General features: G+C 38.4%; 1 long non-coding RNA gene across 1 annotated transcript; it reads right to left on the bottom strand.

The window, feature by feature from the left end:
- Positions 1–26846: 26846 nt before the first annotated feature.
- LOC129060074 (uncharacterized) lies at positions 26847–71867 on the bottom strand. The gene is made up of 5 exons (XR_008526463.2): positions 71757–71867; positions 55067–55156; positions 31916–32347; positions 28736–28832; positions 26847–28553 (listed from the first exon to the last, which is right to left on the bottom strand). It is a non-coding gene; the product is annotated as an uncharacterized LOC129060074 (long non-coding RNA).
- Positions 71868–72089: the final 222 nt, after the last annotated feature.

The raw sequence follows: 72089 nt of genomic DNA, 5'->3' as shown, positions 1-72089 counted from the left end.
TAAAATCTCTGAGAGGGGTTGAGAGAAAGGAGGTAGTATCTTCTATCCAAACTTTTATTAATATAAATGTGTATTACTCATCAATACTAGCCCTAACGCTCATCTCAATAAACTCTAAAACAGCCATAAAGGAAGGAAAACAGGGCTAGGCGCAGTGGCTCACTGCTGTAATCCTGGCACTTTGGGAGGTTGAGACAGGAAGATTGCTTGAGTGAGGTGGAGACCTGCAACATGGGGAGATCTTGTCGCTAAAAAAAGTTTTTTTTTTTTTTGAGATGGAGTCTCACTCTGTTGCCAGGCTGGAGTGCAGTGGCACGATCTCTGCCTCCCAGGTTCAAGCGATTCTCCTGCCTCAGCCTCCCGAGTGGCTGGGACTATAGGCATGCACCACCATACCCAGCTAATTTTTTTGTATTTAGCCAGGTGTGGTGGTGCACACCTGTGGTTACATCCACTCCAAGCTGCAGTGAGCCGTGATTGCACCACTGGGTGACAGAGTGAGGCCCTGTCTCAAAAAAAGAAAAAAACAAAAATCAAAAAAGGAATGAAAACACTCACAGCCTATGTTGGTCATGCCTGAAAATAAAGGGTCCCCAGTGCTATTAATCCTTGCCTTTGAACAAATCTAATTCAAACAAGAAATACTACAAGTGCTGAAACTTGTCGTTTTATTACCTGGTCTTTGCTCACACTGGTATCTTACATTTTAAGGTTTTGATAGACTATTGAGGCAAAGTCGAATACACGTCATGAGGTCATGACTGGGGTTGGATTGGGAAATTTGGTCTACTAATTCCAGAAATGAGGACTAGAGATTTGTGCAGATGGAAATGAAGGCCAATTAGACATGATTAACATGTAGATTCAAAAATAAGATAGCATAGCACTTTACTCTGAGACTTTGCCAGTATAGGTTAGTAAATTAAAATGAAATGCAGTCAAGTTGAGACATCAGAAAATGAGGTTAACAGCAACATTATGCAAACATCACAAGACCTGATTAATGGATCTTCACGCTTTGGGAAGATGGATTCCCTAAAGCTGAACAGTGGGTTCTTTTGTGGTTTGATGACCTTATCCACTTTCTGAAGGAAAGGACTTGCACACAAAATAAGGGAGAAGTATTTTTGGTTAGGGCAAATATCAAAATTGGGGATGCATATAAAGCTTTAGAGTTGCCCAAAGCTTTTAAAAGTTACTGATATTTAGGAGTATTTGTTTCCTTTTATTTATGCATAGGTTCTCCCACTACAAGATCTGCTTGTAATGGTGCTATTAGCTGCTATGAAAAGAAAACTAAATAGTTAAATATAAATTATATTTTGTGGATATAAAGAGTAAGTGATTAGAAAATAGACTGAAGGATCATAAGTCCTGGATTATTTTTTAAAGTTCTACCTTTGCTCTTCCTAAGATATTTCCATAAAGCTTTAGGCTGTTACGGTGCAAATTGCTTGTTGCTTAAGGGCAGCAAGATTTACGTAATGACTATCTGCAAATCATTTTAGAATCTTGAGGGAGGAATGTTATTAGAGCATAGAGCAGTAAATGTTCTCTGTGCAGGGAAAAGCTTCCGCAGCCCATGGCCACAGGCTTTGATCTCATCAGCCCTCATAAAGTCAAATGAATTTCTGTCTTGTGTTTTATAGAGACTTTCTTCTAAAGAGAGCAAACCTCAGTGCAGACATTATCTAATTCTTCCTCTTACATTCATGTAAGGTTGGGTGGGGCAGGTGTTATTATTACCCACCCCATTCTGCAGATGGGGAAATAAAATAGAAAGTTAAGTGACTTTCCCAAGGTCAAAGAGAAGCTGAACAAGAGCCAGGAGGGTTCAATTTGGGGTTTCCCAATTGGTGGTCCAGAGCTTTTGTATGCTGACCCCAGAATCATCAAGGATCAGTTAGACAACTGGCAGGTCATATAGGGCTATGAAAGGAGAGTGGGATCCTGAGCCTGAGGGGCTGAGTGTTAACCCTTCTGTTGTTTACTGTGTGATGTTTAACAAGTTGTTGGTCCTGCTGGAATTAGTTCCTCTTCTTTAAAAGAGGATATTCTGTATTAGAAGTGTGTGCCCCACAAGACTGCTGGATTAGATGAAATAATGCATTTTCAAGTGACAGCACATGATAAAATAGTCCGCATCACATAACATTCCAGAGAGTAAAGTTTATGTCCATTATGTTGACATTCATAAGTACAAATATGAAAGTTAATCAATAAATGTATTATCTAGATTCATTTCAAAATATGCAAAGTAGTCCATCATTATATTTACTGTAGAATTTATATGATTTTAATGCAGTAAAGGTATGCACAAATCCATGTGTCTTTGATTCTTTCTTTCAGTCATTAGTCCATGACCCTCACTCAGACACAATTATAATTCCTAGGAGGCTCAAGGAGAAGTCTCATTTGTACTCACGAGGAAGACCTACTAGCTATCATACGGTTCTGTCATTTGCTTCCTTTTCAAGCTTTTCCCCTCACCTCTTTGTGCCTGCCACAGCTGCCTGTGGTGCCCATGATCATCATTTCTACCAGGCACAGTTGTTGTGCTCTAGGCATGGCCACCACTACAGCTGGTGTGCTGGGTTCCTCATGGAGCCCAAGAGCCCTGTGTTCTCTGAGTTTTCAAAGTACTACAACCAAGTTGTGTATGGAGCTGGAATTGCTGGTGGAGGTTGGCGGGGACTTTCCTCTCTACAGGTTATACCTTTCCCCGTGGCTTTCCTTCCTGTGTCCTGATGTCACAAAGTTTTAGTGTAATGGCTTCATGACCCACATAGCACTTGCGGGCTGGATCAGGGGAGAAAATTGAGGGTTGATCACTGTGCTGCTCTTAGAAGTAGCACAGTGCTGCTTCCCTTCTGATCACTAGTGCTGTTTATTAAAAAACTGGATCATGACTGTATTGTGCTTGTCTGAATTGCTTTTTTTAAGGAAGGATTTTCCTCCAAGAGGTATGTCAGACTCTCAGTTAAATGATTTCTGGTAGGCAATCAATCTAGAATAAGAGACATGTCTGAATCCTGGACTGAGCACAGCCATCCCTCTCAATTCTCCCACAGGGAAATAACTGTGGGCTGCTCACACCTGTAATCCTAGTACTTTGGGAGGCCAAGGCAGGCAGATCACTTGAGGTCAGGAGTTCAAGACCAGCCTGGCCAACATGGCAAAACCCTGTCTCTACAAAACCTACAAAGATTAGCCAGGCATGGTGTTGGGCACTTGTAATCCCAGCTACTCAGGAGGCTGAGAGAGGAAGATCGCTTAAATCCGGCAGATGGAGGTTGCAGTGAGCCGAGATTGCACCACTGCACTCCAGCCTGGGTGACAGAACAAGACTGCATCTCAAAAAAAAAAAAAAAAAGAGAGAGAGAACTGTGATGTAAACAAACAAACGAAAAACACCAAAGTTAATAAATAAAAACATGATTTAAAGGTTAGTTTTTTATTCAATGTTTTCAATGAATCATATGTGCTCCTGGACTTAATTAACTTTATTAGGGAGTGATTGGTTCTTTAGTTTGTAGTAGCTCCTCTTTTCCCCTCAAACATATGAGAATGAAAATAAAAAAGAACTATCCATTGGCCACACATACTTATCGTTTCAGAGATTATAGCATTTATTAGGCCAAACAATGTCCCTATTTATAGCTGGAAAGTCTATGTTCCAATGATTCATATAATCATCATTTTTTTGAGGTGAAGGAGGAAGATTATTCTCATTTTTTTTTCCTTTTCCTTTTTATCTTGTCTGTCTGTCCTAAATCCAACTCCACATCTTGAGATATACATGTTACAGATTATAAAGTGAGATTGTCAATCTGTTGTTGCAGTTGCTGTTGTTAGAGCATGAAAAACTATTTCCTCTGGGGGGAGAAAGGCTAATGACAGCATTCAAAACTGAATTGTTCAATTTCTGCCAGATATATGACATCTGAAAAATGATTTCACTTTTTCTTTTAAAAGACACATTTTTAAGGCAGTTTTATTTTTTATTTGTTTTTTATTTTTGAGATGGGATCTCACCCTGTCACCCAGGCTGGAGTGCAGTGGCGTGATCTCGGCTCATTGCAACCTTCGCCTCCCAGGTTCAACCGATCCTCCCACCTCAGTCTTCTGAATAGCCAGGACCACAGGCATGTGCCACCATGCCTGGCTAATTTTTCATATTTTTGGTAAAGACTGGGTTTCACCATGTTGCCCATGCTGGTTTCAAACTCCTGAGCTCAAATGATCCTCCTGCCTCGGCCTCCCAAAGTGCTGGGATTACAGGCATGAGCCACTGCGCCTGGCCTAGATTCACAGCAAAATTGAGCAGAAAGTGTAGAGATTTCTCATAAATCTCCTGCCTTCCCACCCACATGGATAGTCTCCCTATTATCAACCTCCTCGACCAGAGTGGTACATTTTTACAGTTAATGAATGTACATTGATATGCCGTAGCCATTCTTTACCTTAGGGTTCTCTGTTGGTATTGTGCATTCTGTGGATTTGGACAAATGTACAATAATATGTCCCATTATTATAGTATCATACAGAGTATTTTCACCGACCCCCAAATCCTCTGTATTCTGCCTATTCATACCTCTCCCAACATCTAATTCCTCATATTTTTACTGTCTCCACAGTTTTGCCTTTTCCAGAATGCCATGTAGTTGGAATTATACAATATACAGCCTTTTCAAGTTGGCTTCTTTCACTGAGTAATATGCAGTAAGTTTCCTCCATGTCTTTTCATGGCATGATAGCTCATTTGTTTCTAGAAGTGAATAATATTGCATTGTCTGGGTATACCAGAGTTTATCCTTTCACCCAATGAGGGGCATCTTGGTTGCTTCCAAGTTTTGGCAATTATGAATAAAGCTGCTATAAACATCAGTGTGCAGAGTTTTGTGTGGACTCTCTTTTTTGGCTCTAAATATCTAGAAGAGTACTCATTATATAGATATTATGGTTTTTTGGGTTTGTTAAATTATTATTTATTTATTTATTTCTGAGACAGAGTCTCGATCTGTTGCCTAGGCTGGAGTGCAGTGGTGCGATCTCAGCTCACTGCAACCTCTGTCTCCTGGGTTCAAGCAATTCTCCTGCCTCAGCCTCCAAAGTAGCTGGGATTACAAGCATGTGCCACCATGCATGGCTAATTTTTGTAGTTTAAGTAGAGACAGGGTTTCGCCATGTTGGCCAGGCTTGTTTCGAACTCCTGACTTCAGGCAATTGCTTGCCTGGGCCTCCTAAAGTGCTAGGATTACAGGCATGAGCCACTGCGCCCAGCCGGGGTTTGTTAAATTATATTTGAGACTTTTCATGGAGCAGAACTTTTATGAAACTTAAAACACATGAATTGAACATACATTCCTGCCCTCACCCTGTAAATGTAAGTTTGGCTCAAATATGAATTCCAAAAGAATTTCTGTGGCTGAACTAGAGGCGTGAAGAACTAGAACTAGAGGCTTTACTATGTATCTGGACTAGGCTTTTAAACATATACTTATTAGAATATGAAGATTTATTATGGTGGTTTTTTTCCAATATTCTGTTTCAGGACACTAAAAGTGCTGGAACAAAAGTACTAAAATTTTGACTCCTAGTTTTTCTCTAGGACCATATGTGTATGACTAGATCAGGAGAAAAATCTGTAAGCTCACAGGTAAATTAATTGTTCATAAAATTTTCAAACTGTTCTTCTGGACTAAGAATGAAACACTGAATATCAGAATGTTGCTCTGAATAGAAGTTTGGAGGTTTTCTTGAACTCTGAAAAATGTGCATATTTGTATATATGCGTATGTGTGTGCACTGGCTATTAAGGAAATAGTTACACTGACTACTAATCAAAGGCATAATAGCTAAAGACCTCAAAGCTCATTTATTTTAATTTTTGTGCTCTAGACTTTTGACTAGCAAACCTTTATAATATGCACACAGGAGCCTAATAATAGAAATCTCGCTGCTCAACTCATTTTGAATGTTCATTAAGAAGTACTTTTCCCCCCAAACCGTTAGTTAATATGAGAAGAGAGTTTATCTTTTTGGTACACTCAAGACTCCTATCAACTCTGTGGCATATAAATAAAGGGGTTAGGAAAAACCAAAGAACTTCCAGAATGACCGTAGGCTACAGGTATAAGAAGAAAGCACCAACAATGTGGCACATTTATAAAAATTGGCAAATCACAGAAGAGACTGGATGGCATGGGGAAGGGTACTTGCCTCCCCTCAGTTTGTCCCCGTGCAAAAGCGGTTAAATCAAGTTACAGCCTGACCTGCTGGGAAAGTACGGTTTAGCAGTCTCACAATTATCACTGTTGTTCAGCTGTAAAGGAAAGAAGAGAAGGGTTTTTTGTTGTTGTTGCTCTATTTTATTTTGATTTTAAGAAGTGTTTCAGCATGTTTAGGAAGAGGAAGTTAGATTTATGCCAAGTTATCACTGATTCCTCTGGATATTCCCTCTTGCTCTCCTCCAGAGGTGGGAATTTCCCTACCTTTCTCCTTGCTTCCCCTGCTGCTTCCAGCTTAATAGTGGAGCAACTTGCATATAAACCTTTTCCTAGGCTGCCCACCTTTGACTGAATCCAGGCCTGAGCTAAGTTTTTGATGTATTTGAATATAGTACAACAATTCAGGCAGAACTTGATCATCCAAAGAATCTTTTTTTTTCTCAACCCAGAAGATAATTTAACAGGCACAGAAGAACATTTTCTCATCTGATTATCTCAAAATATGCATACATAAAGACATATAGCTTTGTAATTTTAATCTTCTTTATTTTATGTTTCCCCCTAGTTTATAGTATTTTGCTATCTTTTTTATTAAAAAAATTTTTTTTTTTTTTTTTTTTGTCCAGGTGCAGTGGCTCATGCCTGTAATCCCAGCACTTTGGGAGGCCGAGGCAGGAGGACTGCCTGAGCCTAGGCCTTCAAGACCAGCCTGGACAACATGGCAAGACCCTGTCTCTATTGAATTATTATTATTTTTTTTTCTGAGATGGAGTCTCACTCTGCTGCCCAGGCTGGAGTGCAGTGGCGAGATCTTGGCTTACTGCAGCCTCAGCTTCCTGGGTTCAAGCAATTCTCCTGCCTCAGCCTCCTGAGTAGCTGGGATTACAGACGCCAGCCACCATGCCCGGCTAATATTTTGTATTTTTGTTAGAGATGGGGTTTCACCATGCTGGCCAGGCTGGTCTCAAACTCCTGACCTCAGGTGATCCACCCACCTCGGCCTCCCAAACTGCTGGGATTACAAGCATGAGCCACTGCACCCGGCCAAAAATTGTTTCAGAGTCAAGGCCTTACCCTGTCACGCAAGGTGGAGTGTAGTGGCACCATCATAGCTCACTGCAACCTCCTGGGCTCAAGTGATCCTCCCACCTTGGCCTCCAGAGTAGCTGGGACTATAGACATGTGCCACCATACATGACTTAGCTTTTTCATTTTTCATTAGAAATTCATAGTTTTTTTTTTACATTTAGTTTGGGAATTTCAAAATTTAAATTATTGCATATAGTTATATTGTTATCACTTATCATAATAGAATAAAAATAAAGATATAAGCTAGTGCTTATATTCTATTTTCAGTTTCCTTATTTACAGAATATTACTGAATCTTGACATTTTCAGTCACCTGTAATCCTACTTCTTATTTAACTCAAAGATTTTTAAAAATCGGTAAGAAAATAGTGGTTTTTCCCCATTTTTAAAGATAAGGTTAATTAGATTATTTCAATTCTGAATATTATTTTATGCCCACAGGATGGCTGTGGGAGAGTATCACGCTGAGAATGGATGGCAATTGTCCATTTTAGTGCTGTATAAAGCATCCAAATGAAGTTTAATACTGAAGTTATTAAAAGAGAGTCTTGATTCTATTCTGGGATTGAGTGTGGCCCTGAGGACCAAAGAAATGGACATATGCATCTTGAATTATTGATTCTTTCCTACAGGGCAGGACTAGGGAGAGGAGTGGGTACCTCTGATTATTCTTTTTGCCTCAGGCTCCAATATGGTTTGGGAGGGCACTGATACTGATCTTATCTGCATTTAAAATTTTAATGTTTTGTTCATCATGATTTTTTGTGTGTTAATTCAGATTTCTAAAATTATTCATTAGAATAGTATTTCCCTGGATTACTTTGTTTTTTATAACACACCCCCCCAACCTTAAATTTGGTGCACAAGACAATTTTGTGCCTAGCCCTAGATGGTTTTTCTGTATTTGCTGTTTCCCTAACTCTCAAGGGTGAGTATCATGGCCATCTCTGATTAGTTGAAATTATTAGCACCTGAAACAGTACTCCGCACAGAATAGATGTTTGTTAAGAGGTTAATGATACCACTGATAGAGATTCGACACTTACGCAGGCCAGGTCCCTTCCAATGCAATGAGTCCAGCGATGTGGGCCAAGGAGTCATAACAATTTGCTTCATGACCTCTCCCAAAAGGTAGGGAGAGGCGGGCAGCACTCCCTGAGAATACTAGGCTCATTTACGAAGTCAAAGCATCTGCAGGACCATCTTAAATGTAGCCCCTATACTGTGAGAGTGGCCTGAGTCTACATGACGTACAATGTAGAGGCTATGGAGCTAGATCACCTGGGTTTGCAGCTCAGCTGGCCCACTTAGCACTTGCAGGACTCTGGATAAGTTGCACAACTGTTGTGCTAAGTTTCTTTCCCTATATCAGGGGGATATTAAGAGTACCTGCCTCAGATTACGTGCCTGTAATCCCAGCACTTTGGGAGGCTGAGGCGGGTGGATCATGAGGTCAGGAGTTCGAGACCAATCTGGCCAATATAGTGAAACCCTGTCTCTAATAAAAATACAAAAAATTAGCTGGGTGTGGTGGTGTTTGCCTGTAATCCCAGCTACTCAAGAGGCTGAGGCAGGAGAATCGTGTGAACCTGGAGGTGGAGTTTGCAGTGAGCTGAGATTGCGCCATTACACTCCAGCCTGGGTGACTGTGGGCTTGAGACTCCGTCTCAAAGAAAAAAACAAAACAAAACAAAAACAAAAAGGAGTACCTGCCTCATGAGCTTTCTGTGAGGATGAAATGAATTAATGCATATATCTTTGAATAGGTTCCTTGGAAAACTGCCTAAGGCAAAAGCTTCTGTGTTAATTTTTTATTAGGGAGTGCAATCCCAGGAGGCAAGAGAGAGGAAAAGGAATGTAAGACAGGTAAGGAGGGAGAGCAAATACAGAGGGTGCATTGCGCTGCCGGCCTGTCTTCCTGATCACTTGGTCTCACAGAACTGCTCCAAGGCTGTATGAAAACATCTAGAAACAGGGCCTCAGAAAGGAGGAAGAGCAAGCTATTCACCTGTTGGCTCCTTCCTGTCTCCTTTCTTTCATAGGTCAAAGTAGACCTATGGAGTTGGAACTCTACCACCTGTAAGAATTGCATTAGCTGGCCCTCTGGGCAGCTGCTAGGAAAGCCAGAATCTCCACAAGGCCAGTCAAGCCAGTGTGCAGGTTCAGTGGTCTCTGTCAGTCAGAGCGCTACGTGGTGGCTCCTTCCTCTTTAGCTACAGTGGCTATGGCAGCTGTGGCTTTACAGCCACAGGAACAATCTGAGCTGTGTTGTTGGAGCCTGGATTCTTCTCGATACTCTCAAATCTAGAAACTAGTTGCTGCTCCCTCAGCAAAGTATTTTTGTACGTGTTTGAGGGACATATTTGTTTTTGGCTCTGCCTGGTCTCTCTGTCTCCTACACTGTCCTTGAGATCTTCAAATATCTTTTTTTTTTTTTTTTTTTTTTTGGTCATTTGGAGCTCAACTCAAATGTCACCTTCTCAGAAAGGCCTTCCAGTGATGGGTGCAACTTTCCTTGTTCTCAGACATAAAGAGATGCATGTATATCCTTCTTCCCTTAAACTCTTAACCCTGTTTTTAAAATGCATCTACTTTTGTCCCACAGACGAGGACATTTTATGTTACAAGAGGAAAAGGCGAGAATCAGGGCCTGCGGCTCACTCTCACACTCTGCAGCCTGGCAGTTCACAGCGAAACCACAAATGGAACTAATGTCTCATTATTGGCTTCCCATCACATCTGACCTATTATGAATCAACTCCCTTTCCCTATCAATGTCAAAACTGGCTTGTTCAGGATGTGAAAAGATGTCATTTCTCTTCCTGTTTCTTTTTCATTCTCTTTAAAACAATTAATGTTGACTTTGAAGTCTTGGCTTATAGTAAATTTAGTGCTGGCAGTGAAATTTGGAAAGAAAAATCAGCCACTTACAAATATAAAAGATGCTTTTCACTTTATTTCTTTCCCCTTCATCTCTCTATGCCTCCCTCCTCACAGAACATGTGTATAGTAACCCCCATCCTGCCACCCTGGGCTACTACAAGCTCAGTTCTTTATTCCAGGTACTTGTTCCTGGAATGGTTTCTAACCCTCTTTGGTCAACACATGCTAAATTACTCACAAGGCTGGAGAATTCATATTTTGTGGTAAAGATAATGTGTGATTACAAAATAAAACATCTAATTTTCCATTACAATCACCCTCTAATTTAATTTAGGGTTCTTTCAGGAATTTTTTTTTTCTTTTTCTCTGTTTTCTTATTTGATCCACTTCCAAGCAACTTCTGTATAAAGGATAATGCTCAGAACCGACACCTTAACTTAATAAATCCAGAAATAAACACTCTTATAATGGATTGAATTCCTTGGCTTCCATGCAGCACAATCATCTGTCTGTTGAGCACTCAGTTCTTTTTTAAATTTTTTAAAAATTTTTTATTATTTCAATAATTTTGGGGGACAGGTGGTGTTTGGTTTACATGGATAAGTTCTTTAGTGGTGATTTCTGAGATTTTGGTGCACCCATCACCTGAGCAGTGGACACTGTACCCAGTGTGTAGTCTTTTATCCCCTACCCCTCTCCCATCCTTCCCCCCGAGTCCCTAGAATCCATTCTATCATTCTTATGCCTTAAGTCCTCATAGCTTAGCTCCCACATATGAGTGAGAACATATGATGTTTGGTTTGCCATTCCTGAGTTACTTCACTTAGAATAATGGTCTCCAACTCCATCCAGGTTGCTGCAAATGCCATTATTATTATTATTATTATTATTATTATTATTATTTGAGATGGAGTTCTGCTCTTGTTGCCCAGGCTGGTGTGCAATGGCATGATCTCAGTTCACCACAACCTCTGCCTCCTGGGTTCAAGTGATTCTCCTGCCTCAGCCTCCCAAGTAGCTGGAATTACAAGCATGCGCCACCACGCCCAGCTAATTTTGTATTTTTAGTAGAGACGGTGTTTCTCTGTGTTGGTCAGGCTGGTCTCAAACTCCTGACCTCAGGTGATTCGCCCACCTCAGCCTCCCAAAGTGCTGGGATTACAGGCGTGAACCACTGCGCATGGCCTAAATTTCTTTAAGTTGGTTTTCACCTTTCTCTGGTGCATCATTGAGTAGCTTAATAATCGACCTTCTGAATTCTTTATCTGGCAATTCAGAGATTTCTTCTTGGTTTGAATCCATTGTTGGAGAGCTAGTGTGATCTTTTGGGGATGTTATAGAAACTTGTTTCATCATATTACCGGAATTACTTTTCTGGTTCCTTCTCATTTAGGTGGACTGTTTCAGCGGAAAGATCTGGAACTCAAGCGCTGCTACTCAGATTCTTTTGTCCCACACAGTGATCCCTTAATATGGTCCCCTCCCGCTTCTCCTAGGGAAAGGGCTTCCTGAAAGCCAGACTGCAGTGATTGTTATTGCCCTCCTGGGCCTAGCCACCCAGCAGGGCTACCGGCCTTCAGGCTGGTAATGGGGAGTGTCTGCAAAGAGTCCTGTGATGTGATCCGTCTTCAGTCTCCCAGCTGTGGATACCAGCACCTGCTCTAGTAGAGGTCACAGGGCAGTGAAGTGGACTCTGGGAGTCCTTGGTATAGTTTTGTTTAGTGTGCTGGTTTTCTTGAATGCTAGTTATGCTAGCAGTGAAGTTGTCATGTGGATGGACTCAGGACCTCTGGTTAGCCAGAGTGTTGCAGGCAGTGGAATTAGCTGTTGTTTTCTCCTTCTTTGGGGCAGGGTTGTTCTGTTTTGAGTTGCTATAATGGCTTGGGTTGGTTGGCCTCCAGTCAGGAAGTGGCACTTTCCATACAGCACCAGCCGCAGTAGTAAAAGGGGGATATAATCTTGCCCTACATTGAACAGAATGGGTCCTCGGGTGTCTCAGGTGATGGGCAGGGCTGTAGAGCTCCCAAGAGCTTATGTCTTTTGTCTTCAGAGTTTTTCAGCTGTCTTGTGGCATTTGCAGCAGCAAGCCCTGAACATTCACTTCTATGATGTCTTGACTGTGGTCAACCAGAGTCTGGTTGGACCCGGCCATTGAAGGGAATGCACAACCATGTGAAACAAGTCTCCTCACTTCAGAGCAGCTCCAATGGTGAGAAAGGTCTTTGAATATTGAGCTGAAATCTGCATCCTGTGACCCTGGCCCACTGTACTGGTTCACCTTATGAAACAGTGCTTCCGAAAGTACCCTCTGTGGTTCTCCTGGAAATGAAGTCTTTCCACCCTCCATGTGAGGCCCTTTGCATGACACTTGGTGGTTGTGGAGCCCAGATCCCTGCTTTCATAAGCTTAAATTTGAAGATCTGTGCTCCAAAGCTAAAGAGAAGAATGAGGCCAATACTTCTTATGCATCCTAGTCCTTCAGATAGATGGAGACAGGTTATTGTTATCTCTTTGTTTCTCCATGTCATCTGTTCTCCAAACCAAGTTTCCCCAATTTTTCCAACTGCCCCTCATAGGAAATAGCTCCAAGTCTTATTCTCTTCAAACTATGTTTTATTATTAGCATTTGTCCTAAAATTTCATACTCAGAACTAAACATAGTGCTCCAACTGTTCCCTGAAAGAGGTTGGGGGGAAGGGTAAAGAATGAAAGTACCAGCCTTCCTTCTTAGAGCAGATACTCTATTTCTTATAAGAGAAACCATTGATGAAATTAAACAAATTTCTTTGGTTCAGGATCTTCACTTAGCTATAGAAAATTTGGTCTAGAGAGAAGCAGTTTAAATATAACTATGGAACTGCAAAAGAGAATACTGACGGGTTAGCCTGAGCACTGTGTATGGTAAAACCTCACTCATTACTCTGGATTGCCGATTTAGAACTTTTGGTAGTTGGGATGGGGTTAAGATAAAGATTGTCTTTGGCTTATCTGTGTCAAGTGGATTTAGTAAGCAAAAAATGGTGTAAAAAATTGCCAGGTTATACTTACTTATTTCAGAGAACACATTTTTTAAGTTAGGAATATGATATCATCTGTATTCTCTGTATGTATCCTCATTTTATATATGAATAACATAATTCTTGTTATTTATGAAAGCAAGTCTATGAGAGTATCTACTTGCTGGCACTCTTTTTGGCCTAAGAGGACATCATCAGATAGATATAAGACAATAAAATTTTATCTTTTTAAGGAATATCATATAATTCATAGCTTTCAGTAGTTTAGACTGGCCTCCTTCCCTGCCTATCTGAGTTGAGTCAAAGTTAACTGCATGCAACACTTGGTAGACCAGCTAAGCGTCCTGACATAATTTACGATGTTTACATATTTTTCCTTCATATGGTAACTCGGTGGTTATTATTGTCTATGTGAACAGGTACATCTAAAAATCAAACAAATACAAGACAATTAGTGAATCTTTCCCAACAAGTCATGAATATTGAGCACAGGACTAGTGTGGAAGCAAACCACTGCAGAGTGGAGAACTACATCCTTCATTTATAGCTCCAAAATAACAGTAGACCCTGGTTTTTATGCCCCATCTTTTTACAAATTATTTGTCTCTTCCTGATGACTCCTCTTCCTCCTTCCACCTCACTAGAGTTAGGGTTTGAATCTTAGTTTTCTCTGCCTAACTTTTTGTCTTTTGGAGAGTTCATTTCACTCTTATGGCTCTATCTCCACTTATCCTCTACCCCTGACTTCTTGATCTTTCTCTGTAACTCTATCCTCTGGACCAGCTGCTGCTATTTGATTTTGAGAGCAAAGTAAATGTTAATCAAGCATCCACTCTGTGGTCCTTCATATCAGTAATCTTATTTATCCTCATAATAATCTCTTGAGGTAGGTTGTGTTACTCCTGTTCAAATATGGGAAACCAGAAGCTTAGAAAATTATATTTAACGTCTTAAACTCAACATTAGTTTGTGAGGATAATTTGATTACTGTCTGTCACTGTGAGGTCTTCATAATGTTTATAGACCATATCTGCGTTTGCTCAACAATTGTTTGTACTCTGCCTTGTAGACAGTAAGCACTAAATAAATATCTGTGAATGAAAAATTGAATGAGTAAATGAGTGAATGAATGGTCAGATATAAATTTTAGGTATATGATATGTAATAATTAGTCTGATTTGAGAAGTCCAAAGGCAGCAAGAAGACTAGGAAGCAACTGCACCAAGCCAGATGAGAGACGACGTGTGTGACGGTCACGAAGGTAGTGAGGAGATGGAAGCCATGCTCCTGGTTTACAGGAGAGAGGGCAGTTCATTCAGAGTAGAAATGCCCTGCAAAGATCTTTGGGTTCTCGCACTCACAGGATTTGGAGACTGACGAACTCCCAGGTTTCTGGGTGGATGACTGGGTGCTTGATGTTGCCACCAACTAAGTCTGGGAATACAGGAGAAAAATCTTTAGGTCTTTGAGCACCCCACTACCAGATTAATCTTCATCAGACACCATTTTCATTATGTAACTCTCAAGATCAAGAATCCATAGTGACCCTTTTCTGCACCGCAAAACAAATACTGATTTTTTATTTTGGTGTCCAAAGAACTTATTTTGGCATTCAATGATTTGGTACCTTCTCCTCCCCTGATCCCAACTGGATTATAAACCCTTTAAGGGCTGGGAGCATATCACATAGTCTTTTGTTGTTGTTGTTGTTGTTGTTATTGTTGTTATTGTAGTACCTAAACATAGCGCTCGGTGAGTAGTATGTGTGTAATAATGTTTGTTTAAAGGACTTGAAAACGATTATATAATGATGCCTTTGAAAGTCATGATTATGAGTATGGGGTAATTCAGGAAAATAATAATGTGACTTGCCTTTACCTGAATTTATGTTACAATTCATAATAGCAATCATTTATAGAGTGAATTTCATGTGCTACATAGTAATTCTAAATGCTTTACATTGATTAATTCATTTAATTCTTACAACCCTATAAGATAGATATTATTATTATTCCCATTTTATAAATGAGAACACGGGGAAGTTAAGAACATTGGTTAAAGTTGCATAGGTAGTAAGTGTAGAGAGTTTGGATTTGGACACAGGCAAGTCTGGCTTAAATGTTCACTAACTATCACATCATATACAGCATCTTGTAGCTAACTCAGGACCCATTGATTATCATAGTTACCAGATAAGTAGTTATCTCATTTATCAAAGATGAACACACAACTAAATGCTAAAAAAAAAGAGTAATCAAAATCTTTATCACCTTTGAGCAAATATATTTCCTAATTCTCCATCATGTTATGCTCATGCTTAGAATTATTGAAAATGGTAAAGGTTTAAGAAGTTCTTTTGCATCTATAACTCATTTGATTCTCACAAAAAGTTGTGCAGTTGTGGACAAATTTGTTATGCCTCATTTTTTTGTTTGTTTTTTGTTTTTTGAGATGGAGTCTCACTCTGTCATCCAGGCTGGAGTGCAATGGTGTGATCTCGGCTCACTGCAACCTCCACCTCCCGGGTTCAGGCAATTCTCCTGCCCCAGCCTCCTGAGTAGCTGGGATTATAGGCACGCACAACCACACCCAGCTAATTTTTGTATTTTTAGTAGAGACGGGGTTTCACCATTTTGGTCAGGCTGGTCTTGAACTCCTGACCTCGTGATCCACTTGCCTCAGCCTCCCAAAGTGCTGGGATTACAGGTGTGAGCCACTGCGCCTGGCCTGTCATGCCCCATTTTTAAGAGGAAGGTGACACAGCAGAGCTGGAAGAGAAGAGTTTTGCTCAGGGCTCCTGTTTCTAGCCCAGTGTTTCCACAGCATTAGAGATTAGGTGTCTGATCTGAACTCTTTCAACAAGAGCACAACTTTCAGGAAACAAGCTCTAGGATCCAGTGTTACCACACACGTAGGAAATATTGAACTTTGGATTGAGATCTCCTGGGTCAGATGTGCATGTGTAAACCACTGAGATTTTGTAAGAATACTTGCTAAAATGTTTTATTCAAAATATTCCTATATAGTCTTCTAAAATTTTGAAACAATTTACTGTTTATATCCTAATTCTTAGGAGCTTTTTAAAAAAACAGTTAATGGAAAGTTTCATAACTTAATAATCTTAGTTTTCACCATCTTGCTGAATTACCAATAATAATTATTGCTAACAATGGTTGTGATTTGGTAACTTGTATTTGATTAATTCACTGAAAATGAATCTAGGCTCATAGATTCACCAAAATGGGAGGGGAATAATAACAAGAATCTGCCACTTAGAGTTGTTCTCAGGATTGGCTATATGCATTAATTTGCAAAATGATTCAAACAGCTCCCCATGCCTAGCAAATATTCAGTAAATATAAACTATTATTTTTATTAACATTATTATTAACATAAGTACTAATGGTCCATAACAATTATCTTTTCAGGGTGGTATTCCAGTATTTTAAACAGTGGCACCAACAGCTGTTTTATGTAAGACCTGTGTCCCCAACTACTCCTGAGAGTTCTTTTGGGATCTTTCACCTGTTATTTTCTCTTAAGTCCTTACCAAGCCATTATATTATCCCAGGTCACTGTTAGAGTCTATCTTTCTCTCTGTTAGATAAACGTAGTAGTTTTTTCCTCCAGTGTTATCTTCTAGGTGACATATTGAAAACTCAGTGGAAAGTTGAAGTCTGGAGTTAAATAAAGATCTGGTAGTGGTGTGAAAAGCATTTTATTGCTATTGTCTACCAGCTAACAACTTATTGATAAAGAAGATAAAAATTTTAGTGATCTTTATCAAGTGTAGCCTACAAGATTGATGCCCCTGTGTTTAACCTTACTTTGTGGTGATGGCCATAACTACTTTTTCATTATGTCACCTGACACTATTTTTTTTAACAGATCAAGAAATAAACTATTCAAAACGAAGAAAATCCACAAGAAAAAGATTTTGACTCATGTAAGGGGTACCCCTAACTTTCCTTGCTGGGTAAAATGAATCATTGTTAGATAATGACCTCAGGACAGACTTTTTAAAACAAAACATAATATTTTCATTTTCCTTTATCTTTGAATTTCACTCTTACGGATTTGTGGTTATAATGAAACATCCCTCATTTTATTTCAGAGCTATCTTCTGAGACTAGAGCCATTTCTGTGCCAAAGCTACAACCCTCAAAGATGCCTGGCTGGACACACTGGGAAATTCGTGTGAATAAATGAGCTAATGTACTGTTGTGTTCTGTATGACCAGTGGGAAAATAGTCAAGATTCCTCCTAGTTCTTGGAAAATTTCTTTCCTTCCCACCTTCCTGCCCTTGTCCAATTTCTCTGGTTTTACCTTCCTCTGTCTGTTTCCTTTTCACTTCATATTGTCTTCTCCTATTTTCATTTCTTTTCTCCTGTCTCCCCTCCATTCCTTTACCTTGACCCTTTCACTCTGATTTCTTCTATTATTTATTTCCATCTAGGAAATTCTATGGCAGCTTGTAAATCCAAAATACAAACCATTACTGATAAGACCAAGGGACTAAAGCTAAAACATGTAATCAGGTCATCTTCCTGTCCTTGCATGCTTGCCCTGTTTCCCTGAGAATTCAGTTCCACCATAGTTCTTGGCTCTTGGTTCCCTGTCACATTTACAGTCTTGTTCCTAGGCCTACCCCTTTATGCTTTGCATCTGTATCTAATCTTTCTCTTTCTTACCTTTAGCTCACTCTACCAGACTCTGGTGTGGGTTTGCAGTGCTGCGTCTGCTCCTTGTCACCTTCGTGACACCTTCTGAGTCCTGCTTCTATCTAATTGTCCTCTAGTGAGCCCTACAATGGGCCTGCCCAACCTGCTTCAAGGAGGGCATGGCCATCTCTCCAGCTCACTCCTTCCCTGACATTTGCTAGGTCAGTGTCGTCTCCTGGGCTGAATGGTTCAAGTATTAATTTATTATAATATTCATTCATTCAACAAAAATGTATCAAGCTCTATACATGATAATAAAGGTAGCAGACCTTTTCTTTTTTCACATATTCCTATTTTTCCTTGAGTTTCTTAAATTCTACTGAATCTAGGAAAGCAAATATTGTTATACGTTTCATCTAACACCCTTCAAATAATACTGGATAATTAATTTTTATGCAAAATTAAACCTAGCAGGCATTTTTAATTGAAGTATAATTTACATGGCACCAAACTCTGACTCACCCTGTTTCACTGGCTCTAAGTATGATGTCCTCATAAAATTAAATTAAACAAAACTGAATGATTAACAGAGTTTTCCATTTTTGATTCAGACATTTGACCCTGTTTAGGTCTGAAGCTTTATACAGACACAATAAGAATTTAATAATAATAAGTACATTTCACTCAGGTGTTATTTGGGGGTTTTACCAAAATGGAAAAAAAAAAAACCCAACAAACTGCACAAAATGCATTGAAAAGTCCATGAAGAATCTGACTTATCTTAAAGTGCACACATTCACAGAAAAATAAAGTTTCAAAAAGCAATGTATGTTGAAGTTAGGACAAATACCTAATGCATGCAGGGCTTAAAACCTAGATGTTGGGTTGAGAGGTGCAGCAAACCACCATGGCGCATATGTATCTATGTAACAAACTTGCACATTCTGCACATGTATCCTGGAACATAAAGTTTAAAAAAAAAAAAAAAAAAAGGGCCGGTCATGGTGGCTCATGCCTATAATCCCAGCACTTTGGGAGGCTGAGGCGGGCAGATCACCTGAGGTCAGGGGTTCGAGACCAGTCTGGCCAACATGGTGAAACCCCGTCTCTACTCAAAGTACAAAAATTAGCTGGGCGTGGTGATGGGCACCTATAATCCCAGCTACTCAGGAGGCTAAGACAGGAGAATCGCTTGAACCTGGGAGGCAGAGGTTGCAGTGAGCCGAGATGGTGCCACTGCACTCCAGCCTGGGAGACAAGAGCAAGACTCTGTCTCAAAAAAAAAAAAAAAAAAAGGAAACAACAACAACAACAAAACAATGTATGTTAAAGTGAATGGAAAAGAGATTAACATCCTTGTTGAGTCAAAAAAAATTATACCTTTTTATGTAACTCACAGTCAAAAACAATGCTCAACATTCCTTACTTCTTTCTGACTTCAACCTTCAACTGAACGAGTCTTATCATTTTAATATTAGTATGTTAACAGTAATAATGATAATGTCATTAAGTGTATATACAATTATAAGCACTATTAAGTTTTAGCTTGGTTTTCTTTTCAGGTAATTTTTAACAACCAATGTTTCTGTTTGCAAAGTAATGCACAGATGTGAGTAATTGATATATTATTTGTAGTAACACTTTCCTTTGCGAGACAAGTACTCTAATTAAAATCAAGCAGATAGCATGAAATCATGCTAGCTCCAGCAAAACGAGCACTTTGGAAAACATATCCCAAATGAGAAAATGAGATTTCCTTGAGTCTGGTGTCTTTTGTGCCTCTGTGCAAAAACACCACATAGCTTAGGACATTGAAAAGAGTTGTTACACTGCTTCCCTGTTCTCCAGGCTAAAAATAAGCAGTATTTAAATTTCCCACTAAATCATTCTGCTTAAAGCTTAAAATATAAAATGCAGCATATTCTCTTAATGAACTCTTAAGGGTAAAGAATTAATGTGAACTGAGCCCCTATGATGCATGTTATTTCACGTATTTCTTTAACACTTTGGGGTAGACACTGGTGTCCCTGCTTCACTGGTGAGGGAATCAGAGCTCCAAGAAGTTAGGTCAGTTGTCCAAGGTTGTGGAGGCAGAGATGCTATTCAAACCTATGTCTGTTGACTCCCAAACCTATGCTTGTTTCACTATATATTACTTACTTTCTCCCGTTTGTGTTTGAGTGATAGGATAGAAAATCACTGTGTCTTCCATAGTTGCTGCCAGGTGTTTCCACTGGCAGGGGCTGAGGACAGCCTGACAACCTCCTCTCTTGAGAGGTTCTTTCCAAAGTGCCAGTTCAGAAAACAAGGATCACAAGACTGGAAATAAGCAGTCCCGGACAGGCACAGGAACAGTGGAAGAGAGGTAGCTGAGACCCATTTACGACACTGTCCGAGCAGTGCAGTTGGAAGCTGGTTGGAAAGCCATTAGGGGGCTTTAGAATAGGGGCAGACGAAGAAAGGGCAGTGGGGACTGGGAGAGAGAGGAGGAGTGAGGCAGGTAATACAGAATTGAGGGAGGGAAAAAATGGCTTGAAGGTGAAGAGGTTAAGTGGTTAGAGAAGGGAGAGTGGATGAGGATTATCAGAAGGCACAAGGAGGGCTTTGTGGTGAGAGCAGAGGGTGGAGGGCAAGGCACAGATGAGACGGGAAGGAACTTTGCCTAAAGAACGAATGAAAGAATAAGCACAGTTTTATCTTCATTAGAAGTGGAAGTTTGTCTTATGTGACAGGTTGTTCCAACCCATTGTGTTGGGCAAAGATATTGGATTATCTCAACTGTTTACCATTAGAAATGTGTAGATTCCTGGGGCCACTTTATAGCAAATTGCTCCCTAATATGTCCAAGCTTGTGGAATTCATTGTATGCAGTGGTGTGGTGGGGTGAAAACAGCATGTATTGAAAGCTCCCTAACTTCTGATCAATTAACCAGAATTCTCCCAATTTAAGAGCATACAGAGATAAAAAATAATTTTTCAAAGTGTAGATAACTTATCTCTGGGGGCCAACTATATGTGATTCATAGATTTCCTGGGGATGAATTATACTTTAAAATATAACACTTAGAGTCATCACCAGGTCCTAAAAGTCCTGTTCAAGTTTGTTGGAAATGTTGGTAAACTTCCTTAGATACCCAAAGGCCACATTGAGTTCACAGCTCATTTCATGGAGGTTTGCAAACCTTTCATCAATGCTGAATTGGATTTCAGTTGAATTGCATGCGAACGTGGGCCAAGTTTCAAGGGAACATTGGCTATTTCTTTCAGGTAGAAGCCAGGTGAAACTCAAAGGGTCCAAACTGGGTTTTGCTTTGAGTTTCCTTTTGGTTCTGCTTGAACTTGACACTCAAAGTGAAACTCAGGAGATCTGTACTTCTTGCAAACTCGGGCTCAAAGGGAGGTTTTTGGAAGCAGAACTTGCATGCTGAAAATGCTGAGCTAACAGTACAAATTGGTGCTTCACTTTGCCCTGCTTAAACCTCTGAAGAGGGTTTCATCTGGAAAAAGTTTTCTTGTAGCACGTATAGAGTTCAGTAAAGCGTTGCAAGAGGACTTTGGGCTTGCTGATAGATTGCCTGCAACAAATTCCTATAATGCCAGATTGCCAGCCAGAGTCCTCTAAGTAGCCTATGGAATGGATTAACCAAGTTCCTATATCACATCCTTGAATTTACATTAAAGCCATCTTGTTTAATTGAAATGAAATCTGAATGTATTACCTGGATAGTTGACCACAGTGACATGAAAATATTATATTATTTGTGAAAATGAATAACTGGAAAGAAAATCCTGAGTTTCCTCCCCTCACCCCACCTCCATTAAACACATCCATAAAGACCAACATATGACTGTCGTTAAAAGGTAAAGGCACAATAAGCTTATAGATGACCCAATTTCCAAGATATTTTATAAGATATTCTTCTGACCTGAATAGGGGTTGGTGCTAGGGCAGAGGGAATCTAATTTAGTTTTGGCAAACAAGCCTGAATACTAAATTAAACTTAACAGAAATGAGGGGTTTTTTGAGAAAGGAAACAGGCTGGCAGAATTTTGGCATATCAACAAAAGGAAATCACACAAAGAGAAAAGGATTAGTCAAAATAAAGATCAAATGAAGATCAAAAATAAATTGGCTTCAACCCAGGAAACATTTGTTACATTTTACAAGCAGGTCTTTCCTTCCCCGGTGTGAAGAACAGAGGAAACACCTGATCTTCCCTTAAAGGTCACTGAGCACCCTACATACCTGTGATGAAATGTTCCTGGAGCCCCTGAGAAAGCCCAGCACAGGTGCAGTATTGGAAAAAAAAAACAACTTCCTATTCCTACAACGATAAACGACATAAAGCCAATGATTATTGGTAAGCAGATTCTAAGGAAGTGATGGACCAAGTATTTATGCTTCCCAAATACTTGCACAGTAGCTGCTTTAACATAATGAACAAACAATATCTTTCTCACTACCTAATCTTTCTATATGTTAGGCATTCTGAAAGATAGTGAACTTTTTCAGTCTCAAAGGATCTTGCTTGATGCATCATTATAACCAAGGTCACATAATTTGTAGAGGCCTGTACAAAATGAAAATGCAGGATCCCTTGTTCCAAAAGCAGGAAAAAGTGCAGTAAAAGATACTAAATGTAAGACTTTTTCTTTTCTTCTAGGGCCTCTTTCTTGACTTACAGTGTTTTTTATTTTCTAATTAATGTTATTCTATGTAAAGAAAAATTAAAACTTGAAATCATTAGCATGAATTTTACTGCTCATTTTTATTTTGTGCATGGCTAGTCTTACAAGCAAAGGTAAGAGCATTGCCTTATTGCAGAATTACCGAAATTGCGCAATTCGTAGTTTGTAGTTCACACATACATACGCATTTCATTCTTACCAGAACAGTGGAAATGCTTCACAAAATTAACTCAACTGTTTTAATTTCGCTCCTTGATATACATATATTGTGGCAACACTCTCCACCTTCAGCTTACTGATGAGTAAGGGAGGCTTGAAAGAAAAGGAACTATGGGTTTCTCTATCTGTCCCTAACACAGAGGATTTATAGAAGGCTTTGCTGGAGAAAGTTACAACTGGAGACAGTAGAAGCAAAGTATAGATGTGAGAATTTCAGGATCATAGTCTGGTAAAGGGCAGGATTACTGCATGAGATTTAATACACTTTAGCACAACTGATGATTTTACTTTTTTCTTGTTTTTGCATCTTTTGGATTCTCTATAATTAATTGACACATTTTCTAAGTGAGGTGTTCAGACTCATCATGAGAATTAGATCACCTCCACCAAGTGCCAGTGTCATTCAGAAACTTCCATCTTAGGTCAGAGATTATAACTCCAATCCTGACTAAGCCATTCACACAAACATTCACAATATGTAGGCAGTCCCAATATCTTTTCTAAAACAATGTCTAAAAATAAATGCTACAAAGAATACAATATTTTAGACTCCACAGAGGAGCTAAAAATGGAATGCTGTTGGACATTGAAATGTTATTTAATTCTGAAAGGTGATTTTCTGTGAAATCAAACTCTGAGGTCCTTGTGATACTATAATTATCCTACCTGTTTAAAGAACAAGGAGGCCCCAATTGTAAGAAACCATTAGCTTTTGTTTTTGTGTGTTTTGTACTTTTTTTAAATAAATGAAGACATACAAATAAGATTTTAATATATCCTTAAAAAGAGTGCTGTATATTAACTTCTGAATTTGAAATGCATTTACTCTTCATGTTGTTTTATTATTTTGCAAATAAACACTCACAAATTATTTACAAACACATGCACTCATTTTACTAGTATATGCAAGTAAGTAGATATATCGATATATAAACTTAAGGAGCTATTATACAAGGATGGGTAAATTAGGTGAGTGTGAGCAGGAAGGGAAACAGATTCTCAAGGTGTATACTGCAGTGTCTCTTCAAATTACTTGGTGGTCTTAGACAGCTGTGGCATGCAAGGATCTGACAGACGGGCCGAGCATCAAGCCATGAAGCCTGAGCCATCTCTTGGGGAAAAGAACCTGAAGAAATGATGACCCACACATTTTTATTGGAGGCATAAGTCAGAGAGCCAGTGCAGAAAAACACCGTTTTTTCTTAAACCATTCATTTATAGCTAAATAGATTATCTTTTAAAACAAAAATGAAGAAGAAAAGAGGAGAAGGAAGGCTGATCCACTAAGTATGTGAGATCATGTTCATACTCAGGGTATGGGCCCAGTCAGTGTTGTACCCTTGATGGCTACAGATATTCCCCTAAATCATAACCTCAGAGCTGTGCTTCATTAGTCATATGAAGAATCACAGAAGAAAATGTGGGTTAGTTTGTGCAAATGAAACACGACTCCAGGAAAAAACAGCGCAACGTGCGTGCCCTGGAGACCATGGTTCAGAAATATTTTACACAAGGGAAAAACACTTCATAAACAGCAAATGCCACATGCTTTTGAGTGTCTGAATAGTAGAAGTGGCTTTTCACTCTCATTCAGTATCCCTTGTGACCAAGCATCTGGTCCCTACCTACATATAGCAATGACCACAAATCCTATATTTAGTAGATCTATACTTACTGGTTACTTAGAAAAATAAATTGCCCATTTGAATTTTTGTTTATTACGATCTAGAACTCACATGGGTTATCTGCTTTACTTTTGCCCTTACAAGTCTGAAGGGAAAAAAAAGTTTAATTTTGATAGACATTTTTGGACTAGACTTCTGGGAGTATTCTATATTTTGTGATCCTTTTTTTCTTTTTGTAAATTTCTTTATGGGAAAGACAAGGTTCAAAAAGCAAGTGGTCTGTTTTCTTAGACTTGCCTGGCAGTGCCTACTCATTTCTTCATGGCTGGACCTAAATGCCAATGATAATGGCACAGGCATAAGTGACAGAGCAAGGGAAATGTCAACCAGATTAATTTGAATCAGCCCAAGGCTGCCTTTATTCCTGGATTTTTTCACTGATATGTTTTTTAAATATTAGAAAGCAAAGTTGAGCAAATACATCTATTTTATTTTTAATTTTTTTATTTCAATAGGTTTTGGAGGAACAGGTGGTGTTTGGTTACATGAATAAGTTCTTTAGTGGTGATTTCTGAGATTTTCGTGCACCCATCACCTGAACAGTATACTCTGTACTCAATGTATAGTCTTTTATCCCTTGCCACCCGCCACACTTTCCCCCGATACCCCAAAGTCCAATGTATGATTCTTATGCTTTTGTATCCTCATAGCTTAGCTCCCACATACGAGTGAGAACATACAATATTCGGTTTTCCATTCCTGAGATACTTCACTTAGAATAATAGTCTCCAATTCCATCCAGGTTGCTGTGAATGCCATTATTTTGTTCCTTTTTATGGCTAAGTCATATTCCATTGTGTATATATATATATATCACATTTTCTTTATCCACCTGTTGATTGGTGGGCACTTGAGTTGGTTCTATATTTTTGCAATTGCGAATTGTGCTGCTGTAAACATGCATGTGCATATGGGGTTTTTTCTGTATAATGACTTCTCTTCCTCTGGATAGATACCTAGTAGTGGAGTTGCTGGATCAAACAGTAGATCTACTTTTAGTTCTTTACGAAATCTCCACTCTGTTTTCCACAGTGGTTGTACTAGTTTACATTCCCACCAACAGTGTAAAAGTGTTCCCTTTTCACCACATCCATGCCAACATATATTATTTTTTGATTTTTTTGATTATGACCATTTTTGCAGGAGTGAGGTGGCATCACATTGTGGTTTTGATTTGCATTTCTCTGATCATTAGTGATGTTGAGCAATTTTCCATATGCTTGTTGGCCATTTGTATATCTTCTTTTGAGAATTGTCTATTCATGTCCTTGGCCCACTTCTTGATTGGATTGTTCATTTTTCTTCTTGCTACTTTGTTTGAGTTCTTTGTAGATTAGGGATATTAGTTCTTTGTCAGATGTATAGATTGTGAAGATTTTCTCCCACTCTGTGGGTTGTCTGTTAACTCTGCTGATTATTTCTTTTTCTGTGCAGAAGCCTTTTAGTTTAACTAAGTCCCATCTATTTATCTTTGTTTTTATTGCATTTGCTTTTGGGTTCTGGGTCATGAACTCTTTGCCTAAGCCAAAGACTAGAAGGGTTTTCCCAATGTTATCTTCTAAAGTATTTATGGTTTCTGGTCTTAAATTTAAGTCTTTGATCCATCTTGAGTTGATTTTGGTATAAGGTGAGAAATGAAGATCCAGTTTCATTCTACATGTGGCTTGCCAATTAACCCAGCACCATTTGTTGAATAGCGTGTCCTTTCCCCACTTCATATTTTGTTTGCTTTGTCGAAGATCAGTAGGCTGTAAGTATTTGGCTTTATTTCTGGGTTCTCTATTCTGTTCCATTGGTCTGTGTGCCTATTTTTATACTAGTATTATGCTATTTTGGTGAGTGCGGCCTTATAGTATAATATAAGTATACTATACTATAAATAGTATAGCATAGTATAATATAGTATAGTTTGAAGTCAAGTAACGTGATGCCTCCAGATTTGTTCTTTTTGCCTAGTCTGAGCAAATGCTTTCTTTTTTTTTTTTTGAGATGGAGTTTTACTCTTGCTGCCCAGGCTGGAGTGCAATGGCACAATCTCGGCTCACTGCAACCTCCACCTCCCAGGTTCAAGCGATTCTCCTGCCTCAGCTTCCCAAGTAGCTGGAATTACAAGCATGCGCCACCAAGCCTGGCTAATTTTGTATTTTTAGCAGAGATGGGGTTTCACCATGTTGGTCAGGCTGGTCTCAAACTCCTGACCTCAGGTGATCCACCCGCCTCAGCCTCCCAAAGTGCTGGGATTATAGGCATGAGCCACTGTGCCCAGCCTGCATTTTAAATATTATCATGAAAATAGTTTTGACCTCATGGACCCCAGACCACACTTTGAGAGTCACTGCTATGAAGTGGTTATTTCCATATCTGATTGATACTAATACCAGTATGGGTAGCATACTATATACTTCATCCTCACCTTGCTTATTTTCCACTTAACCATGTATTCTGAAGATCTTTCCACACAAATATAAGGAAAGCTTCCTCACTTGCTTTTGTAATAGCCTGCTTTTCCATTGTCTGCATTGACTATAACTGAATTTAGCAGTTCTCTTTTGAATTCTGCCTGTCCCATTTAATTTTTTTCTATAATAAATAATAATGTAGTGGACAGCCTTGTAAATACAGAATTTTATATACAGGCAGGTGTATTTGTGAAAAAACACTGCAGAAGTAGGGTGCAACTTGCAGTTTCTTATATCTGGCCAAATTGCCCTTTATGGTGGTTGCTCTGTTTTGCACACCCACCCTGAACAGGGCTTCTTCCCCAACTTGCTGGTGGAGACTTTGCAAATCTGTCAGGTGAACAATGTTATCTTAGTGTAGTTTTAATGTGTGTTTCTCTTGTTATAAACAAGGTTGAACATTTTTTCATATGTTAGGGCCATCTGTATTTTCTTTTCTGTGAACAATAGGTTTTCTTTCAGGTTTTTTTTTTTTTTTTTTCTTCTCAATTTCTAGTGGCTTTTAAAGTATTAGGGATGGTATGGAGGGGCTTTTAGAGTATTGCTTCTGCTATGAATTTCAAATGCTTTATCTTAATTTGTCATTTGTCTGTACAGTTGTTTGTGGTGTCTTTTGCCATGTTGCATTTTTCCTTTTTTATGCAGTCTACTTGATCAGTCTTTTTTTTTTTTTTTTTTTTTTTTTTTTTAATTCTTGGCTTCCAGATTTTGAGACTTGGTTTAGAAAGGCTTTTTAGTTGTAAAGAAATGCATAAATATTTTCTTCTTGTATCTTTACCTTCTTATATCATAGTGTACATTAAATTGTTGACAGATGTGTAGAGTACCTTGATATATATTTAAAAGATGAATCCAATTTAGTATTTTTCCATATCTTATCCACTTTCCCCATACCATATATTTATTGAAAAGCCCATCTTTTCCACACTGAATTGAGAAGGAACATGTATTATGTAATAAATTTCTAATTATATTTGGTTTCAGTAGCATATGAACAAAAAACACAAACCTCGTAAAGTAGTAGGATTTATTCCAGCAATGCAAGAATCATTCAGCATTAGAAAATGCAGTTATATGCCAGGCATGGTGGCTCAAGCCTGTAATCCCAGCACTTTGGGAGGCTGATGTGGGTGGATCAGTCGAAGTCAGGAGTTTGAGACCAGCCTGGCCAACATGGTAAAACCCCGTCTCTACTTAAAATACAAAAATTAGCTGGGCATGGTGGCGCACACCTGTAATCCTAGCTACTAGGGAGGCTGAGGCAGGAGAATCGCTTGAGCCTGGAAGGTGGAGGTTGCAGTGAGCCAAGATCACGCCACTGCGCTGCAGCCTGGGTGACAGAGTGAGACTCCATCTCAAAAAACAACAACAACAAAAAGAAAATGCAGTTATATAGCTCATTAGATTAAAAGATATCACACCCACTGTGTTGATAAATGTCAGTAGTAGAATCGAATTGACTGAGAGACCAAAGACACTTCCTGATAAATCAAAAAAATTTACTTATCTAGAAGCTGCAGAAGGAAGTCAGTGTGATCAGGATATACAGCAAAGAAGCCAGCAGCCTTCTTCAGTAACAGACAGAGGTCACTGGCAGATGTGCAATTGCAGATAGCAAATCTAAAAGAGTAAGAGTCATATGAAAACTCCTAAAATTTCAACTGACCCCCTCCAAATCCAGCCTTATATTCATAAGACTGTGGCAATTCTCCTACAGACCAGAGTGGACAGGCGCAGAGAACTGTATCATCAGAATTCGATGTAGCATCAGTCTCAATGGAACCCAATATATACTAGACTACCTGGCATGGTGCAAACAGCGTGGCATATTTAGTATATTCATCCCCTCAGCTTCTTCAAGATGCACATCCTGTACCAATTGTTTTCCCGAACTTAGATCTGTGAAAGAAGAAAAAGTGCCAGTTATAAACCTCTTTGGGGGTAATGTTTACAACCTCTTAGAAAAGCTGTTAAGACCAAATCTATAAAAAGAAAATATATATAATTATCTCAACAGATATGAAAAATAACATTTACTGGTAAACAATCAAGAACTCATAAAGATAGAAATCTTAATAGCCTAGGACTTTACCAAGAACCTGTAGCAAGCATCCTTTTGGTGAAATATCAGAAGAATTCCTACAAATACAAGGATTTTTGCAAAACTACCACCATTAAATATGTACTGAAGGTCCTGAAAAATACTCTGAGAAAAAGAAATTAAAAATATGAATATTGAAAGGGAAGGGATAAAATTGCCAGTTACAGGAGATAGGATCACCTATACAGATATTAAAAAACTCAATAGATGAACTACAATAACAATATAAGGGTCCGTTAAGGTGGCCAGATACAAGATTAACATACAAAAATAAAGTGCTCTATATACCCGATATAAGAAAATATAAAAGAGAAAAAGCCCTATTTACAGTAGCAACAATGAAAAATGAGATACTTAGTAATAATTATAATAATAAATTTTAATACACCTATAACAAAAAAAATCAAACTTTTCTTAAGGTTGTCAAAGAAGACTTGAAAAAAATGTAGAGACAAGCCATGTTCTTAGATGGGAAGCCTCAATATTGTAAAAAAATTTAATTATATAATTAATGTATAAGTTTAATGCAATCATAACTAAAATATTATCAAAATGTTTAATAAAGTTTAATTCAGAAATTCCTCCAGAAGATAATTAAAAAATTCACAGAGAAATTATGCAAAAATATGTAATAAACGATGTGGGAAAATCAGTCACTGGACCTTGCATTACTATAGAGGAAAACATAAGCTTTACTAATGAAAATAATATGATATGGGCATTGAAGTGGACATAAAAAGAGAAAAGAATTGGTAACCAAGAAGTCAACCTTACTTGTATATAAATATGGTAATTTAAATCTAAGGGGGAAGGGTAATAAATGTTATTGGGAAATTTAGAAAATGATTTGTAAAAGAACAAATTGAATAAGACATGGTTCCTCTGCTAAAGAAGTAAAGAGTTTAGTCAACGCATACCACATTTCCTCATTTTCTTATCTCTCGTGACACGCACACTATTTTGAGGAGGAAACCAAGGATTTTTCTCCCAATCTCTTTTCTTTATTCCCAAGAAAATTAGTAGTTCCAAGACCATGGAGACAGGAAACTTAATGATTGCAAATTTGAGGTGGATTTTTCAGCACTTTATTTAACAAATGCTGCTTATTTTTGCTTTTTATAAAGACTCTGATTTATTGTTTCTAGTATTTGATAAAAGGAAAATGTTTTATTGCTATTTGAGATCTTTTACAAATAGTGATGATATAAACTTAGATGCAAGTCGGCCTTTCTGAGGAAGTTTTTAAATAAAGTTTGAATATGAGGAGTACATTCAAAGATCTTTTTTTTTCCCTCTATATTTCTCTGTTGAATTCCTTTTTTATTCTAGAGCTTTTTGGGGGAAAGAAACAGAGGCCTTTCTCATAGTAGTAAAAGAATTCATCTTTTTATCTGTAAGAATGAAAATAAAAGGAAAAATTCTGATTGTCTGTAATATAGATGTGTTGTCACTTAGACACACAAATAGCTTAGTCAAGGCAGTTTTGAAAATGATCTTCCCAGCAGGGCGCGGTGGCTCACGCCTGTAATCCCAGCACTTTGGGAGGCCAAGGCAGGTGGATCACCTGAGGTCAGGAGTTCAAGACCAGCCTGACCAACATAGTGAAACCCCGTCTCTACTAAAAATACAAAAAATTAGCCAGACACGGTGGTGGGCACCTGTAATGCCAGCTACTCAAGAGGCTGAGGCAGGAGAATAGCTTGAACCCTGGAGGTGGAGGTTGCAGTGAGGTGAGATCATGCCACTGCACTCCAGTCTGGGTGACAAGAGCAAAAACCTCCATCCCCCCTACCCTGCCCCAAAAAAAAAAAAAAAAAGGAAATGATCTTCCCCTATTAAATGATTAACAGTGTGTTTAAAGTGTATTACTAGCTAGGACTTTATTATTATCAGTAGAAATTCTACTCTCTACAAAAGCTGTCAAATGGTATTTATCATTGTAACTTCTCTCTCCATTTCTACCTCTAACTTAGTGCTGTATCTATAAGAACAAAGGTAGATATCCATGCAGGTGGAGACTATTAATCACCTATCTGTGTTATAACTTCAGTTTCTAAACAAGAAGTTATGCTTGCGGTCTCAGAGTGATCTTCAGTTTGATCTTCAATTGGAATCTCAACTTGAGAACTAGACTCGTTGGACTGCTTTCCATACAAAACAGAAAGTTGACTAAAGTTAGCAAAACCAGAGAGATTACAACCTAGGAAAAATACATCAAGTTTGCGGTTCTGAATAAGATTAAGAAAAATAAGAGGAGATTCTATTGATTAATGTTTTTTCATGATGAAACTATGTGCCTACACCTTTTAGTAGCGAAGGAAGATTTTGAGGAGCAAAGGAAGCATCATTGTCCTTCTGTTAACTTGGTGACTTGTTGGCTGTCTTTCCTAGCAAGCCTTGACAGTCAATCCAAATAGGAATCCTTGGGCCAGGTGCAGTGGCTCACATCTGTAATCCCAGCACTTTCGGAGGCTGAGGTGGGCGGATTGCCTAAGGTCAGGAGTTCGAGACCAGCCTGGCCAACGTGGTGAAAACTTGTCTCTACTAAAAATACAAAAATTAGCCCAATGTGGTGGTGGGTGCCTGTAATCCCAGCTACTTGGGAAGTTGAGGCAGGAGAATCACTTGAACCCAGGAGGTGGAGGTTGCAGTGAGCTGAGATCACGCCACTTCACTCAAGCCTGCATAACAGAGTGAGACTCCGTCTCAAAACTCCTTAGTTACTCCGGGAAGAGGGTAATTTTCTCTTAGCCCTGCATTTTGCAGACTACTAAAGAGAGTGCTGCCCCTCAAATATCTCCCTCTGCAAATCCTAGACAATAGTCTGACAAGGTCTCCTACCCTCACTGCTGCTCCTTTTACCCTCAACTCCCGAACTTACTCCCTTCAATCTAAGCCTGGGAACGGCTCTGTGAGGTCCGCTGGCTTCCTGTTGTTAGATCCCAGCCAGGGCAGCTGCCGAGCGACATGGCGTGACCATGAAGCTTTCTGGGGCTTCTCCTTTCCCCTTCACCAGAACTGCTGCCCTGAGGCCCATCTTTGCGATGGACAAAACTGCCCTTTGTCATTGTCACAATGGGTGCTCTTTTCCAAAGATGTAGAGATGACTCCTCTGCTTTCCTGCTTTTAGTCGGATGACAGAGAACAGAAAAGAAAAATCCGTCTCAAGGTCACACACTTTAAACTTCTCTGCTCTCTTCTCACAGATGGAATAGAGAATTGAAGTCGGTTTTTTCTTTTAGTCCACTCTGCACCATGAAAATTTAACGTTTTCAGGATGTAGCTCTCCTGGTGGAAATGCTTCTTGTTCTTCCTGGAATAAGGAATTGAATTGAAAAGGTGTCTGTAGAACATTCTACAGATACCTTAAATGCAATAGGGGGAAACCTCAACTCTGTCTCCTGATTCCTCGCCCCCATTTTCAACAAGCACAATAGTCCAACCTCCTAGCATAAGAGGAATAAACTTTCACCATGGTGATCCCTGGCCTATGGTCTTAGCCTCCCAGGGCACAAGTAAATCCCCTGTGTGATTGTTTGATTTAACCTGTGTATATTCTGCTGCTTATGTTAATGTGCATTTTATGTCATTACTGGTCTTTTTTTTTTTTTAACTCTGCACCAGTTACATGCCATAAATTAACACAGATTTTAGGAGTTCATTAATATTTCTTGAATATCTTCTGTCTGTCAAGAACTACAGTGTCACCTTCCGATGTGAAGAACTATGTGTAGTTCTTTAAGGTAGAGATTCAAAGAAAAGAAATGAAAAGGAAAGAAAAAGAAAAAAAATGAAGAGTGGTGATCATTGGGTTGGCCAACATTGTTTGTCTTTGTTTCTCATTCTGCTTGTGCTTCTTCATATGAGCTACCTCCCAATTACTACTTCCCCACAGCAGCTTGTCCCAGATGGCAGTAGCAGAAAGGGAGCCGGAATTACTCAACTCTGAAAGGCTTTCTCAATGTATGGATGAATGGATGGGTGATCATGTGTTTGCTTTACTATATTTGGTGTTTTAGAGTGAAGAACAGAAACAATATGGCAATCACCAATTTTGACTGGCAACACCACAGATCAAATTGCTTCTCTGCTCAAAAGCCTCCACTTTCTTTCTATCTATGTTGCAATATAATATAACACCATAATACAATAAAACAACACATTCTTATTGTGGTCTACAAAGCCCTACAGGATCTCACTGCTACCCAATATTCTGACTTCACTGGCTGCCATGTTTTTCTTTCTCCCTATAATCTAGCCAGTAACATTAGCCTCCTTACTCTTTTCTAAACATACTGGGACACTCTTATCTGAGGGCCTTTGAATTTACTCTTCCCTCTGCCTGGATCTCCCTGTCCCCAGATACTTACTAGGTTATCTCCCTCACTTACTCAGTTCTCTGCTCGTGTATCACTTTACAAAGAGCCTTTCCCCAGCCACGCTTTCTAAACTGGTTTCCTTCTTACCCCATCACTCTCTATTCCCATAACCAGCTTTACTTTTTTATAGTATTTACCATCTTTTGTTATATGTTTGTTTATCATTTGTCTCCCCCAGCCAGAATATATAGACTTCATGAGCTTGGATTTTTGTCTATGGCCTATATCCCAACACTTAGAATAATACCTGGGACAAAGTAGGTATTGAAACACAGCAGATGCTGTCATATCCTCCTAGGTTCCTTGGATTCTATCATTCAAGTGTGCTCTGGCCAACTTCGAGCTGCCTGTGTCTGCATCTCCAAGCTCCAGGACGCTTTCTAGAAATGATATATAAGACCATCCTACCTATTCTATGCATCACGCTTGAGGATTTACAACCATCACTACCACAGAGCAGCCCTCAATCAATGATTCTCATCATTTGATGCATAAATACTACAGCTGTCTTGCTCTTCAATGGAGGAGAATGGGAATAAGGAAAAGAGGGGAGGGGAGTTGTTCTGAGACTTTGGTAGTTGTCTTAATAATACACCTTTGTTGGCTGCCTTCTTTCCCTGCATCATTTCCCCCTCCCCTGCTGGTTTTTACTTCTCAAGTAAATAATTCACTCTCAAATTCTTATCTCAAGGTCTGTTTGGGGCAGTTAGAAAATAAATATTTGTTATTGTTGAATGAAATATTCGTAGCAGATTCTGGATACATGTGTTGAAAAAAGCTGGATGGGGGCAGTTAGGGCATAGTTTCACAGATGGTGGAAAGTTGGCTGAGCAGCAAGGGGAAGGAGCTATCACCAATCAGGAGGAGACAAGTTGGTTGCATTAATAGGACTTCCAGGATGATGTTGGGAAAAAAAAGAAAAAAAAAAAAAAACATTAAGGTGAAAATGAAAATGAGTCCTTGGCAGCATCTGAGAATCAGTATCTGCAGTTGAGTCCTAGAAATGGCTGAACACAGAAACAAGCACACAAAATGCCAGCTTCATGGGTGTGAAACCTGTGCAGCTGCACAGACCGCACGCTCAGAATGACCCTGTGTTTGCCTTAATGATCTGCTGTTGCCATCTTGAAATTCTTAATAATTTTTGAACAAGGGGCCCCACATTTTCATTTTGTACTGGGCCTCACAGATTATGTAAGCAAGCCTAAATTCATTCCATAGTTTCTCACTGCAGTTTAGGAAAAGTCAAGAACTATAGTTCAGGAAGAATAATAGAATATTAAGGATTTAGAATGAGAGAAATAAGACTTAAAGAGCTGGCTCACTAAGGAATTCTCAGGGTCTTCCCACAGCCTACTTTAGTAGAGTGCTCATTTCCTGTCTCAGATGCAGCCACATTGGAAACAGAAATAAGTTATTTAGTAATATTTCATGGTACTAATTACTTAGTACAAATGTGAAAACATTTGATATATATATGTGTATGTGTGTGTATACATATGTATAAACTATATAGTTTATAGTTTGTTTTGTTCAGAGGAAAAAATACAGTTGATGCTAACTAGAAAAACACTGATGAATAGCAGGGCGGGGTGGCTCCCACCTGTAATCCCAGCACTTTGGGAGGTTAAGTGGGGGAATAATCTGAGGTCAGGAGCTTGAGACCAGTCTGGCCAACATGGTGAAACCCCCCCGTCTCTACTAGAAGTACAAAAATTGGATGGGCGTGGTGGTGTGCACCCGTAATCCCAGCTACTCAGGAGGCTGAGGCAGGAGAATCGCTAGAACCCAGGAGGTGGAGGTTGCACTGAGATGAGATTGCGCTATTACACTCCAGCTTGGGCAATAAGAGTGAAATTCCATCTCAAAAAAAAAAAAAGAACAAAAACAGAAAAACACTGATGGAATGCTAGCCAAAAAGCCATATTTGTCATCATAGTCGACCTGTAATGTTCTGTTTTTGTGGCATGTGCCCTATTAGCTGCTAGTGGCTTTTTAATTGATCATTCATCTGGCTGTATAATTGGGAGGCTGCCAGGAATTTTTGATATTTCCTGTCTGAAAAAATGGCATATAAAATGCTATTTTAAAATATGCCACTCTACTTATTTCCACTTAAAATAGAGGAGATTGAAAACAGTACATGTAAATACCAAAAAGATGTCTTCTGATATTAAAAAATAAAAAAAAAGTGTTTGAGAAAAAAATTAATGATCCCCCTTGTGGGAAGTTTTGAAGCTTGTGGATTTTTAAGCAGGGAGGCAAATAAGTAAAGCATCGCAGCATTTTTCACTAACTAAAAACAGATGTCATGCGATAATGGGTGTTACATCTGCAGCTGACACCCACTTCAAAGAACAGGTGCCTCTAGTTGTTTAAAAAAAAAGAGAGAGAGAGAGAGGGCAGCTCTTATAGCAGTCTCAGCAGCCTTCAGGAAGTGATGGAGGGAGCCATGGAAAGACCAGCCCCTTGGACGCTCTGAGTCACTACGTCATGGTGTTATATCTGGGCACTTAGGTCCTCAGTGAACTTTCTCCTGGGTAAGCCTTCAATGTCAGAGGTTAAACTGCTAGATGATTACATTTATTTAAAAGTTACTACTTTAAATGCAGTAGAATGAAGTGAGGGCCTTCCTTTACATCATATACAAAAATTAACTCAAAATGGATGAAAGATCTAAACACAAGAACTAAAACTATAAAATTCTTAGATGCATACATAGGGAGAAAAACTTCATGACGTTGAATTTGGCAGTGATTTTAAGATATGACAGTAAAAGTACAGTCTAAAAAAGAAAAAATAGATAAATTGGATTTCACCAAGATTAAAAATTTTTGTGCATCAATGAATACAATCAGCAGAGTGAAAAGGCAACCCACACAATGCAGGAAACATTTGCAAATCATATCTCATATAAGAGATTAACATCCAGAATATATAAAGAACCACAACTCAACAACAACAACAAAACCAACTCAGTTCAAAAATAGGCAAAGGACTTGAATAGATATTTCTAAAAGGAAGATATACAAAGGACAATAAACATATGAAAAGAGGCTTAATACTGCTAATCACCAGATAAATGCAAATCAAAACCACAATGAGATATTACGTCACACCTATTAGAATGCTCATTGTATATATTTTGTAAAGTGTTGGAGAAGAAGTGGAGAAATTGAAACCGTTGTGCATTGCTTATGGAAATGTAAAAGGGTGTATCTGCTTTGGAAAAATGGTGTGACAATTTCTCAAAAAAATTAAATATAGAATTACCATATGATCCAGCAATTCCACTTCTAGATCTATACCCAAAGAAATTGAAAGCAGGAACTAGAACAGATATTTGTGTACCAATATTCAGAGTAATCAAAAGGTAGAAATAAACCAAATGATCATTGACAAATGGATAAACATATGAATAAACAAAATGTGTATACATACAGTGAAAAATTATTCCATCTTAAAAAGAAATAAAATTAATACATGCTACAACATGGATAAACCATGTTTTCACAATGTTTTCAAAACATTGTGCTAAGTGAAATAAGCCAGATGCAAAAGGGCAAGTAGTGAATGATTCCATTTATATGAGGGATCTAGAACACGCAAATCCATAGAGACGAAAAGAATAGTGGTTAATAAGGGCTGCAGGGTGGGATCTGGGGAGTTACTGTTTAATGGATACAGAGTTTCATTTTGGGAAACTCTGATGAAAAAGTTCTGAGATGGATAATGATCATGGCTGCAAAATATGAATGTATTTAATGCCACAGAACTGTACACTTAATCGAGACCAGCCTGGCCAACATGGTGAAACCCCGTCTCTACTAAAAATATAAAAATTAGCTGGGTGTGGTGGTGTGTGCCTGTAGTCCAAGCTACTTGGGAGGCTGAGGCAGGAGAATTGCTTGAACCTGGGAGGCAGAGATTTCAGTGAGCTGAGATCTCACCACTATACTCCAGCCTGGTGACAAGAGTGAGACGCCGTCTCAAAAAAAACAAGGTTAAAATGGTAAATTTAGTCTTTTCCTCTTGTTTATATTGAATTTAACTGGAAATTGAATTAAAGCTTAGTTCAAAATTCTGCCTTCTATAATATAGTGTGGCTTGTTCTCCCTAACTCTATTTTAACTTACCTCTGAGACATATTTGTTCTTTTCCTTATGAGCTAATGTTTGAGGATAGTTTCATTCTTTCAATCCACGTTTCTGTGATGTAGTGACAAAGAGATTAAGGAAGAGAAAGAGAGTGAGCTTAATCCGGGCTGGTGCAGTCCTGGCTGAGAAATCTTGTTCTTCAGGGTCCTTTGGGGATGTTAAATGTCCTGTCCTATGGCCTACCCCAATCAGCCAGAGGTAGATCCCATCCATGGGCTCACACTGCAAGACAGCCTGGCAATCTGTGAGATGGCAAGTCCTTGCAGCCTTTTGTCTCAATCTGGGTTCTAAGATAATTTTAGGAGCTGCTGCTCTTGAGGAATTTTTCATGACTTTTCCCACTGCTATCAAGAGACACCCTTGACCCAGTGCGGTGGCTCACACCTGTAATCCCAGCACTTTGGAAGGCCAAAGTGGGTGGATCACCTGAGGTCAGGAGCTCGAGACCAGCCTGGCCAACATGGTGAAACCCCATCTCTACTAATAATACAAAATTAGCCAGGTGTGGCAGTGGCCGCCTATAATCCTAGCTACTCAGGAGGCTGAGGCGGGAAAATCGCTTGAACCTGGGAGGTGGAGGGTGCAGTGAGCCAAGATTGCCCCATTGCACTCCAGCCTGGCCAAAAAGAGCAAAACTCTGTCTCAAAAAAACAAAACAAAACAAAAAACAAAAACAAAAGAGAGACACCCGTACTTAGCACACTCTACAAAATTTTTAGCTCATCTTTTTTTACTCCTTTCTGTTTATGTCTGGGAAGAATTAGAAGCTGTGCAATGCCATGCTGTGCCTCATTAAAATCTTTTTTTCTCTCCTATTCACCACTTAATCTAATTTTTATAATCCAAATTTATCCACTCTTCCTAGTTTTGTTGCTTGGAAGGGAGATTCTATGATCCTACTTTATTCCACAAATTTTCCCCCAGAAGTCTTTTTAAAAAAATGTCTCCACAGTAAAGATTCCTAGATGACCTATACCGACATGATTCAATCGGTCTTGATTAATTATAAAAGTTTTGATATTTTAAATTGAACAAGTATTGTGATAATTAAAGACCAATGCCAGACTACAATGAAATTATGACTACAGTTAAATAGGTAGCATAGGCTGGGCACGGTGGCTCATACCTGTAATCCCAGCACTTTTGGAGGCCGAGGTGGGTGTATCACTTCAGGTCAGGGGTTCAAGACCAGCCTGGTCAATATGGTGAAACCCTGTCTCTACTAAAAATACAAAAATTAGCCAGGCGTGGTGGTGCACACCTGTAATCCCAGCTACTTGGGAGGCTGAGGCAGGAGAATCACTTGAACTTGGCAGGCAGAGGTTGTAGTGAGCCAAGATCACGCCACTGTACTCCAGCCTGGGTGATAGAGGGAGACTCCATCTCCAAAAAAAAAAAAAAAAAAAGGTAGCATAATCTTGGAGGAAACAAAACAAAAACTTAGAATCACAGGATTGGAAATGACCCTTTAAGGGCATATGTTGATGATATACTGTCTCTGGGTGGACACTGGGCTGGTAGGGTATTTGTAATTTGCCCTTGAGAGATTGGATATATATAACACCAAACACACACACACACACACACACACACACACACACACAGATACACACATATACACCTCAACAATAAAAGCAATATATACCAAGGGACAGTCTAATCTCAGTTCTCTGAAAAAGAGAACGCCAAGGTCTGAAGGGAATAGTCTTTCTGTCATGGAGGGAACGTTAGCAGCACCTTGAATGTTATCTGGACATAACTTTTACGTCCCTTTCATGATTTTTGAGTTAAAAAAATTATTCTTGCTTCACAAACTGCACTATTTTAAATACAGCATGATTTTGGGACAACATAGGTCACACTTTCAGAAATATTGTGTGGGAAAATTAATGAAACTTTATGACTAACAAGGAATGCATCCAATGCCTTGTTTTCATGTCCCTCTTCATCTAAATGACTCTATCCTAGAATTAAAGACATGGAGAAAACAATCCCTGGCTGTCTCTAGTATCATGTTCTGTAATTTGCAACCCTGTTTCCTTTTACCAGCCACAATTATTGCAATTTTAAGCATCTTTATGGAAGAACAATCTCTATTTAAGTCACTAATGGACAAATAGTGGATTTTAGCTATAAAAGTGTATGTCAGAACGACTGTTAAATTTACTTGGAAGAAAAACTGAGTGAAACTTGCTAAGAAAATGAAAAGCAATGGGAGACATTGTCCTATTAATTTTTAGAAAGGAATATAAAGCCATCATAATTAAAACACTGTGAAACTGGTACAAGTATGAACAGAGCAATAGTACAAAAAGCCCATAAATAGACACGACTAGAAAGAAGAATGGAGTATATGAACAAAATGGCATTTCTAATCAATGGGGAAAGGATAGTTATTCGATAGTGTTTTGATAAATGGCTAATCATTTGAGGGCAAAATATAAAATATATTATTTATATCCTATACAGGTGTCTCTCTAACTCAAACAATGCCCCAAAACAGATTCCAGAGATATCATGTTCTCAAATGTTAAAACTAAAATCTTTGAGTACCAGAGAATAATTGTTAATATTTTTACAATATTCAGGTAGAGTGAGAATTTCTAAGTTTGGTGCCAAAGGTAGCAGATTAGCTTACATAAAGCTTAAAACTTTGAGAGTTGTTTTATGTTAAAACATGAAAAATTAAGAATCTGCCCGGGCATAGTAGCTCACAGCTGTAATCATGCTTTAGGAGACTGAGGCAGGTGGATTGCCTGAGCTCAGGAGTTTGAGAGCAGCCTGAGCAACATGGTGAAACATCGTATCTACTAAAACACAAAAAATTAGTCAGGTGTGGTTGCATGCGCCTGTAATCTCAGCTACCCAGGAGGCTGAGGCACGAGAATTGCTTGAACCCTGAAAGCGGAGGTTGCAGTGAGATGAGATTGTGCCACTGCACTCCAGCCTGGGTGACAGAGCAAGACTCTGTCTCCAAAAAAAAAAAAAAAAAAGAACGCAAAAACAAACAAAAATAAATCAGTAAAAAATAAAAATCAAAAGAAAAAAGACTGATAAAGATATTGCTACATGTATAACAAAGGAGTACTACATAACAAGTCCACAGAAATCAATAATGAAAAATGCCCAGTATAAAAATGATGAAGTATATGAAAAGGCGTTTCACAAAAGAAGGTAAAATAAAAGATAAATATATTTTAAAATTTGAGTATCATTAGTAACTAAAGAAATACAGAGTTTTAAACACCTGGCAAGATACCATTTAAAGAAAAACAATAACAAATGGACTAAGATTGTTTTTAGTAATACTATTTATTGTTACAAGGTTAATTCACTGCCAGAAGCACTTTGGCAAGCATTAAAAATATTTGTTCAAGTGATTCCACTTTCAGAACTTATCCCAAGATTTTAACTATATCTGTGCACAGAAATACAGCAGGGTTGCTTGTGAAAAAACTGTAAATAACCATATGTTCAGTTAATTACATTATTGTATATCCATACAATACCACCTTTTAAGGCGATGTTGTACAAAATATCTAATGACATGAAAAATGTCTATTGTAGAAGCAGAACACAAATTACAAATATTGCATATAATCCAATATAATTCCATTATTTCTTCTCCTACCCCAAACCCACCCCAGGCTTATGCTTTTCTCAGTGATGGTATTTCTGGAGACTTCTATTTTACTCTTTTTTTCTTTGTATTTTCTGAATTTTCTACCATAAACTCTTATAAGAGAAAAATGTTAATTTTTTCAATAGTAAATGCCAGAAGTTTTTGCCAGTAAGTGTCTTCTGAGGGAACCGCCCTGATAACATTTTGTGGTTTTGATATAATAACATCTGCTGTCCAGAGTGAATTTAATCCTGATGTTGTGTCAGTAGAGTTTTTTAATCGGGAAAACCAAATTGCTTTGTTCTTCTGCAACATCACAAAATTATTTTCACAACCGGGCCTAAAACCAGAACTTAAAAATGATATGCACTGAAAATATGATGGTGCCATTAGATGGATGTAAAAGTTATTCAATTTGCTCCGGTTACCATAGAGGAGAAGAATAACAATGAGTGTCTGGACGGGCTAGATTAGAAATCTGGAGAACTAGGTTGCGGTTCCATTTGTTCCATCAGTTAGAGGTGTGCTTTGGGGCTAATGAGAATCATCACCATAAAAATGATCGCATGCATTATTATTATTAATCATGTGGTTACTATATATTACTTTCTGCAGTTCTTTGTTGTAGTATCTGAATCTTCACAACTTCTTTCTCAGGCTATTTAATATCCCTATTTTACTGATAAAGAACTGGGCTTCGGAGAGCTTGTTGACTTACTCAAGATTACCCAGCTTCTAAGTTGCAGAGCAAGGTGTGATGACATTTTCAGTTTGTATAGTTCACTAAGGCTCTGATTGCCCCAGTAAACATCAATTAAAGACAGCGGCTTTTGTTTACTTTGGAAGCATTGCTCTAATGGTGTGGCTCACAAAGAAAGGCTCACTAGTCTGACCAAAAATTTTTCACTGCTGCCATAATTCTATTCAGGAAATAATTAATAAATGCCTCTAAATACAACATACTATGTTAGTTATGGCAAGATACACCATTGTTGAAAATAGTCCACTCTTTAGAAGCTTAAAATCCAGAATTCTGGATATGAATCCTAAGTGCTTCACATACTAGCTGTGTGGACCTTGGCTTTAACTTCACTGTGCCCCAGCTTCCTTATCTGTAAAATGGGAAAAGGAATAATAACCATCTCAAAACTTACTACAAGGATGAAAAGAATTATATGTATGGTGCTGAGACTGATATTTGGTGTTCTTAAGCACTGATATGTGCTAATGAAACAATATATAAATATATAACCAATCTAGTGGCTAATTAGATAATGTTGATAGCATTCACTGATAGAACTACTAGTCTACTTCAAAGTTTATACATGTGTAATTTCTTTTAGCCACATTTCTCATGAGCAATGGCCCTGCGTATATATTGAACTAACTTATGCCTTTTATTACCTGGTCCTCCTGTTGGTTATATTATCTGAAAAATGCAATCAGTAACATTTCTAAACTCACTACTTCATTGGCTAGGTTAAATGATAGAAGACATTTAAAAGCATTTTATATGGAAAAAATATACATATATGTATATTATTAGTAGTAGATCATTTAATTGTCTACTCAGTAGCTTTCTGTAGGCACAGAGATTGAAGAGGAAAGAAAAGGACTAAAATTATAATTAGGTTCAAATCTGGAATTAACTTTTAATAACACAATAGCGTCCTCAATGTGTGAGACACTGTTTAAATATGGTCCAGACACGCAAGATGATGTGAATAGATGTTTTACTACAATTTTACAGAATTCTGAGTAGTTACTGTTTTAGCACTTTCATATGCATGAACACTAGCCTTTCAATGACTTTGTATCATCATACAAAGTTCTGATTATATGTCCGTGTCTAGGTTGGCAAATACAAAGAATACATTGAGACATTCATAAAGGCAGAAAAGACAGTCCTATTCCATAAATAAAAGAGAGAATTATTAAACAAATATTTTAAGAAAGAGGGGTAAGTCACTTGGTTAAGCACATGGTGTAAATTAGCAGCAATGCTAATTAAATAATGAAATTCTTGGCAAAGTACAGTTTTGTGCCAAGTCAGATGAGATTGTTAAAATATATATGCACAAACACATACTTAATCTCTTAATTTCACTCATTTTATATGACTTCATTGTAATTTGAAAGTAGCTCATTGAACAGCAAGCGGTGTGTGCCAAGTACTATGCTAGAAGCCTAGAATTACAAAAAAGCAAGGACCAGGCAAGGGAAGCAATCTGGTGTTTGGAGGCTATGCTTTTACTATTCTTTAGAGTATATTACATTATTTCCTAATTCAGAAATTGTTAGGATTTTAAAACATAAACCCAATTATTTAATGGAGAGTTCAGTTGTATCCAACCTACTTATCATATGAATTCACTCATTAAAGAACAGGTATAGTAGTGAGAATAGCTGAAGTGGTTAGTGTCTCAGGAGATTCTCAGCCCCAGGCCAGGCCATTTTCACTTAGAATATAACCATAATCATGCGCATGTCAAAACTCATTTACTGTAAAATTCATATTGGTTTTGAAATCGGTTAATACTCATTTAAGTAAAGGCAGTGAAAATATCTCAAAGACTTTTCCCTCCCACCTTCTACTTGTCTCTCTTCCTTTGCTTACCTTCATGGGCTCAGTGCTGGAAAAACATTGAAATAGCATTGTTTAGCAATATCTTTTACAATTCTACTTTACAGTTGATGAGAAATTTTAAAAATCTTATTCTTTCAAAAAGTGATCTAGAATGGAAACTCAAAGGACATCCTGTATTACAAAAATGTAACCAAGTCTAATGTTAGACTTGAAAAGCTCAGAGTATTTAATCTTATTTAAACAATGGAATAAAAATCCAACAAAGCCTCAAGGGTTTTAAAAAATTGTTTTTGGAAATAAGAAAAGCTTAATTTGAGCAGTAAAGATAATTATCATGCTTAAAAAAAATAAGTAGCAGTGAATCACCAAGACCCATTTTACTATGAGTCATAATGGTATGTGGTCAGAGTCTTCAGTAGGTATACCTTTTTTTCTTCTTTCTTCTTCTTCTTCTTCTTCTTTTTTTTTTTTTTTTTTTTTTTTTTTAAGAATACCCTTTGGTGGTTTTCTTCTTCCTCCAGATTTTTCATAATTTGGCATTGCTTTCTGGGGCTGAGACTTTTCATCTCTAGAAGATTCAGCACCCTATAAATAAAGTTCTTGTGGTTCACATGATACAACAGGGCTGATCATATAGATGAGTCCCCTTCGGTGTCACCTACTCAGCTTCTTTCCCCACCCCATCCTGTCTCATGTGCAGACACATAAAATGTTCAGTTGATAAACAGGATGGCTTAAGGTAAAAGGTGAGAAGGAAAAAAAGGATAATATGAAGTGTTTTGAGGGTACAGGTATTATAACTGTTTTTTTTTTTTTTTTTTTTTTTGAGATGAGGTGTCACTCTGTTGCTCAGGCTGGAGTGTAGTGGCATGATCATGGTTCACTGCAGCCTTCAACTCCTAGGTTCAATCAATCCTCCCACCTCAGCCTCCCAAAGTGTCGGATTACAGGCATGACCCACTGCACCCGGCTGAGATTTTACATCTTCGTATGCCCCTCTTGTGACTAGCACGTTTACTCTGTCTCTTATAGGAGATCAGTAAAGATCTGTCAACAACGAGAATGAATGAATGAATGAATGAATGAATGAGGGGTCCTTGAGAATGGTTTGCAGCCTCTTTTATTGCATCTGGGAAAGCAACTGAATTGAAAGAAAGTTATATATAAGGACATTGGAATAATAATAACATCTATTATAGTACTTTATAATAGCTATAAAAGACTTTCACATGGTTTATCTCATTTGAACCTCACAAAACCCTTGTTAAGGAGGCAGATGTTATTATACATGGAAAAGATGACAATGTTTTCCTTCAGTATATCACTTACAAAGCACCAGCCTGTGGGAGTGTTTGTCCCCTGGATAGCATATCATTAGTTGTGGTCATTGTGGTGAGCAACAAACCATTTTAAAGATTAGAACTGCACCAGTCTAAGGATGAAATAATTAATGCAATGAGTAGTCTTTATGTACACATGGACAGACTGGCGAGGAATGGGGTGGGATAGAAGCTTATAAACTATTATGTAAATAACAAACATTTAATGAGAACTTACTGTATGCCAGGCACTTTGATAGGTCCCTTTTCGTACATTTTCCCCACTTAACGAATGAGGAAATTGAGACTCTTAGAGATTGAGTGACTTGCCCAAGGCCACAGAGTAAGTATATGCCAGGGGCAGAATTCTAATATCCAAAAAGTATAATAAAAGTTCCTATGTTGGCCAGGTGTGGTCACGCCTGTGATCCCAGCACTTTGAGAGGCTGAGGTGGGAGGATTGCTTGAGCCCAGGAGTTTGAGACCAGCCTGGGCAACAGAGTGTGACTTTGTCTCTGAAAAAAAAAAAAAAAAAAAAAAAAAGGTTCCTATTTTAAAGAGCTTGAAGGAAAAATCAGGAATAACACACATCAGCAGATAAATATAGATGTGGCACAGAACAAACTCAATTGTTCAAATTAAAAATTCAAGCAGTGCACACTGCATCAGCTAAAGTGGTTGTTAAGTTCTTGAGAGAGGTCAAAAACTTGAACTGACCCTTGACAGGTGAATAGGATTTGGACAGGTTGCGTGGAAGGGGAAGGTGTTTCAGGCAAAGTGAAATGCATCAGCAATTTGCAATACAAGTATGAGCATAACATAGTCAAGGGACAATATAAAGCCTGGGAAGATTTCCATGGTCATTCGCAACCACAATCTTGTATGATTTAGGGCATGGTGTTAGATATGTCAAAAAATTCAGAGAGATATTAGACGTGTCCTACAGGGAGTTAGAGGGGGATCAGTGGGGGCCATTGAAAACTGAGTATATTGATAAAAGTTCCATGGAGGATCTAAATCTAGAGCTCAATTCGAATGAAATTTTAGACCTTACATATGCATAGAGGGGAAAGAGAGACTGGGAGAATGCTCTTGGTAAAGTATGCTGGGTTTATGGTGTGTGTTTTGGTAGAAAACAACATTGCTATGGGCCTTGGATACCAGGCTAAGGAGTTTGTACTTTTTCACCCAAAATTTAGAAGCTTGGGGTTGCCTGTCATGGAGGACAGACATGGGTAAGTCTTTATTCTAGAAAAATTAGCCATGTGGCTCTTGATAAGGCTGACTGAAGGAGAGGAGAAACAGCAGCCAGAGTTAGAACCATTAGGAGGCTGTTAAGATAATTGAGCATTAGCATGTGGAATGGGCTGTGGAAAAGAAAAAGAGAGACAGAAAAGTGTCGGGCATGGTGGCTCACACCTGTAATCCCAGCACTTTGGGAAGCTGAGGCAGGTGGAGCACTTGAGGTCAGGTGTTCAAGACCAACCTGGACAACATGGTGAAACCCCATCTCTACTAAAAATACAAATACAAAAATTAGCCAGGCATGGTGGCACATGCCTATAATCCCAGCTACTCAGGAGGCTGAGGCAGGAGAATTGCTTGAACCCAGGAGGCAGAGGCTACAGTGAGCCAAGATCGTGCCACTGTACTCCAGCCTGGATGACAGAGCAAGACTCTATCTCAAAAAATAAAAATATAAATATAAAAATAAAGGAAAGTGTGGGACCTACTGATGTGGATTGAAGAGGAAAGAGCAAAGACAAAGGGGGCACCAAGGTTCTAGTCTGGTGACTAGATGCCTAAGGACAGCTGGGCCACCTGCCTAATACTCTGCAGTGTTCAAAGCTCTCCGTTTTTATGATATGATTTCACCCTTCACTCTTATGATGATGGACCTGTAGGCTGGCTATCATTCCTCCTGTCGATGAAAGAAGAAACTGAGAGGTCAGCCAGAGCTCCTAAGTACCTGGCATGAAAAGGCAGTGAGCATAGGGAGTTGGTAGGGAGTGGTATGGGGATTGCTGTGAACTGGAGAGCCTAATTCTTATCTTCCATTTTTCATAGATTCTATTGTTCACGTTTTAATTAATTAATTAGAGATGTGGCCTCACTATGTTGTCCAGGCTGGTCTTGAACTCCCGGGCTCCAGTGATCCTCCTGTCTTAGCCTTTGTTCACATGTTAATTTTTTTGCAATTGGGGTGCATCTTCTAATCCTATAGTCATTGCCAGTGAGGTGGCGGTCATAATGAAGTTATTATCATAGCTGTTTGTATTATGGTTGATTCAATTGAATGACATGCATTATTGATGCTACATGTGATGATTTACTTGCCATATAAGATGTCTTTTAAAAGAGCATGCATTGAAAGTAAAGGTAAGTGTGTACAAAGAAAGGCATGTAAACAAACCTGTGGGATATACATTTGATATTTAACCACATTCATTTTCTATTGCCTCTTTATAACAAATTTATACAAATGTAGTGGCTTAAAATAGCACAAATGTATTATCTTACAGTTTCATAGGTCAGAAGTCTGATGGAGGTTTCACTGGGCTAAAATAAAGATGTTGATGGGCTGTGTTCCTTTCTGGAGGCCCTAGGGGAGCATATGTTTCCAGCTTCTAGAGGCTGCCCACATTCCATGGCCCCTTTCCTCCATCTTCAAAGCCAGCAACAGCAGGGAGAAGACTCACATCGCATCTGTGGAACCCTTCTGCTGTCTACACATCTCCCTCTGACTCTGACCTGGGAAAGGTTCTCAAGTTTAATGACTCATGTGAGTGGGATGGGTCCACCTAGATAATCCAGGATAATCTTGCCATCTCCAGGTCCTTAACCTTAATTACATCTGCAAACTGCCTTTTCCCATGTAAATTAACACATTTCCAGGTTCCAGGGATTAGGAATCGGTCACCCATTGAGGCCATTATTCTGCTCACCACAGTGTTAAAACAAAAATTCATCTTTTGAACAAAGACCGCAGCAAAGCAACAATTGATATTCTATGGGTCCCCAAAAAGGAAGTTATTACAGAGTAGGTACAACTATGTTCAATGTTATTACTGAGATGTATGTGGAAGATTTTACCAAAAACCAACCAGTACAACTAAAGTGAAGGGGATTTTGCCCAGTTCTCAGAATGGATATAAGATATTTCCAGTCCAAGAGGATTTACCGATAGAGACTTAGAATATGAGAGGGATAATGATTTTCTAGACTGCTTAAAATCTAAGCTACATAACTTCTCTCTATTTTAATGTCTGAATTAGTTCAGCCAAGTTAAGTACTGATGTTTTTCAACTTGGCTTTGTTAGAACTAGAATCTGTCCTCTTTTTGCCCCTTGACCTCTTTCTATGATAAAAGTGAAAGAATAAGACAAGCGTTACAAGTCAGAGTATGTGTTATTCCTGAGCAAGAGTATGTTAGTGACAATTTCCAGTGTGGGTGGATTTGAGGTTCTGGAGGACGAATGAATATTTTCCAGTTTGCTTTTCTATCAACATCAAAGACTTTATCGTCACATCTGCCCCATCTACTGCTTCAGTCTTGTGCCTATTATATAGTATGTTCTCGACCTTAAGATTTTTTACAGAGGTTTTGTTTCATATATCTAAGTTTATAGTTAATTAAATGAAGACTTTTTGAGTAACTACCTATGCCAAAACAGTGCTAGAGGCTTTAGTGTGTGTCAGCACACGGAATTTAATCCTCAGAGTGCATTCAGGAGGCACATATCCCATTACTGGGAGCTGGGCCTCATTTGTTCCTGGCAGTATCCCCCAGGCTAACACTCAGCTAGACTTAGCTTCATATGGTATTGGCCATATCCAACAACATCACATCCTCTTATGTTAGCCCAAGATTTGCTAACATAGAGGCTCTGGGAAGCCCCAAACGCTCTGGTGGATGTTTTTAGGCTGGTGCAAAAGTAATTGCCTCCCAAGGCAAATGCTTTTAAGAAAACAAGTCATGTAGATAACAGGTTTTTGGTACTTTTATTTAGCAAAAATCAATAATGTTAATTTTTAGTTATGTTTGCATGAAAGTTGTGACAAAAGCTAATCATCTTTTATATCTAAATCCCCAGCCCCTTTGGATTTTATCAGCAGTTGTAATTGTTCAATAAATATTAGAACAAATACATGACTTAAAAATAAAATACCAGGCATGGCAAAAAACCTAAAGAGAAGTGACTGGCTAGATTTGGCATAAATAAATAAATATCATGAAGCAGAACTTGTTTATGCAAATTTCCAATTCCCCTTCCAGTGCCTCTACTCCCATCCACTGGGGCCCACCAAGCCTATTTCTGCTGGTTTTTATTCTCACTTACAGTGAAGGTGTTGGCTGATAAAGGATTAAAGTGGCAGCTGTCCATGGAGAATATTCACTTTCACAGTGGCTTTAATGTCCTGATAAGGTTTAGAAAAATCAAAGAATAGCACCCCTAATGGTAGAATCTCAGGAGTAGACCCTAGGTCAAAAAAATTCCTATTTGAAGCCTTCCGGTCTTCATTTTGTGGTGACTTTTTAGGCTGATTTTGTTTGCTACCCATTCAGGTCAAGACAATAGTTTAGAGAGTAAACGTTATCATTTCACTAATCAATAAGATTCTAAAATGAGAACCCGTGTCCCCAGGTTATTTTTTCTCCAGAGTTCAAATGTGAAACCATGTTCCATCAAACAGGATCTTAACTGTAATTTCAATCTTATGCAGATTAAAAAATTAACATTCCATTCCCAATGATGTTGGCTTTTCCTGATGAATCATTTGTATGTGACTTTATTTTGTGGGGTCTCTAATTACATGCCACCAGAAGACAAAAGGTATCATAGGCTGCTCTTGTGGCTACAGTTATGACAAATCATGGGAGTGATGCAATAGTCCAGAGTATCTGTGGGTGTGAGGCAGTGTATGCTAGTGCTGCTTTGAATTGGCTCATGAAAGCTGATTGTGTGCATTTCTTCCCAACTCAGGTCCAGTAACTTCATACCGGTAGTCTGAAATTGGATATGGGGGGAGTATTTGCACCAAGGAATTTGGCAAACAATACCAGTCAGGGTTATTGATTGATTGACTGACTAACTTCAAGAGAGCTGACTTACCAGTTCATCACTGGTGTGGGTAATCTATGTCTCCCAAAGAAAGAAATATGCACTTTATTCCTAATTAATATTTACTCATTTTATCCCAGCTGACCCTAAATCAGGTCAGCTGAACAATTACCTCAGGAGCATGTAAGATTGCAGACAACATAAAAACCTGCATTTGTTAATAAATACATGAGTGCCTTCTAGGTGCTGTGGATACAGTACTGACTAAAGTCAGACACAGTACTTGCCCTCATGGTGCTTACAGCTTGCTGGAGGAGACAAATGTTAATAAAAGAATGCCATAAATAATGTAAAGTTCAGCCATGATTAAGAGCCGTGAAAGACAGAGATGTCATATTACCAGAGTGTGTAAAAGGAGGCTCTGACTCAGGGAAGGAAGGGAAGGCTTTTGTAAGAAAGTGATGTTTGCCTGAGATTTAAAGGAACGGCAGGATTAAAATAGACAAAGCTAGCAGGTGCCTGGTACCTGGCACACAGTAGGTGCTCATTAAGATAAATGGCGGGTAAATTATGTTCTGCTCATGCATTGGAATCTCTGTTGAACTGTGATAGCAATTTCCTGGGAAACGTGGGTTTCTTTCTATTAAAACATATCACTCCAGGATGACAGCTACGATCTCTTATAAACTGGTTTTCAGGGACCGTTAACACCTGCTCACTGGAAGAACTCCAGCTCTGTGTGAGATCATGTGATAGGAGAGTCGTGGCCTTTAGCTACACATCAACCACACAAGTAGCTGTGGTTTGCAGAGTTAAAAAAAAAAAAAAGTTATTTTCCTTTTGAAGCCCAGAAACTGCCAGCCTCTGGAGTTGTTGTGACACTGTCTGCCTTCATGTCTGGATGTTTGTTCCCTTGTGTATGGTGACTCATGTTCCATCTTGTCCCTTTGCCATATGGTTTACAGGGGTAACATTCCCTCAAGGAAACAAAAACACAACCATACGATCATCTCTAAGATAATGGAACTTAGGTTTTGAATGCAATTGTACGTAGACTATGAGAACATTTTGCTTAGAGAAATCAAACATATCTGTAATATACAGTAAAGGTGCTTCTTTGGGGGTGGTGAGAGTGCAGGTGGATGTGGAAAGGAAGGCAGGACACAAGTGTGATTTGGTGAGAGCTGTTGGTGGATATGCCAACTGGGAGCTGTGGTGGGAGAACCTCGCTGCCTCAAGCACAAATGCACAAAGCTCACACTAGGGGGCTCAGGGTTCTAGGATTTATGGGTTGGGAAGGGGAAGGGGAAGGGGAAGGGTGTCTTCCACCATCTGGCACTCTGTGGTCCAGCTGTGTTAATCCAACCATTACTGTCCTCATGTTTAGCCCACAGCATCAACAGCTCTTTCTTTTTCATTGAATTTCATAAAAGGATATGAAAGTTTTTAATGTCAAAGTTTTGATTCCTATAACCATGTCATCCCCATAGAAGCCAAAATCTTTCCACATAGTCGTCATAAATACCCTGGCCTGGTACTTTACCTCTGTCCACACAATGAGCAGAAAGGGGTCCTCGTAATGCGTATTGAATGTATACTATGTACCAAGTATTACAGTTCACCCATCATCCTATAATCCTTCAGCAAAGCGATGAAGGAGGTGTCATCTCTATTTTATAAATAAGGAAACTGAATTGTAGTGACATTAAGTAGCTCAACAAAATGTACTTACCCAATAAGTGGAGAGCTTGGGATTTGTGTCTACGTGTATCTGCTTTCTTTCTACTATGCTGAAGTGCGTTTTTGTCTCTCTGGGGTTTTTGTTTGTTTGTGTTTTATTTCTTTTCTTTTCTTTTCTTTCTTTCTTTCTTTTCTTTTTTTTTTTTTTTTTTGCCACAGTCTAGTCATGGTGGATAAGAATTTGGAAAAAAAATTGTTTAGTTGCTTTTTTGAAACCTCAGACTAATTTTCCCTAGTTTCAACAATGAAGCAAACTCAGTAATAGTGAGTGATGGAGTTCAGAATAAACTTTCTTATCTTCTTCCAAATGTGACTGAAATTAAGTAAAAAGAGGTGCCATTGTTTTTAACACATCATTTAAATGTAAAGGATTCTGAGAGTCTGGAATGTTTAAGTGAAAGTTACCCGTGCTGAGTTTCTACTGATGGAATCTTTTAAACAGAGCTGCTAAAAATGACTTATGGTGATTATCGTTGAGACTTTAAAATCCCGAGTGTATAACCACAACAGTAGTAACAGACACAAGGTGTGTAATATAGAAACACAAAGTTCAGAGGCTTTACCAAATTCATAATAAATTTAGAACCCAGTCAATCTAGAGGAAATTAGTATATAAACAAAAATAGAAAACACGTAAGAGAACAACCTTGTATGAAAGCAAAGTGAAAGCTGTTGAATTTGTCTTTCTATGGTACGCTTAAATACACAGAAACACTTTAATGCATCTGACCAAATTAGTTGATCTTGATCTGTTCATCCCTAAAGTCAATCCGTGGCAGCACATCAGTCTCTCTGTCAGCAGCCATGGGTAACTTTGGCAAGAGGTGTGCTGGGGATGTCAAGTGGCCATTCCAGACACCCTTGCCAAGGGGCTTTCCTGCTGGCCTCAAGGAAAGATACAGCACATTTCCTGGAATTGGTTAGAGACCCCTAGGCCAAAGCTAAGAACTTAATTTTTAAAATATTTCAGACATTGAAATAAACACAAACCTACTGTTGTTGCTTTTTTCCCCCAATATTTGACTGCAGATTTGGTTGGTGCATGTCTTGTTACGTAGATCATCTACCTAAAAAATTCTTCTAAGAGCTTACCTTCACAGGCAATTTAACTTAATTTTTACAGTAATTTTAAAGCCTAACTTGTCTAGTTGACAGGGAGGGGGAGTTCCAAGCTTGACTCAGATATGTACCAATGTTGCTATTTTAATAAATGAGCTGTAATCACTATCCTCTGCCTGTTATTTATCCTGGATAGTCTTTGCTTTGATAACCCAAAGTCAATCACATAAACTCTTTTCTTTCTTAGGATTTTCTTGGTGAATTATTTCCAATATATACAATTTTTAGGAAAAAAGTGCCTTTAAGGCACCCTGCATACATGATTTCATTCTCAACAAGGTTGGGTAAAGCCAAAGCTAAATTTCAGAAACTATCTATATATCTGTCAATCTATATTTATTTATTTTTGTTATTCTTCACTAAATTATGGTTTCCTATCTGTGACTAATACTGTAAATGCTACTTCTAATTTGATTGTTTTTATGGCTGTGATATCATACACAAAATATATTGAATTTTAGTAAATATTTGAGACTATTCTTTATGGATAAGGGTTCAGTTGTAAATAAAACCTATAATGCAGGTTAAACAACATTAAGGAAATGTTCATTTTAAGTCTTTATACTTATTGAAATTATTTGGTTATACTAATCAAATGTATGAAAACACTCAATATAATTATTATTGTACATTTTCTTCAAAGCAGAAACAAGCTAATATCTTTGGTGATTAGACTGAAGGATTACTTTGAGAGACTGAGGCGGGAGGATTGCTTGAGGCCAGGAGTTTGAGACCAGCTGGCCAACATGGTAAAACCTTGTTCTACCAAAAATACAAAAATGGCCTGGGTGTGGTGCCTCATGCCTGTAGTCCCAGCTACTCAGGAGACTGAGGTGGGAGGATGATTTGAGCCCAGGAGGTGGAGGTTGCAGTGAGCCAAGCTCCAGCCTGGGCAACAGAGCCAGACCCTATCTCAAAAAAAAAAAAAAAAAAAAAAAAGACATTTCAGGCAAGGGGATATTAGGTAAATAAATTAAAAAGGGTTTATTATAATTATAGAGTTTTTTTTAATAAAAAAGAACTAAATAATCAGCCTGCTTTCCCCATTACATTAGGTGAGTTCCCAAGTCTGCAATACAAGCTCAAAAGTCTCATTCAAAGACTTCTCACTGCTCTGCCTTCCCTCTTCATCTGATGCTTCAAACGATTCTTTGTAAGAGCATAAGTCGTATAATCTGCAGTTAATGACTATGCAAAAGTGGCTTATGTTTTGAGTTCTTTTATGTCTTTGTATTTTTTTCTCTCTCCTAGGTCCTACAGATAGTAGTTGTTCCAAGAATTTGCTATAAATCATTCCTCTCGTATGTCAAGTCATGCTTGATTCATGGTATGCTGTTAATGGCCTTGCAGAAGATCTGACCATTATACTCCTTTACTTTACTTCTTTACTTTTACTACAAATGTATTTGTGCATTTCTCCAAAGGGCAATAAAGTCTTTATAGCAATAAAATAGGTACTTACTGTGATACACAGTGATACAATGAATAATTTCAGATCACATCCAATGTTAAAAGTATTTATGAAAATAATGTGGTACAAATAGGCAGAAATCATGGTAATCTCATGATTTGTCAGAATAATGTTTTCTTTTTGTTTGTTTTGTTTTTCAAAGAAGTAACAATGGCAGAGACATAGACATCAGAGTTTTAAAAAGATAAGTAGAAGGGTAAATAAAAATTGCTGTATTTGAGTGAGTTCTATTGAATAAGTTATGGAAATCCTCTGGCAACTGAAGAAAAAAAATTGAGCAGCTGTAACTGCATGCACATTATGCAAATTTGAAAGGAGCAAGGGCTTGTTTTGCAGACTGTGCATACCTTTCTCACAGCAAGACAAAGCTTTAGAAGGAATAAAGAAAGTTCCACTGAACAGTAATAGATCTTTAAACCTTTTTAATTTTCAGCAATACATAACCATATCTAAAAATGAAATATTATTTTTGTACTATATAGTCCTTTGCTGAAATGGGTTATCTCTACTAGTCTGAGAAACCCATTCAAGCCAGCTGAAACCAAGGGTGGATGTACCACCACTTAAGCACTCACCTATTGTTGATCATTCACTTCATTTCCAGGTTTCTGCCATTACAAATGAGGACTGCCATCAACATCTTTGCACATATATCCTTATGCTGGCTGTAAAATAGATTCCTAGCAGTGAGATTGCTGAGCTGAAACTAAATGTGTTTTTTCACTTAAATTTTAATAGATGCTATCAAAATGCTTTCCAAAAAGGTTGTTAATATTTCACATTTCCAAATACTATGTCTCTGCCTCCAACCAGTAGAAGCATTCATACTTTCACATTTTAGTCTTACCTGACAGGGTAAAATGAAATCTAGGAAAAAAAATGCTAGAATTAATAAGCAAATGTATCAAGGTTGCAGGATATAAGGTTAATATATAAAAATCAATTCTGTCTTTACACTAGCAATACACGAGTAGAAAATAAACCGATTATAATAGCATAAATAGTATGAGATATTTGGAGATAAACTTAACAGTATATATGTAAGGCCTGTATAATGAAATGGAAACTACAAAAAAATTTTCTTCAGATCAATCTATAGAACCAATACAATCCAAAACACAGTATTTACTTGATGATAGTGACCAGATTTAAACCTTTGAAAACAATTTCTCATAATCAGATTGTACCGGAATGCTAAAACAGTGCTTAATTTGTCCTACAAGTTAGTAGCCAAATATGAATACTAAACGGTGTTTCATACAATGCAAACTAAGTTGATTGTTCAAAATACCTAAACTTTTCTGTTAAAAGTAGGGCAGTCTTATATCAAAGTTGTCCAGGGACAGTTTATGTCATCTGTCCTGATATAAATAATGTCCTCAAACTACTTTGATTTGAATGATGAACTATATGGTCACCTTAGCTAATAGGAACTCAGTGCTTAGTTTCATAACCTTAAACCAGAAAGTTAAATGGAATTTAATAACTACCTGCTTTTGTGTTTAATTGGTATATTCTTGTGTAACATTATAATCCTTCTGTTTTTTTTGTTATATATTTTTATTTTCTTAATGGTTGCCCTGGGGATTATAATTAGCATATAAATTTAAATAGTTTATTTAAATTACTAGTGATTTATTTAAATGGAATACAAAAATTTTGCTCCAATGTATCTTTGTTCCTACCCCCTCCATTGTGCTATTATTGTCATACAAATTACATCTTTTTTTTTTTTTTTGAGATGGAGTCTCACTCTGTTGCCCAGGCAGGAGGGCAGTGGCATGATCTCGGCTCACTGTAACCTCCACCTCCTGGGTTCAAGCCATTCTCCTGCCTCAGCCTCCCGAGTAGCTGGGATTACAGGCATGCGCCATGATGCCCAGCTAATTTTTGTATTTTCAGTAGAGATGGGGTTTTACCATGTTGGCCAGGCTGGTCTTGAATTCCTACCCCAGGTGATCCACCCACCTCAGCCTCCCAAAGTGCTGGGATTGCAGGCATGAGTCACCCCGCGTGGCTACAAATTACATCTTTATAGATTATAAGAGCATCAGCACAGTATAAAATTGTTGCTTTATACAATTGTCTTTTAAATCCAATAGAAGAAAAGAGTTACCCTCAAAATGCATATATACTGTCTTTTATATTAATCCATGTAGTTTCCTTCTTGTGGATTTTCTTCATGTGGATTTGAGTTACTATCTAGTGTTCTTTCATTTCAATTTACATGTCTACCTTTAGTATTTTTTGTATTTTGTTTATGTTGTAATGTCTCCATTTCTTCATTTTTAAAGGATAGTTTGACTGGATATAAAATTCTTGGTTGACAATTTTTTTCTTTCAGTGTTTCGAATATGGCATCATACCATCTTCTGATCTTCATGATTTCTGATGAGAAATCAAAATACTACTGTTTTTAGGGATCTCTTGTACATGTTGAGTCACTTGTCTCTTGGGTTTTCAAGACTGTGTCTTTGTCTTTTGACTTTATGACAGTGTATATGTAGGTGTTGATCTCTTTGAATTTATCCTAGAGTTTAAGCTTCTTCAATGTGCAGATTAATGTTTTTCACCAAATTTTGAAATTTTTTGACAATTATTTTTTCAAATATTCTTTCAGCTTCTTTCTGTCTCCTCTCCCACTGGTATTTCCATTATGTTTACTTAGTATAATTGATACTCAGTTGTACTAAGTAAAATTAAGGTTATTGGGGCTCTCTTGATTTTTCTTCATTCTTTTTTCTTTTTGTTTCTTAGGTTGGATACTCTCAATTGACCTATCTTCAAGTTTACTGATTCTTTTTTTTGCCAGTTTAAATCTGCTAGAGCCCCTCTAGTGAAATTTTCATTGTACTTATAGTACTTTATAACTCTAGAGTTTCTATTTGGTTCATTTAAAAATAATTTCTACCATTTAATTGATTTTTTAAAATTTGATGAAACATCATTCTCAGCCGGGAGCAGTGGCTCATGCCTATAATCCCAGCACTTTGGAAGGCTTAGGTGGGCAGATCACTTGAGCCCAGGAGTTTGAGACCAGCCTGGGCAACATAGGGAGACACTGTCTCCACTAAAAATACAAAAATTAGCTGGACATGGTGGCATGCACCTGTAGTCCCAGCTACTCAGGAGACTGAGGTGGGAGGATCGTTTGAGCCTGGGAGGTGGAGGCTGCAGTGAGCCAAGATTGTGCCACTGCACTCCAGCCTAGGTGACAGAGCAAGACCTTGTCTCAAAAAAACAAAGAAAGAGAGAGAGGGAGAGAGAGAGACAAAGAGAGAGAGAGAGAGAAAGAAAGAAAGAAATGGAAAGAAAGAAACATCATTCTCATACTTTCCATTAATTTTTTACCTATGGTTTCCCTTAGTCCTTTGAACATATTTGCAATAGCTGATTTAAAGTCTTTATTTAGGTAGTCTACTGTCTGTGTTTCCTCAGACATAGTTTTTATTGACTACTATTTTCCTGTGTATTAACCATGTTTTCCTGTTTGTGTGTCTTGCGATATTTTTTGGTCAAAACTGGGCATTTAAAATATTACATTGTGGCAACTCTGGTAATCAGAGTCCCTCCCTTTTAAGGGTTTGCTGTTGTTGCTGCTGTTTCTTTGTTTAATGACTTTCCAAACTAATTCTGTAAAGTCTTTTGTTGTTGTTGTGTGTGGTCACTAAACTCTGCTTGTTTAGCTTAGTAGTCAGCTAGTGATTAATCCAGGATTTCCTTAATGCCTTGAATAGTATAGCTACTATACTTTGCTGAAAAGCTATGTGTGTGTGCGCAGGCATGTGTGTATGCACACATCTGTGTGTGTGTTGAGGCTCACTTTCGACTCTAATAGAGAATTTTTATTAGGTAAAAAAGGAATTCTTTTTTATACCACATATCTTCTGTTTCTTAAATTAAAAGCAATGTAAAAATCCCTAAAACATCTTTAAACAACAAAACCCAATGCTGGTTCCCTCAAGTCTTTGCATTGTGTTTGTTTTCCAGTTTTAAAAAATGACTATCTTGCTGTGCTCAGACATTCTAAGAACCATGTGGCAATGCTTACAAACACCTTCTTTTTACAGTAAAATACTGCTGTTCACAGAAATAAATGTGTTAGGCTTACATTAGATTTAGATTGTAAATAATTGAGCCGGCAGAAGTCTTGAACAGACTGCTTAAATATCATCGTTATTATAAAAAGTGTTACAGTGAGTCCACACTTTCAACAATTCATTATAATACAGCAATGTGCACTCCAGCATATGGAGTGGCTCCATCTCAGAACATTTTGAAATATTCTGTTGTTTTCTATGTCTTTTTGTGTATACCCCAAAGCATGATTAAACATTTAGTGATCTTTAGAATTAAACTTCTAAAGATACAAACTATGACAAGCATTCATAAAGGAGTACTTAATCTAAGATTTAAAGGTTTTAAGGGGAATTCATGGTTAGAATTTGGTGGCATAGCTTCTATGTTTCTTTTTAGAGATCTTAGCACACCACTTTTCATAGCAGAACACATGATTAGTGTATGACTTTTGTGGTTCCCTACCTGAGAAAGTAAGTGGGAGAACAGCCTCCCAAAAAATAGGAGATATTGTGAATACAAGCACAATATTAAGTTGAATATTAAATTAGTATTATTATATTAAATTAAATATTAAATTCATCTCAATACTTGTGACTTGTATTTCCCTTATTTCACATAATTTGCAATATTTAATTCATTTAGCACATATTTTAGCAGAATCAAAATTTCATCCTAGGATTATGTACTATTATTATTATGTGTTTTTTTGTTTGTTTTTTGTTTTTTGAGATGGAGTCTCACTCTGTCACCCAGGCTGGAGTGCAGTAGTGCAATCTCGGCTCACTGTGACCTCCACCACCCAGGTTCAATGATTCTTGTGCTTCGGCCTCCAGAGTAGCTGGGAAATACAGGTGTGTACCACCACGCCCAGCTAATTTTTGTATTTTTAATGGAGACATACGTGAGACTGGTTAATTTATGAAGAAAAGAGGTTTAATTGACTCACAGTTCTGTACGGCTGGGGAAGCTCAGGAAACTCATAATCATGAGGGAAGAGGAAGCAGGCACCTTCTTCACAAGGCGGCAGGAGGGAGTGAGTGCGAGAGCGCAGGAAAAACTACCATTTATAAAACCATCAGATCTCGTGAGAACTCACTATCATGAGAACAGCATGGGGGAACCATCCCCATGATCCAATCACCTCCCACTAGGTTCCTCCCTCAACACGTGGTGATTACAGGGATTACAATTCAAGATGAGATTCGGGTGGGGACACAGCCAAACCATGTGGCACAGCATACCACATGCTATGCTCTTTATTCTCCAATCTTTCTCCCTATGCACTTGGTCACCTATTTCCTCCCCCTTGAGTCACTAAAATCTATTTCCTCATCTTTGAGCTGAAACAAAGAAACAAGCAGATAGATAACCAATCAAAATAAATAAATATATCAACTTATACAAACTGACTTCTCTTGGGCCGTCTTACAGCCTCGGTAAATGTGCTTAGCTTTTCCTGAACCATAGTAGTGGACATAGTCTAGGCTCACACAGATTTCCTGTATACATAGTGTACCAGTCAGGCAGCACGCCCACCTTAAGGTCTGAGTCTCAGGTCCATAAACCTCTCCTTCTGATCTTCCAGGCATCAGCACCAGCCCTGCAGTGGTTCCTCTTCAGAGGCCTGAGTCCTGGCTATGCTTGGTCCTTCTTCTGGGCTTCTAGGTTCTGACAAGACCCATGTCTTTCTTTTTGCCCTAGAGTGGTAGCTTCTTCCTGGGGTGACTTATCTCTGTGTTACCTTAGTGTTCCCTTTTTGCTTTAGTTCTCTAACACCTGATCAGTCTTTCATTCATTACATTAAATGGTCTCGTTATATTAAATGATCAATCTTTCATTCATTATACTAAATTCATTGTATTTCATTCATTATATTAAACTAGCGTAGTTTCTATTTTCCTGACTGGGTCCTGGTGGTATCACTGTAGTGGCACCATGAGGATGGCTCTGGGAGTGCTGAGAAAGGCAGAAGACATGGCCTCTGCCAGGCTGAGACTTTTGCTGAAATAACACTGTAGAACAAACAGGAAGATGCAAATCCTTTCTTCAACCTGCCTTTCCTGCCTGCCTCCAGAATTTTTTTTTTTTTTTTCCAGAAACGGAGTCTCGCTCTGTCGCTCACGCTGGAGTGCAGTGGTGCAATCTCGGCTCACTGCAAGCTCCACCTCCTGGGTTCACGCCCTTCTCCTGCCTCAGCCTCCTGAGTAGCTGCGACTACAGGTGCCTGCTACCATGTCTGGCTAATTTTTGTATTTTCAGTAGAGACAGGGTTTTCACCGTGTTAGACACGGTGGTCTCAATCTCCTGACCTCGTGATCCGCCCGCCTCAGCCTCCCAAAGTGCTGGGATTACAGGAGTGAGCCACCGCGCCTGGCACCTCCAGCATCATCTATTGACCAAGCCTAACAGGGAGTTGGAGGACAAAAGAGAAAAGCTCTTTACAGAGGCTCAGCCCCAGCATCACAAAACAGAGTAGAAAGGGTGGGTTTGGACACACACAGTTTTGACCACGGCTTTTAATTATTAGTGATCCCAACTGGACTTTTGACTAATCTTGGGGATTCAATGATATGATGTTAGGTGCTAGGAAGAGAGGCATTTCACAGTATCCAAAGTATTCATTGTTTTTGTCTTGAATATATATATGGAGATGTACTTTGTTATTTCTTGACTAATAGTGAAAAAGAAAGTTTGAACATATGCCCATACTTTTCAAATTAACTTGATGATTATATAATCTGAAACTAGGAATCTAAAACTAGCAATCAGAAATTAATAAAGACGGAGTTATAGAACTTAGTTGTAAGATATAGTGGAAAGAGACTTGAAAGCGCATATGGACTGTAAACAGCAGTTACAAAATTGTGACACTGGAGTCACAATACTATCATTTTTTTCCTTTGCTTTAATAAGTATATTCTTCTCTGGAGACTCAGGAATTAAAACACAAACAAACAAACAAAGGATATTCTATTTTACTCTATCAATTTATTAAAGTATTTAATTTTTTCTTTGTATACTATATATTAAGGCATAATATACTTATAGATATTAAACAACATATTTTCATTCATTTATTCACTCATTAAATATTGACTGAGCACGTACTATGGGCCCAGGAATGTGCAAGGTATTTGAGTTATGGTAGCGAATAAAAGCAAGATAGTTCCTGTCTTTAAATCTCCAAAGATAGACATTAAGCAAGTAATGTACTAAAATTGTTGGGTGCTATGATATGGAAAAATGGCCACTTTATAGCTAGTATATTTATCCAAGTCTATGGAGTTGGAAAATGCCTTCCTGAAGGAGTGAGGTTTCAGTTGAAACCTGAAGGAGGGATAGGAGTTAAGCAGGTGATGGAAAGTGGGATGGAGGAGTGAAGAGGGATGTGGGACAGTTGGAGTAAAGGAGGAGTTAGGAGAAGGAAGAGTGAAGAAGAGTATTTCAGGTACAGCATAGGCCATATTCAATGATAATATTATTTCCTCTAGACTGTAGGCTCCTTTTGTATTATTATATTTTTCCTTTCCATTATTTTTATATTATTTTTTCCTTTTGCAGTTTTGTGTCTCTGGTTTCCAATGAAAGGCTTGTCACATAGCAGGTGTTCAATAAATATATAAAAACTGTATGAGTGAATGTGTTTTTCCTTTTCCTAAAATATTGAAACTCATTGATTTTCTTGGCAACAGTGATTCCATCTAGTAGGTATTCATACCAGTAGGTCTAGATATTTTGGTTTTAGGAAGCTCAGTTTAAAATCCAAAGAACTGGCTGGGCATGGTGGCTCACACCTGTAATCCCAGCACTTTAGGAGACCAAGGCTGGCAGATCACTTGAGGCCGGGAGTTGGAGACTAGCCTTGTCAACACAGCGAAACCCATCTCTACTAAAAATACAAAGAACTATTAGCTGGGTGTGGTGGCATGTGCCTGTAGTCCCAGCTACTGGGGTGGCTGAGGCAGGAAGATCCCTTGAACCTGGAGGCAGAGGCTGCAGTAAGCTGAGATCGCACCACTGCACTCCAGCACTCCAGCCTGGGTGACAGAGCAAGACTCTGCCTCCAAAAAAAAAAGCCAAAAATATGCCTGTAATCTCAGCACTTTGAGAGGCCATGACAGGAGCCCAGGAGTTCAAGGTTACAGTAAGCCATGGTCATGCCACTGCACTCCAGCCTGGGTGACAGAGCAAGACCTCAGCTAAAAAAAAAAAGAACAAAAGGCCAGGTGCGGTGGCTCACACCTGTAATCCCAGCACTCTAGGAGGCCGAGGCAGGCAGACCATGAGGTCGGGATTCAAGACCAGCCTGGCCAACATGGCGAAACCCCGTCTCTACTAAAAACACAAAAATTAGCCGGGCATGGTGGCAGGTGCCTGTAATCCCAGCTACTCGGGAGGCTGAGGCAGGAGAATCACTTGAACCCAGGAGGTGGAGGTTGCAGTGAGCTGAGATTGTGCCATTGCACTCCAGCCTGGGCAACAAGAGCAAGACTCTGTCTTAAAAACAAACAAACAAACAAAACAAACAACAACAAAAAAAACACCAAAGATTCTACCCCCTAAAAAGAAATATTGCGTAGAGTCATATTTAGTCAATAATAGAACATTTTGAGACAACACTAATATGTGAAGTTTCACTGAGCCAGGTCCAGGACCTCTAAAGGAGAAATCAGATGTTGTCATGTTTTAGCTTTGCCTAAAGCATTCAAATATAAAATATCAATATTGTTTGCTCAGTTCTCTAAAATGGAAGTAGAAAGCATTCATTTAATTCATTTAATATTTTTATGTTCATATTTTAAGTGGCCATAAGGAAAGGAAAGCTATTTACTGGTCTATACATGAAGTTTTCTAACAAAATTCTTAAAAACGTGAGATATGAAATGTTATTCCATGAATATAATAATAAAATAGCATATGAATTATTTCACTGTTCCATAGTCAAATTCCTAACTAAACAAATAAGCACAAACATATAATAATCAATAATCAATGAAACAAAAAGCACTAAAAAGCAAAACAAAATAAGGGCTTTAGATAAATTGCTAACTTCTTAACTAGAGTACATAGTGCAAAGGAAGGAAGAAACGAAGGGAGGGAAGGAGGGGTAAGGAAGAGAAAGAAGGAGGCAGGAAGAGAGGGAGGGAAGGAAGGAAAACTTCTATTCCTGCCACCTAGTGTCATGAAAAAGTCACGCCAAGGTCAAGCACAAGTGAGAAAAGTCATGTAAAGAGCAATTAATTATCCATTTACAAAGTAAGAATAGAGATCCTAATTTAGTATTCAGTAATGTTTTTAAATAATTAGTTTCTGGGAACAGTAGGAGTACCCTAACCAATATATAATTGAATACTCTTGTTTAATTATATATGCATGGATCTGGTCTCTGAGATAAGGAGGAGCTGGTTAAATTAATTAGGAAAATGTGGCCTTTTAGGGACAGACTTCCAAATTTTTAAAAATGTTTCTACCTTAGAATTGCTTAATTAGATTTCAAAGGAACAGTTTCTCGTGTTTGAAATTGAACGTAGTTAAATTAAAATAATAAAGCATTAAAGAGTTTATAAAAATAAACTTTACTTTCAATTACAGGCTATTGAATTTAGCCAGTGGTTTCTATAAGTAAAGCCATATTATAAATTTACTCACAAATAACTAAATAGAGTCTCTGAGGCCAAAAAATAAGAGAAAACTAGGAAATGATGGGGAGCTAGAACACAACTTCTGTAAGTAAAGAGACAGCCCTCCCTTCTCGCTGGTGTACAAAAATGCCTCCAATATTTGAAATAAGTAAGAGGTATAGTCCCAATTTCAAGAGTTATATTCCCAATTTCATTTGAGAAGGAGCCAGGATGATATGTATAATCTTAATTTTAAAATAATGATAACAGCCAAAGTAAACACATTTTTTTAAAAGATTTACTACTTTCTCAGGCAAATTCGTGGTTTGTCTCTTTGTACTCATGTCATAAAGTCTAAAAAAACTCATTAGACCTTTTTCTTCCTGTAACTTAAAAAAAAAAGTTTCTTCTTTTCATTTTGTGGCTAATGTTGTCTGATTATCAAGACTTTGCATATTTTTAACACCCACTAGCCCCATCATATTATTTTTCTCTGGCTGAGGTCTGAGTGACAAGTACATTGATACAACTGAATCATCCTTCTGCAGGCATGTCTTTGTTATCAGATTAGTTTTCAAGTAGATTTATGCATTTAAAGAGTATGTCCGTTTGAACAAGATTAGTCTTTGCAAGATATGACATTTATCCTAGCAATAGGTGATAGATTTCTATACTTTAGACCTGTGAACCAAACTAGATAGTAAGCTGACATATTGTTAAGTAGTTCTTTTCTTCTTGGCTATCAGATCAAGTCACCAAAATGAAGCTGAAAGAGTGTTGTCATGAAAGTTTATTGGATTAGGGCCAAATTTCCGCCCTCTTATGAGGCCAGGTGATGCCAGGATTTTCCAACAACCAAACCAAGTTAAGTCTTGCCTTCATATAAAGAGAATTCAGAAAAACTGACAAACGAGAGGTGAAGTACAGAAGCAAGCAAAAGTTGACATTTTCTTGGATTTCTGTGGTGAGCCTAAAAAGCATTCCAAAGAGAACCGTATAAAATACAAGAAAAGTTGAAAAGATGCATCCCATCAATGCAATTTTAGAGAAGATGCTATATTGTTATATAAAAATAATCCTATTATATTCCTTAATCATGATCCTTCATAAATATATATTAATAATATAATAAAGATCTAAAGTGTTACTGCTGGGAAAAATGCTAACAACCAAAAGTTAAAGAGCATTTTTTGAGGGATATAAAGAGTTTGTAGACATTTAAAAATCTAAGAATCACATTATACCACATAGTATAATAGTGTAAACAACTCCAGACATGTTTTATTAGTTTTTAAGGAAGTGGAGTGAAGTATGACTTCCTTCAATTAAACAGCAGAGGATTTAGGTAGGTAGAATGAAACTATTTGACTTGGAGTTTAACCAAAATGTAGGGGTATTAGCACACCTTCCCACTGAAGTACTGTATGATCTTTTAAAGTACAGGTGTGTAAAGGGCCCCGGTTTTATTTTATTTTCAGAAAAGGATTCCCTTTTTCTTGATGGAGAAGTAACATTGTACAAAAACATGATGTGTAAACTCTGCAGGGCTTTTGGAAAGCTCTCCTTTACCTTCACAACAGCTTCTCACATCTCCCTTTCCACCCATTTTTCCCGACTTCTTGTCTTCCTCTCTCTCCCCCATCACATATCTCATTGGCATAAATTACACAGAAACAAATGGTCAGGGATTTAGCCGACATTGTTGTCATTTCCCACCTCAATTGCTTCAAAGTCATTGGATGCTGTCTACCGTTGGCAAGGGCACTTTTAACAATCATTAACCACAATCCTCTAGGACATACCAACTTTCTATTTGTACTTTTCTGGTTAATCTGTCAACTTCCTGTTGCATTTTGGATCAAGCCCCTTGACTCAATATATGAAAAGGGAGAAATTTGGAGCATGTATATGACCTCTTTTAGTGGTTGACATTTTTTTCTCACTTGGCTTTTGGACACTCTTGAGAGACCTAACCCTCGTCCTGAAGGTCAAAATGCTTTACTATGCCTGGCTAAATTTCTTTACTGATCTTGTCTTTTCCTATTTCATATTCTCTTTTCTGTTTAATTTCCCATTTATATCCCATTATTTTCCCAGTGCTGAGTTTTCTTTAACGCTCTATTTTATGCTTAAGATGTTTTCCTGCCTTAACTTACTATTTAATTAAAAATAGAATCACAGGCTAGAGTTGAATGAGCTCTTAAAAGAACATCTGGTCCAATGTCTTTTCAAATAAAAAAAAATCTTAAAATTTTCTCAACAGGATGCTTCTCATAATGGGAAATTCATTGAGACACTTCATTCCATTGCTGAAAAGCTTTCTGTATGTCGGGCGCGGTGGCTCAGGCCTGTAATCCCAGCACTTTGGGAGGCCAAGGCAGGCGGATCACGAGGTGAGGAGATCGAGACCATCTTGGCTAACACGGTGAAACCCCGTCTCTACTAAAAAATACAAAAAAATAGCCGGGCGTGGTGGTGGGCGCCTGTAGTCCCAGCTACTCTGGAGGCTGAGGCAGGAGAATGGCGTGAACCCGGGAGGCCGGGCTTGCAGTGAGCCAAGATCGCGCCACTGCACTCCAGCTTGGGCAACAGAGTGAGACTCCGTCTCAAAAAAAAAAAAAAGCTGTGTGTGCATTTCCCTCATATTCAACTGAGACTTTTGTCTTTATAAATCCCACTCTTCTAGGACAACACAAAATAAAGTTATTCTAAAATCTATAGAACCGTTCTTAGAATTGCTATGTGATGGCTTAGACTGCTATTTGATGATAGCAGTCACGTCATCCTTTAGCCTTCTACTCTCTAATCTAATTAGCTCCAAGATATTCAATTTTTTTTTTTTTTGTATAACATGGTATTCATCATCTTACATCATCTTGGTCCTTAACTGTCAGTCTTCATGCCACTGTGTATAAGCATCTGATTCTCATGGTTCTCCGTCTTAGTCCATTTGGGTTGCTAAAACAAAAATACCACAGACTGGATGACCTAAACAACAGGCATTTATTTCTCATAGTTGTGGAGGCTGAAGGAGTACAATATCATGATGCCAGCAGATTTGGTGTCTCACGAGGGCTCACTTCCTAGTTCATCTCTCTGTGTCTTCATATGTCAGAAAGAGGGCCAGAGAGCTGTCTGGGATCTCTTTGGTAATGATATTAATCCCATTTATGAGGGCTCCAAACAAACGAATTCATTATTTTCCAAAGGCTCCACTTTCTAATGCCATCACATTGGGGATTAGGATTTTAACATGAATTTTTGGGTGACAAACTCAATCTATAACATTTCCTTTCATCCATTTTCCTGTACACATTTATTTCACCTTTAACATTTATTTGGTTATGGCTGTGGTTTGAATGTATCCCCCAAAAGTTCATGTGTCGGAAATCGAATTTCTCTCTTCATGAATGGATTAGTGAATTAATGTCACTATCATGGGAGTGGGTTTCTTATACAAGTGAGCTCTGTGGCTCTCTTGCTCTTGCCCTCTCACCAAGCGATGTCCTCCATCATGTTATGATGCAGCAAGAAGGCCCTCACGAAATACGGGTGCTATGCTCTTGGCCTTCCTAGTCTCTAGAACCAAGAGCTAAATAAACTTATTTTGTTTATAAATTACCCAGTCTATGGTATTCTGTTATAGCAACAGAAAGTGGACTAAGATAGTTATTTAAAATAACTGTCGCATTTTATCTAATGTCCAAATTTGAACATATTGCTTATAAACAACTTTGAAACGGATACTGTGTTGTCCTTTACATTTCGTTTGTATAATATATATTAAAAGACAGAAAAATGGGCAACATTTTCAATTCTAAAATAATTATTAAAATAAATATGAAGATAAGAAATGTTCCAAATACCTTTTTACACGTGGAAATCAGAATGTATGATATAGTTTATTATTTGCTGCAATCTATAAAAATTTCCTTATAAAGAGGTGATGCAAGCATTTTGTCGGTCTTGGAAGAATTATGTATCTTTAAGAATTAAAGCTAGAGGCTGGGTATAGTGGCTGACACCTGTAATCTCAGCACTTTGGGAGGCCTAAGGGGGTGGATCGCTTGAGTGCAGAAATTTGAGACCAGCCGTGGGCACCATAGCAAAACCCTATCTCTACAAAACAAAAAACAAAAAAACAAAAATTATCTGGGTGTGGTGGTGTTTGCCTGTAGTCCCAGATACTCAGGAGGCTGAGGTGGGAAGGTTGCTTGAGCCCAGGAGGTGGAGGTTGCAGTGAGCCAGGATTGCACCACCACACACCAGCCTGGGAGACAGAGCAAGACCCTGTCTCAAAAAAAAAAAAAAAAAAAGAAAACTAGAAATTTGCTCATATTTCCAGACTTTGTAAGAACCTAAGCACACACCAAGACTTAGTGTGCTTTCTGCTTTTATATTCAAAAATGACAGATGCTATAAATGCTGTGATTCAAGTATCATTTACATTTTAAACTGGAGGCCAGTCACGGTGGCTCATGCCTGTAATCCCAGCACTTTGGGAGGCCAAGGCGGGCAGATCACTTGAGGTCAGGGGTTTGAGACCAGCCTGGTCAACATAATGAAACCCGTCTCTACTAAAAATACAAAAATTAGCTGGGCATGGTGGCGCATGTCTGTAGTCCCTGCTACTTGGGAGACTGAGGCAGGAGAATCACTCGAACCTGGGAGGCGGAGGTTGTAGTAAGCAAAGATCACACCACTGCATTCCAGCCTGGGCAACAAAGTGAGATTCTGTCTCAAAAAAAAAAAAGAAAAAAAATTAAACTGGAAAGAAACTTAGAGGTCCTGTGGTAAAACCTGTTTAAAAGCAAACAAACAAACAAACAAACAGAGGCTGGCAAAGTGAGTTGCCTTGACACAGGTAGTTGATTGCTAACCTGAAGCGTTCCTAAATTATAGATAGATATTCTTTGCTTTGCACCAGGTTGCTTTTTGACAGGAGGCGAAACAAAGGAGCCTTCCCATGCATTTCTTCATGACAAAGTTTTCTGCAGCCACTGCTTATATTGGTAAATGAAGTACACATCTTAGGTTCTCTGGGACACATGCTGAATACTGAAAATTTGCCATGATATGAAGGATACCAGAAATCAATCCTACTAATAGGCTTACCATGATACAGGTTATTTCAGAATTCCTGATTTACCCCTTATTCTAGAGTGCCTATATTAAGGCACATAAAGAATTTAAAAATCTCTCTCCTTGTGGGACACTCCCTCCCTAAACATCAGTGTGCCCCTGAAAGATTCTTTTCCCTAAGTAGAATGAGTAAATCAGAAGGCAACAGCTCTATACAAGGAGTTCAGAATTCATCAAGCCAATACTCCTAGGTCCAGGGCTGAGAAGAAGAAAGAGGGGCCAATATAAAGGCCAGTCTATGTTTGGCTCTTCCTATTGGTCTCGTTAACCAAATTGTGATTTTAAAAAAATTTCTAGTATATTTTTCCTCTAAAGCTGTTTATTGTTTTTTCTTCTTTTTCATTGTCTGTCACTAGGCTATGACTACTGGATAAAGCAATAATGACCTATATATTAAGACAGATTTATGTACACTAGTATGTCTGAGTATAGGAACAAAATTACCTCAGCTTTTGTCTGGCCTAAAACTCTTGGAATGGAATAATTCTTTCTTAAGCATTTTACTGAAGGTTTAAAAACATCTTTATAGAGAATTTTCTGTGTTTAATGGATTAGGACTATCCTAATAACATGACAGTGTACTTCATTGCATGCTGCTTAATTTCCTGTCCTCTTTTTCACTCACTAATAAAAGCATGACTTAAGGAATAAATTGTCCTTGGGACACATCTGAATCAATTATCAGTGCAAGTGAAATTTAATATCCCTGTAGTAATTTTTTTTTTTTGACAGAGTCTCGCACTGTCGCCTGGACTGGAGTACAATGGCACGATCTTGGCTCACTGCAACGTCCGCCTCCTGGGTTCAAGTGATTCTCCTGTCTCAACCTCCCAAGTAGCTGGGATTACAGGTGCCCTACACCTCACTCAGCTAATTTTTTGTATTTTTAGTAGAGACAGGGTTTCACTATGTTGGCCAGGCTGGTCTCGAACTCTTGACCTCGTGATCCGCCTGCCTCAGCCCCCCAAAGTGCTGGGATTACAGGCGTGAGCCACTGCACCCGGCCGTAATATTTTTTGAGACAGAGTTTCACCCTGTTGCCCAGGCTGGAGTGCAATGGTGCGATCTCAGTTCACGGCAACCTCCACCTCCTGGGTTCAAGCAATTCTCCTGCCTCAGCCTCCTGGGTAGCTGGGATTACAGGCATGTGCCACTATGCTAGGCTAATTTTTTGTATCTTTAGTAGAGAGGGGGTTTCACCACGTTGGCTAGGCTGGTTTCAAACTCCTGAACTCATGCTCCAGCCGCCTCAGCCTCCCAAAGTGCTGGGATTACAGGCGTGAGCCACCGTGCCCGGCCAACACTGTAGTAATTAAAAATAATAATAATAAATGACCCACATTAATATTACTTGGGAAGACGATATTTTATCAAAAGTTTCCTTGTTCAGCTGTCATTTTTTTAAAGGTCATCCACCTTTGAATAAAATATTTGTTCCTTAAAACTTCTCAGGCAATTAATATGTTGGGTAACAAGTGAAAGAATGAAGACTACAGAATTTCATAACATAAATCTTCCACACAGAAAATCAAGTCCTTGTTACACTAGCTTTCTTGATTCGTTTTAGTGTAACATTTCAATGGGGTAGAATAAAAAGATCTTTTATGATTATTTATGGTATACCTAGGAGGCAGTTTTCAGAATTGTGACTAGTGACCAAAGAAAATCTCACTTAAAGCAGACTCTCTAAACTTGTATTCTTTGTCATATAAATAATCCGAATCAATAGTACTTATAATTAACTTTATACAACTACCATTAGCATTTTTATGAATTCTGAGAGTCTATAGACATGTAACATGGCAGTATTTACTATTGTCTCTGTGAGATGTTTTTGGGTTGATAATTATTCTGGTTATCTATTGCTAAACAACAACCCCAAAACTTAGTGGCTTAAAATAAACATTTATATTTGTTCACAATTCTGCAACTTGGGTAGAATCAGTGAGGACAGATGATCTCTATTCCACTCAGCATCTGCTGGGGTATCTGGAAGGCTGGACACTGGGATCATCTGAAGCCTCATTCACATACATGTCTGGTCATGAAGGCTGGTTGTCATCTGGAATCTCAGCAAAGGCACTACTGGGCACCTACATATGGCCTTTCCAAATGACTGTTTGCCTTCCTCATAATATGGCGACTGGGTTCTGAGGGTGAGCATCCAAAGAGGACCAAGTGAAAGCCATATCACCTTCTATGGCTCAGCTTTAGCAGGTACATAATGTGGCTTCCAATGTAGTCATAGGTCCACCCAGTTTTATGGGGAGGAAAGATCTCTCAATGGAAAAGTATGTCTCAAAGGCAGAGTCTCCCAATCTCTCAGAGGAGAAGAGTTGGTGTATTAGCCTGTTCTCACACTGCTATAAAGAACTGCCTGAGATTGGGTAATTTATGAAGAAAAGAGGTTTAATTGACTCACAGTTTCACAGATTGTCCGGGGAGCATGGCTGGGAGGCCTCAGGAAATTTACAGTCATGGTGGAAGGATGAAGGGGAAGCAAACACACCTTCAGATGGCTGCAGGAGAGAGAAAGCAAAGAGGGAAGTGCTACACACTTTCAGACAACCAGATCTCATGAGAACTCACTCACTATCATGAGAACAGCAAGGGGGAAATCCGATCCTATGATCTAATCACCTGCCACCAGGTCCCTTCCCCAACATTGGGGATTACAATTCAACATGAGATTTGGGTGGGGACACGTAGCCAAACCATATCAGTCAGTATTACATGGAAAGAAGATCACGTTGGA

The sequence above is a fragment of the Pongo abelii genome, chromosome 5 (genome assembly GCF_028885655.2).
Source record: "Pongo abelii isolate AG06213 chromosome 5, NHGRI_mPonAbe1-v2.0_pri, whole genome shotgun sequence".
In the NCBI taxonomy this organism is placed as follows: domain Eukaryota; kingdom Metazoa; phylum Chordata; class Mammalia; order Primates; family Hominidae; genus Pongo; species Pongo abelii.
Note: the sequence above shows the minus strand (reverse complement) of the source record. Positions and strands in the feature narration are given on the sequence as shown.